This window comes from Anopheles nili, chromosome 3 (assembly GCF_943737925.1).
Source record: "Anopheles nili chromosome 3, idAnoNiliSN_F5_01, whole genome shotgun sequence".
Classification (NCBI taxonomy): Eukaryota; Metazoa; Arthropoda; class Insecta; order Diptera; family Culicidae; genus Anopheles; species Anopheles nili.
The window spans coordinates 52487520-52548467 of NC_071292.1; the positions used below are offsets into that span (position 1 = coordinate 52487520).

At 45.2% G+C, this 60948-nt stretch overlaps 10 protein-coding genes across 10 annotated transcripts; 3 read left to right on the top strand and 7 right to left on the bottom strand.

The window, feature by feature from the left end:
• The first annotated feature begins 8891 nt into the window (after nucleotides 1–8891).
• On the top strand, nucleotides 8892–14767 carry LOC128725704 (uncharacterized). Its single transcript, XM_053819469.1, has 11 exons — nucleotides 8892–9004; nucleotides 9114–11175; nucleotides 11263–11724; nucleotides 11813–11945; nucleotides 12024–12395; nucleotides 12484–12807; nucleotides 12889–13075; nucleotides 13189–13348; nucleotides 13445–13571; nucleotides 14310–14464; nucleotides 14567–14767. Exons 1-11 carry the CDS (start codon nucleotides 8892–8894, stop codon nucleotides 14765–14767), a joined length of 4296 nt encoding a protein of 1431 aa, XP_053675444.1.
• A 7758-nt stretch (nucleotides 14768–22525) lies between these two features.
• LOC128725792 (uncharacterized) lies at nucleotides 22526–23098 on the bottom strand. Its single transcript, XM_053819561.1, has 3 exons — nucleotides 22959–23098; nucleotides 22710–22796; nucleotides 22526–22637 (listed from the first exon to the last, which is right to left on the bottom strand). Exons 1-3 carry the CDS (start codon nucleotides 23055–23057, stop codon nucleotides 22611–22613), a joined length of 213 nt encoding a protein of 70 aa, XP_053675536.1. The 5' UTR covers nucleotides 23058–23098; the 3' UTR covers nucleotides 22526–22610.
• Nucleotides 23099–23333: 235 nt separating this feature from the next.
• LOC128722606 (regulator of G-protein signaling 7-like) lies at nucleotides 23334–29222 on the bottom strand. The gene is made up of 6 exons (XM_053816280.1): nucleotides 29200–29222; nucleotides 26336–26915; nucleotides 25490–26208; nucleotides 25008–25121; nucleotides 24808–24933; nucleotides 23334–24720 (listed from the first exon to the last, which is right to left on the bottom strand). The coding sequence occupies exons 2-6, from the start codon at nucleotides 26762–26764 to the stop codon at nucleotides 24393–24395; spliced, it is 1716 nt and encodes a 571-aa protein (XP_053672255.1). The 5' UTR covers nucleotides 26765–26915; nucleotides 29200–29222; the 3' UTR covers nucleotides 23334–24392.
• A 1925-nt stretch (nucleotides 29223–31147) lies between these two features.
• On the bottom strand, nucleotides 31148–31950 carry LOC128724595 (cilia- and flagella-associated protein 20-like). Its single transcript, XM_053818319.1, has 2 exons — nucleotides 31675–31950; nucleotides 31148–31603 (listed from the first exon to the last, which is right to left on the bottom strand). Exons 1-2 carry the CDS (start codon nucleotides 31948–31950, stop codon nucleotides 31148–31150), a joined length of 732 nt encoding a protein of 243 aa, XP_053674294.1.
• A 790-nt stretch (nucleotides 31951–32740) lies between these two features.
• On the top strand, nucleotides 32741–33287 carry LOC128725320 (uncharacterized). The gene is made up of 3 exons (XM_053819052.1): nucleotides 32741–32877; nucleotides 32945–33067; nucleotides 33152–33287. Exons 1-3 carry the CDS (start codon nucleotides 32741–32743, stop codon nucleotides 33285–33287), a joined length of 396 nt encoding a protein of 131 aa, XP_053675027.1.
• Nucleotides 33288–35384: 2097 nt separating this feature from the next.
• LOC128726647 (monocyte to macrophage differentiation factor) lies at nucleotides 35385–36898 on the bottom strand. Its single transcript, XM_053820467.1, has 3 exons — nucleotides 36479–36898; nucleotides 35774–36133; nucleotides 35385–35690 (listed from the first exon to the last, which is right to left on the bottom strand). The coding sequence occupies exons 1-3, from the start codon at nucleotides 36896–36898 to the stop codon at nucleotides 35385–35387; spliced, it is 1086 nt and encodes a 361-aa protein (XP_053676442.1).
• A 4568-nt stretch (nucleotides 36899–41466) lies between these two features.
• LOC128727431 (F-actin-capping protein subunit alpha) lies at nucleotides 41467–49310 on the top strand. Its single transcript, XM_053821345.1, has 2 exons — nucleotides 41467–41788; nucleotides 46294–49310. Exons 1-2 carry the CDS (start codon nucleotides 41542–41544, stop codon nucleotides 46914–46916), a joined length of 870 nt encoding a protein of 289 aa, XP_053677320.1. The 5' UTR covers nucleotides 41467–41541; the 3' UTR covers nucleotides 46917–49310.
• An 858-nt stretch (nucleotides 49311–50168) lies between these two features.
• LOC128725854 (uncharacterized) lies at nucleotides 50169–50750 on the bottom strand. The gene is made up of 2 exons (XM_053819623.1): nucleotides 50576–50750; nucleotides 50169–50492 (listed from the first exon to the last, which is right to left on the bottom strand). The coding sequence occupies exons 1-2, from the start codon at nucleotides 50724–50726 to the stop codon at nucleotides 50254–50256; spliced, it is 390 nt and encodes a 129-aa protein (XP_053675598.1). The 5' UTR covers nucleotides 50727–50750; the 3' UTR covers nucleotides 50169–50253.
• Nucleotides 50751–51048: 298 nt separating this feature from the next.
• On the bottom strand, nucleotides 51049–55436 carry LOC128724596 (vacuolar protein sorting-associated protein 26B-like). Its single transcript, XM_053818320.1, has 7 exons — nucleotides 55419–55436; nucleotides 55129–55339; nucleotides 54272–54437; nucleotides 54020–54184; nucleotides 53845–53951; nucleotides 53237–53779; nucleotides 51049–53126 (listed from the first exon to the last, which is right to left on the bottom strand). The coding sequence occupies exons 1-7, from the start codon at nucleotides 55434–55436 to the stop codon at nucleotides 52534–52536; spliced, it is 1803 nt and encodes a 600-aa protein (XP_053674295.1). The 3' UTR covers nucleotides 51049–52533.
• A 1497-nt stretch (nucleotides 55437–56933) lies between these two features.
• Nucleotides 56934–59143, bottom strand: LOC128722715 (ATP-dependent RNA helicase DHX33). The gene is made up of 3 exons (XM_053816392.1): nucleotides 59022–59143; nucleotides 58256–58943; nucleotides 56934–58186 (listed from the first exon to the last, which is right to left on the bottom strand). The coding sequence occupies exons 1-3, from the start codon at nucleotides 59141–59143 to the stop codon at nucleotides 56975–56977; spliced, it is 2022 nt and encodes a 673-aa protein (XP_053672367.1). The 3' UTR covers nucleotides 56934–56974.
• Between the last annotated feature and the right edge of the window lie 1805 nt (nucleotides 59144–60948).

The following is a 60948-nucleotide window of genomic DNA, read 5'->3' on the forward strand; positions in this document are numbered from 1 at the left end:
CCGGCCACCTCGAAGCCAAAACATGACATGTGGATAAGAACGTGATCCTTGGAAATGGAATGTCATTCGAGGGTGACATGGTGGAAAAGTTTTTATTTGCTGGGATGTTATCCACCCCGCACACACACGCGTGTGCCGGGGCATCTTTCCCGGGCAAGGAACCAGGTAGAAGCCGTCCCGAAAATGTCCGGTTCTAGTGCGGTGACAAAAAAAAAAGAGGGACCAAATCCGGCCCCTCCCAAATAGCGACGTGACGTAATGAAGCGTGAAGAACGTCACCGGGTTCGGTGGGCGATAAATTCGCACCCAAAACGAGAGCAACGGGGGAAAAGCGGCCAGCAAAAACAGGGGAAAAAAAGGGGTTCATGCGAGGTTGACACACCACGCTATGACTGGGCGTTCGTTGTGGTGGATTTGCAGGACTCTCATCTGCCCGATCTCGGTAAGATGAATGTCTCGATCTTCCACTCGAAGAGCTGCATCGACAAAAACTGGGTCCCAAAAGGTTGACGTGCCCAAAACCCCCTACCGAGGCTTACCCGCTTAATGCACACAGAAAGTTGTGTACGATGATTATTCCGGTGGAAATATTGACGACCATGCAGGCTTATCGCTCGGACGCACTGCTTCAATGAAGCGGGTTCGGTCGTAAATATGATTTTAAACTTTCACAACATCCCTACTACGCCACGCACATTTGGGAAATGGCGTTTTTTTCTTTTCCTTCAAATTACTTGTTAAACGTCCTAGAACATGAGGTAGTAGTACAAATTAAAAAAAACGCTTCACACCTAGTTGTTCGATCAATTAAAAGTGCATCGTAATGTCGCAGTCGCAGTCGTGGCAAAACTTAACCATGTCTGTCAACAGACGCTGCGTAACAGAGAGAGAAGAAGAAAAATGTTCAACTAACAAATGTTCAATTACTTCCGAACATGCAGCCTCCAGCTATGTCAACACACGACATGGTGGTCGCGGCTTTTGCGGCATAAAAAGGAGAGTATGAGCAGGGAAAAAACACAACAATTTACTCCTCGCTGGGGACCGTGACATACGACCGTGACGGAGTACGGATCCACCGGGTAGCCGGTAAGCCGCGGAAAAAAAATGAATTTCTTCGACATTGGAGAAGAGAAATATGACAACAACAACAGCAGCAGCAGCAAAAAAAACACCCATCAGCCACCGGTCCGTTTATGCACGGACGAACGCGTGAGCATGCGAGAGGTGATAAACGCCTTTGACGGGTTCAGGCGTCGTTTTTCCCAGAAAAACCGAACAGGTGAAAAACCACACACACGCACGCCCGCACTCACACACACACACATGACCAATCACCTCAAGTTGACTCAAGCTAAACCGTGCCTTCGGGAGGGTGGTTTTTACTTGTCACTCGATATTGCCTCGTACGAGTCGTTCGCATCGGCTCGGCGCATCCTTGTGGCGGCTTCCAAACAGGATGCTCGCACGTGTCACACGGTGGCGCAAAGAACAAAAAATAACCCGGCGGACTACGAAAGTAAGCAATAGCAAAAAAATGGTATGGTGGTGTCCAACCCACGTATGAAGTAAGCCACAACAAGCCAGCTGGTCCTAGTAGGCGTACGTGCGAGGCACAATTTCACAGCCTGCTTCGTGTCTGTTGTTGTTGTTTTTTTCTTTCACTTCTGCGTGTTCCTGCCTCAAATCGTATTTTATCGTCCTCTTACTACTGCCCATTTTCCACTCAGCTGCACTCGAGAAGCCATTTTTCATTTCCTTCCCGTGTCCCACGCCCGCGTTGTGGTGTGTGCGTGTGTTTTTTTTTCGTTTCCCACCATCGCTTTCGTTCGCAGTGCTCCACGTGCCTGCGTGGGGGTTATGAGAACGAGCCGAAGGTCACTGAAAGAGCCGCCTCCGAGGGTGACATATCTGTTGAAGCTAGTCTCCTTGCGCGTCTAGGACGAGTTCTAGTGACGATTCCCTCTCGGACCTGGACCGGCGAGATGAGATTACAATGATGCCTACTTCAGGCTGGAGAGTGTTTGGTGGAAGCTGGTGCTTGGCCGACACTACGCCTGCCTTTGCGTCGGTGTGCGGTTGAGTAGACGATGAAATGCCACTTACGACACACTGGTTCGTTTTGCAGCTGCAGCTGCTTGACGTTTTACTCGATCAACCGCCTGTCTAATGAACTCGCGTTCGGCGCTCTGTGTCGCTTCATATGTCGTTGAGTATCATCCGTTATGGAGGATGGCAGCGTTCAATGAAAATTGCTCAATGTGATGGAGTTGCGGATCGCATTCCCGACAGCAAACACATGCACAATGCGATGGAAATCCATTCACAAACAATTGCTGCATGCGAGCGTTGCGAGCTTTCTAGCCATCCATCAGTCATCGATACCCCACAATGGCTCTGGGAAAAGGGGTGCAAATTTTCCACCTCCATGGCTGAATGGGAGCCGAAACAACGACGCGACACATGAACGAGATATTTAAAGGCTTATGATGAGGTTCCCTTCCATCGGTACCCATTCATGTTCGCGGAATGTCACATCAAACATGTCACTCAACCAACCAGCAACGGTGACCGCAGACTCTGGCTCTGGGAGAAGCAAACGCACAAAAAAATACCCGATCCGAAAGCAGATACAACCCTCCAAAAGCTCCATTGTTTCGTTGCCGTTCGCAAAAACCCCTGCCACCATGAACTGCCCCAAGAAGCCTGATGCTGCGCCGTGAAAAGGGACAAGCTTGAAAACCGAGCCATTGTTTCTCGCTATCGGTTTCAAATTCCGTTCCTTTCGGGTGGAAAAAGGACACCCCTCGAAGGGATGGCCCTCCCCACCACCGCCCCCATCAACTTCCGAGAAGGTCTTTATCAATTGTTTTCACCTCACTTTTCCACAACGGGAGCGCGTCCCGGCGTGGCACTCTAAATCATCAGCTCCTTAACCTTCGGCGATGGCGCCCCGATTGGCACCCTCGGTTCGCAAAATGGAATTATCCTAATTAAAACGACACTTCAGACCGTACACGAGGTTTCCCCCGTTTCATTCCTGGGGATAAGGGCTCGTCTTCGCGTCGATAAAATTCAAATTCCCTCCGCTCCCGTGCTTCGGATCGAAAGTTTTGTCCTCGGACGTCCCCGTGAGAGGGTTAAATCACTGATGTTCGGGGATGAGCCCAACATCTTGCCGTTCCAGGACGTGCGCTAGCCACAACGGCGAGATTCACGCAGGAAAGTGAGCAGGAACATTTAAACTTTATTCCACACTCTGTCGCTCTCTCTCTCTCTCTCTCGCGCTCTTTTGGGCTTTGTTCAACCCACCTAAAAGAAGGGCGCATCTTGGAGCAGTAACATTCCACCGACCGACTGGGCTGGTGGGTCCTTCGCGAAAAAAAAACCTCCACCGAAGGGCGAACAGTAAACTGAGCCGAACTGATCCCTGTGATTAAAGACATTCCACCGTTTAATTGGAAAATAAGAAGAGTTATGCTAGAAATTGTGCTCGCTGGAACTCAAAACTTCTAGCATTCTGGGAACCAATGAAGCATAATGACATAATACCGCTTCGCTTCGCATCACGATGTAACATGCTGTAGAAGTATTTTCGCATCTACTTTTCTGTGCGCTCTCTCTCTCTCTCTCACTCTCTCTTCCTTAGTATCTTCTTAGCTCGTCTCGTTGTATGCGCCCTTGAGTGGTTTCTCTATTATTTCTCGCTTCCTTGTCGCCTCCCCTCAGGATCGGTTATGAACCGGACCCTGTCCGGGAAGGACACAAATTGCACACGACCACCCAAGGCTCATCAAACGGCTAATACGGCCACCGGCGAAAGGCGCCCCACCCTCGGGACAAGACTACCGGGCTTACGGTGGACTACACCGTATTTTAAGCGCTTTAGCGCAAAACGTAATTACTTTGCGCCGCGTGCAAATGGTTACCCCAAAGCAAGACGGACAGACAGTCCACCACCCCATCTGGGAGGGTGGTCGAGGTCGGGGCCGCTTGGAATCTGAAATTATTTCAAACCATTAATAAGGCTTCTTCGGGCGCAAAATTTGATGACAGCGCCATTTGTGCGCTTGTCAGGGCTTCGGGCGGCGATTGACAGGGGCCACGCGCAACAATTTTCCTCCCACCGGCGGCAAGATGGGGGAAAGTTTTTTGTGCCCGAAAGTTTTGTTTTTCTTTTTTTTCTCCACCGCTCGCGGAATTCTGGCTACGTTCGCTAAACCGATACTGTTTAGTGGCGGTGAAGCCGGCGAGGCGGATAGAAAATTTCACAGCCGCGCAATGAAAATTTCACGAAACCCAAACCACTGACAAACGCATTCGGGGAAAGTTGTTAGCGTGGCCTGTGGCGTCTCAAGCTCCGGATTGCAAACGGGAAGGGTATCTGGAAGAAACACATCCCGATTCGAGAGCGTTCTTCTTGAGCACCTAACACACGCCAGATGACACTTTCAATCGCACCGATGCTTGCCAGCAAATAGTGGTTTACTCCTTTACTTTCTCCAAAAAAAAAGCAGAACTTTTGGGGGTGAATTTTGCATAAAACAAAAAAGGATTGCCGGTTATAAACCCGAGGCCAGGCCAGCAAAAGCAAGCTCTTTTGTTTTGCCTTCTTCTGTTGTTTGGTCAAATAAATTGAACAAAAACCAACCAAACCCAACGGGTGGAAACAAATATTGCTTTACCGCCCAGCAGCCTTTTCGTTTTTTTTTTTGCCACAGGTATATGCGGTGCTGCTGGTGGTGGTGGTGTGTATCATTTTCCACTCAAGACCGATTTGCCACCCAAACGGGAAGAGTGGGGCACGAATTTCGCGAGCCGGAACGGGCAATAAGCAAAGAAACGAAACCAAAATGCGACACATTTATGTGCACATTACACATTGCAAACACCCGCGCTTGGTCGATTGGCGTTCGCGTTCGTTTGGCTCCGAGCGCCCGTGGGGTTGACAGTTATTGGAAAAATGGTTTCATGGCAACGATTCGAAAAATTCCAAGTGCTGCTTCCTTCCAGCACACACACACGCACGGACACACATCGCCACGCTTCTAGGACGACTGGGTGCCATTTACGCCCATGGGTCCTAAGGGCTGAGTGAGTGAGAGAGAGAGAGAACGAGAAAGAAAACCCGGCATGCCAATTTCCAGCAAAACAGGAGGGTGGCGAAAGGGTTGCTGCACCCAGTTTTGCGCCACCCACCCCCTCGTCGGCGGTGCGCGCCCGCATAACGATTTCGGGATTAAACCGTAACGCGATATGGTAAAATCCCTTCCAGCCGGCATTTTCTTGGCGGCCACCAGAGCTTCGGTTTCGGAATGCGAAGGTTCTCCCGGGGCCCTATCGTTCGGCGGTGATGATGACGGCGCATTACGCCCGGTGGTGGGAGCCAGCAAGCAGGATGACAAGGAAGGATGGCACGGCGGTAGGACAAAACGACAACCCGGCCCCCGGCTGCTAAGGCGGCCAGCGACAATGGTGTGCCGGTGCTCGATGATGCTCTACACCGCGATAAGCGTCCCGAACGAAAGGACGCGGGAAAGCGTGGCAAGAATTCTTCGCTCTTCATTTTCCACGGGTCCAGCCATGGGTGGGACGGAATGAGAAACGAGACAAACGGGGTACCACGAGCTGGGGGAGAAAAGATCCACTCAAAGATAATCGATTTTCCTCCCCGGAGGTCCGTTCGACCGGCCGTGAGCGGTGGAGGGACAAAATCGGAAGAAGAAAAAAAACCACCGCGAACGAAGGAAACGAGAATGTACCGAGCCGGGCACGAGCTACCGGTGTCTCGGGTTTATTTGAACACTGGCCTATCTGGCAGTGGGGACCACTAAATACCATCAAAAACGAACGTTTTTTGGGGGTGGGGAAACAAGCGAAAAAAAGGGAGAGCGAGAGATAAATGGTGGTGAAAGGACATCCCGGGCGGCCGCCAGGGACATCGGCGACTCAAATTAATATTTCGCTTCAGCACACGATAAGGAAAATCAAGCCCAACCGATCTGCTGCTGCTGGCTGGGCAAACAAACTGCCCGCAACTGCTGCTGCCCCGTGGGGGTGGGAAAACCGCAACCGCAAGGACAAAGCGCCACCGAAAGCGAAGGGCCAAACTTTACCAGCTGCAAATCGGGCCCTTTTTTTCCCCCCGACGTAATCGATGATAATTTCCCATTTGCTTTTTTTTTCTTTTTGCAACTTCCTTCAATTTCCCATTCCCGTTTGCTGGGGAGTTTTTTTTGTGTGTGTTTTCCTCGATGTAGTATTCCTCAAGGACCTCAGGAACCGGTGCCCAATGAACTGAACTGGTGAGAGATGCCATTCCGGAGTGCTGATTTATATCGATAAGAAATGTAGCCGAGGGCGTGTTGCACACCCAGGACACGAGTAAACGAGCGCCCATTCGCGTGTGAAGCCTCCGACAAGTCGAGCAAAATTCGAATAATCGACCGTTTTCGCAGAACATTCCGCATCGTTAGTGGAAAATGAAAATGAATCCAATCGTCACATCGCTCACACTCGTTCTCTCGCTTTTGTGCGAAACGATGGTACCCCGATTTACATACCGCAACTTGATTGCTGTGCTTAACCGGCAATGAAGCACTTCCCTCGAAACCGAACGCAATCTGCAGAAGCTCAGCACTTCCTCAGCAAAGCCAGATAAGGGAGGAAGAAGCACTCAAGTAGTGTAAACCAGATCTAACTGATTCCCGGTATGGAGTATGCGTGTTTCGTCCTGTTGCGACTGTGTCCCGGCCCGACATGAAGTGCTTGTGTAATTTCGATGAAATGACAATCTTTCTCTCCCACCGGTAGAGTTCTCCGTACACACGCACTCGCATCAAACACGGATGCGATAGGGATGAGCTGCTCATAAATCAGTCAGACATTCCACAGGGGGTGGGGGCCGGATCGTTTCATGGTTTCATGATGTCCTGCTCTCCAGTGAAGGATGGTATTCCGTTGATTAACCGACGATTAGATATCACCACGCTACCGCTCGGTCTATGGTTCGGAATCGGATTCGGCCCCATGCCGAAACGAGTGACATCCGCTGCAAACGGATGTGCCCTTCAATTATTACCCCATCGAAAGGGATAGTTTTCATCCCTCCCCCCCAAATCGTCTGAAAGCGAGCATCAAATTTCACCGCTCAAGCGTACCCGCAATCCCGTGTGGATCCAATTATCCCCCTTTTTGGCGACTGTTCGTTTGCAAAGTAAAAAAAAACACAACCTAGCTCTTATCGTGCAGAAACCCAAAATGGACCCTTTGTATCCCACCCGCTGGGGTAACATTCGTCACGCCGAAACGAGCATGTTCCGATAACAAATTTGTAGTATTATTATGCGTCCCATTCCGGACGTCCGCTCCCAGCACGATCGGGGCTGCGTGGTTTGTGTCAGACAAGCGAAACAAACCCTCGTGGGCGGGAGGTGAACCGATTCGGGGGTGGGGGGAATCGATTCTCTGCTCGAGTGAGCATTTTCGAGCAAAAAAAAAAGAAGAAAGGACCCCACCCCTCAAACCAAGCGCGCGCCATACGCTTAAACACGCGCGGGTCAGAGCCGCCAGGAAATGAACGCCAGGAGCATAAGAAGAGAAAGCTATCGAATAAAAAAAAACAGCAAACAAACCCGCACACATTTCGCATACTGTTCGAGCCGAGAATATGTGGAGCAGCGTGTCGTGTGGCGTACAAGCGTCTCTACAACATGTAATCTAGTAGGCAGCGCGTGTGCTGATGTAATCTAGTAGGCAAAGTGAATTGGTTGACAGCATTGGTGAAGCAACAAAGCAAGCAGCAAAAAAAGGCACCATGTCACTCGTAGTGCAATGCCATGAAGGCGGATAACGGTGGCAGCAGGATCCTCGCAAGGACACGCAGCATCCTGCTGTAGATGAAGCAGTCACTGCACCAACCAACGGTTGATTTCTGCCATCACTTTTTTGCTCAGCTTTCGCCTTGAAAAAGGGCGCCCCGTCAACGTCGCTGCATGTGATAACTTTCTTCCATCCGTACAATGTCACGCTCTAAGCGACAGATTTCTCACTCAACGACAATGGCGAAGCAAGTGTGGAGCGAGTTACATAAAACGCGCATACCAGGCAGCAGCCTGGCCCGCCGGCAGCGAAATGTGATCTTGCAACTCTCTCTCTCTCTCATTGCATGCATCTTGGATTATGCTTATGCTTGTTTCTGTTCTTGCGTCGGCACATTACGCAATCCGTCAATCGGTTTATGCGCTTTGTTGCCATTGTCTAACGTTGGCGCAGGATGTGCGCTTGTTCCGGTTTGTCCTTGTACGGGAACAAGCGATATCACACACCCTTTGGGAAAGTTTTTGCCACGTCAAAAAATGGTCACTTTCTCACGTGCTCGAGCAGCGTGCGGATGTGGCGCGTGATCAAAGCGAGTGTTGGGCATCACTCCCAAAACCCCAACCAGCCTCTGGGATTGGCTCATAATTCAACGACTTAACTTACGACGTCCCGGCGACAGCAAACAGGCCGATCGCTTGATGGACGTACAATGGACGCCGTTAATGAGGCGCGTTGATTCCGAGACCAACGTGTGTCTCTCCTCGGTCAACGCAAACCAGACCAGACTTCTCGCACTTGGTTGATCTTTTCTTGATCACTCACTCAAACCACGCTCTCTCACTCTCGCTATGATCCTGAATGCTGATGTTTAAGGCAGTACGCCAACGATCGACATCCAGAAGCGCACTTGCTGGCAAACGTACCAGGCAAAGAAAGGCACACTAATCTCGACCGCTTTTTCTCTCCTGCTCTCTCGCATGGTCACCAAATCTCCGAATGCAACGTTCTGCGCCGTCAGAGTAAGTCTGTGATTTCCATTATCAACAACAACTAACGACGACGACGAAACGATGGCGTCGTCATTCGCTAATTGCTCTTACGCGCCCGATCCGAGCTCTGGCGATCATCCATCGAATCCATTCAACTACGGCGACCACAGCCTACTAGACGACCGGGATAAGCGGTAAGTGTAGTCAGTTTTTCCTCCCCCCTACACATGGAAAACTCACGTCAACGACGGGTTGTTTGCTAACGCACGGTTTGGTGGCCATTTTTTTTTGTTTCTTCCCCAGCGGAGTCACACGCGCATCGAGCCTTGCGCTACCGAACCACTCGCTGTTGAATCTGCTCGAGCAGAAGCAAAAGCTGTACGATACGATCCACCTAACGCCACCACCGAAGGGCAATGGCACGCGGCGCCACTCGTCCGACTCGTACCCGATGATCGAGAACGAGGGTTTTCAGCTACCGCAGCGGCAAAGCAAAAAGTCACACCAACCGCTGGCCGGTTCGCTGGTACCGCCGCCAGTACCCAAGCGCACGTTTCAGGGTAACTTTCCGCGCAAACCACCGGACGCGTTCGAGGTGCAGAAGCGCGCCTCGCTGCTTGCGCTGGACAGCTTCCAGCAGCAGCAAGCGGTTGCGCAACAGCAACAACACCAGGTTCAGCAGCAACTGCAAGCGCAACAGCAGCAAGTGCAGCAGCTTCAGCAGCAACTGCAGCAGCAGCTCCAGCAGCAGCAGCAGCAGCAGCAGCAGCAGCAACAGCAGCAGGCTTACGCGCAGTTCCGCAAGTCCGCGTTTGAGGATCAACCGTTTGGGTATTATCCGGCGCCCAAGAGCGCGAAAAGTGCCGGTTCTGAGGGTGTTGCTGGGACGTGCCACAGTGTAAGCACGTCCAGCTTTGACGATATCGCGGAACCGGACGATTTTGTGCTGTTCAGCAAGAAGATGGCATCGATCGAGTCGAACCGATCGTCGAGTGATTCGAACAAATCGCAAACCACCATCGACACGGGGTACGTTTCGGCCAACGAAACTGACCGTTCGATCCTGACCGGGGGTAGCTGTTCATCGGTGAAGGGTGGTGCGTCCTCATTCCGCAGCCGGTTCTCGTCCGAGGACACCCAGTCATCGCTTGACAGCTTCCTATCGTCTGAGCTGCATCGCACCGATACGATTGATTCGCTTCCACTGAACGACTCACCGTTCAGTTTGAAAAAGAACGTGTTTAATTTCGACCTGAAAACGTCTCCGCTTATCCGTGGCAGCAGCACCGTCTCACCGAACTCGATCGATGAGAAGCTGGACAGTTGTTCACCTCGCAGTCTCGAGAGCAAAGGTTCCCGGAAGCTTCCGAATGTGCCCACGCGTAAGGGAACGTCTGGGGCCAGCGCAACCACCGGTGGGGTTGTAATGCAACCCAAACTACCCCCACCGGGAGGATCAACACGCATGACACCACCTTTGCCACCGTCTCGATCACAGCAAGCGTTCGAGACACGCAAACTGCAAAAGCTGCAGCAAGCTCAGCAGCAACAAACGCAGCTAAACAACGTCGTTGCTGTGCACAAAACGGCCCTGGAAAGCCTTCAGGAGCTGTACAGTCGTCCGCTTGGCATCCGGCGTAACATCCACCGACCACCACCACTGAACGCTCAGCAACAGATGCTGGGTGCTGGCAAAAGCTCAATGTTGAGCCAGCGTCAGGACACGAGCGGACTCGCGAACGATAGCTTTTCCATTACCTCAAGCTCGGGCTTTCAAAGCAAACCGATGGAGAGCGCGCTGTTGCAGCAACACACCACTACCAGCAACGCAGGCTCGAAGTTTAACCGTTCGACGATCCGTGGTAAACCCTCGATGCCCGACTCATCACCCGTAGGACACGTTGGAACGTCAGGACAAACCTCCAGCAACCTGAGCACGCTAATGGGTGCCAGTTCAACGCCACCGGGTGTTGCTCCGTCTGGCCAAACGAATCTCCCATCTGGAGCTGGGCTTCACACGACAACCGATCCCGGTTTGGGTGCGCTGGGAGTTGGCAACAGTACGATCCGGTCCGTGCCACCGAGGGTTAGCATGCGGCAGGATTCGAGCATATCGAGCGACAGCTTTAGCCAAACGTCCAGCCCTAGCTATAACTCGAAGATCATGGAAGCGCCGTTGCTCTCGCACGCCGCCAAAATGCCCAAGGTTTCGAAACCGATCGCAAAGAATCTGGACGAAATCACGAAGGAATCACCGACGGAAGCGAACGGTACGGCTGCCATCATCAAGAGCGCTTCAACGCCGGCCAGCCTGCAGACGATCGTGCGGCTTTCCAACGGATCTAACGTCAGCTTGCAGCACAAGGTAAGCCTCTGCTGCAGTCGTGGATCCCACAAATCCTTAAGCCCGAAAGTAATCGCTCACTCCCGCCACACTCTTTCACAATTGCAGAAGTTTCAGATCCTTAAAGCACGCAAAAACTCCAACCCGTACGTCACGAGCGGTCGGTTAAAGTTCCGGCTCTGCCAGATCCTGCTGAATGCCGTCGGTTTGCTGGCCATTGCCGGTGGATTGGCGGCTTATTTTAACGCCTACCCGACGATAAAGTTCGTCAATCAAACCATCACGCGTACGTCCGTTGCGGTGGCATCACCGGGCAGTACATCTACCGGTACCGGCGGTGGCATATCCTCGATATCGTCGTCCTCTTCCGGTGTACCAGCGACGGGATCGCCAGGACGAACCGCACTGGATCTGGCCGGTGGTGGTGGTGGTTTCCGTGCAGATCGAAATCCGGCACCCGGCGTTTGTCTGCCTGTGATCGTGAAGTTCTGCCAGCAGCATCGCGTCCCGTACAATTACACCGTCTTTCCGAACTACATTGGACATTTCGGCCAACCGGAGGCGCAGGGCGTAAGTAGCTCACTCACGGAAAGGTGATCAATCAGCCTTTCCGAAATTGGTATTAATGCAGAAAAAAAAACCGCGACGCTTTTTGCAGGAGATCGATCTTTTCGAGGCCCTCGTCGATGTGCGGTGTTACGAGCTTGTTCCACTATTCTTATGCTCCCTGTTTGTGCCTAAATGCGGTAATTCCGGTACATCCGTGCCGCCGTGTAAAAGTTTGTGTACTGGTAAGTGGGCAAAAGCACCATCCCTGTGCTTTTTTTTATCAAAAAGCCCTCCCTAACGTTGCCATTGTCTGCCGGCAGAAACTATGCGTCGCTGCAGTTTCTTCTTCGACGTGTTTGGACTCGAGCTGCCGGAGTACCTGCGGTGTTCCATCTTCAACGATGCCGTCTCGGATCAGGAGGAGTGCGTTGGCATGGCGGAGTACAAGGAGTCGATCATACGCTCCCGCCGGCCGATGGTGTGTTCGGGGTTTCTTTGCGACAAGCGGCGCTGCATCCCGAACGATTGGAAGTGTGACGGTCACGTGGACTGTAAGGATCAATCGGACGAGGCGAACTGTGACTTCTGTGAGGACGACGCGATCCACTGTGGTGAGGGACAGTGCGTAAGCCAGAAGCACATGTGTGATGGTGTGCAAAACTGCCCGTATGGGCAAGATGAACGGAACTGCAGTAAGTCTTTTTTTTCCACCCCCCAAAGAGTCGCAAGCTCTCGTTCACCTTTACTGATACGCCATACGCTTGTTCACTTTTCCTCCAGTTCGACTGAGTGAGAGAAATGGCGATCTGGGCCGGGGCACGCTGGAGGTTTACAAAGCGGACCTAGCCCAGTGGGTGCCGGCGTGCGTTAAAAACTGGGATCCTGCGACATCGCCCACCATGATCTGCTCGTTGCTGGGGTACAGATCGGTTAACTCTAGCCGAACGACGATGCGTGGCTCGAATCGTACGCTGATCAGCACCAAGGATGCGTCCGCGTTGTGGCGGATGTACCAGAAAAAGGACACCAACCTGATCAAGGAGTTTAACAGCTGTGACTTTAACTCACGATACCCGGTAGCTGAGTTGACGTGTTCAAACTTCGGTAAGGATAGCCCGGTGATGGGTGATCACGCTACTAGAGCGAACTAATCGTTGTTTCTCTCTTGTACTAACTAACCGACAGAGTGTGGCAAGGTACGGAATAAAAAGTACTTCAAGGCGACAAAACGCATCGTCGGTGGGTCGGCATCGAAACCCGGCGATTGGCCATTCATTGCGGCCATCCTCGGTGGCCCGGAAGAGGTGTTCTACTGTGCCGGCGTACTGATCGCCGACCAGTGGGTCCTGACCGCGTCGCACTGCATCGGCAAGTAAGTATGCTACCCCATCGTACCACCTGAAAAGGAATTGCACGATGCCTTGTCTGTGTCGCCGGTAGCTATGTAAGGGTTTGGTTTTTTGTACATATCAGTTCTCCTACTAGTCACACCATGCGCAACGTTAACGACTGGACGATTCAGCTCGGTATTACGCGGCGCCACTCGCACACCTACTACGGCCAGAAGGTGAAGGTCAAAACGGTCATCCCACACCCGATGTACAATCTGCACATTCCGCACGACAACGACATCGCGCTGTTTCAGGTATGCAAATGACAAATGCAGTTGCAGTTGCAGTTGCCGTTTAGTGGCCTTTTCCCCAACCGAGCACTAAACAATGATTTTCCTTCTGATGACCAGCTCGCCACGCGGGTAGCGTTCCACGAGCATCTGCTTCCGGTTTGCCTTCCGCCGCCACACATTCGAGAGCTACCGACTGGCATCAATTGCACCGTCGTTGGGTGGGGCAAGCGCGAGGAACGCAACTGTAAGTATTCCGATTTCCGGATGTTTCGCTTACCAAGGGGGCGGGCGAGAAAATTTAGCTTCCAACACGCTAGCGCTCTTGGAAACAAATTTAATACACTTACCTTTTCGAGCGAAAAAGGTACACGGTACACAGCTTTTTCGCTGTCCTTCGAGAGGTCGGCACATTAATCCTTTCGTAAGGCACCATGAAAGTCTTTAGGCGGAAGAGAGCGAGAGGGAAGAAACTTTTCCGAAAGTTTGCTGTTTGCCCGATCGAACCAAAGGGATGCAACTTTCCGTTCCGGTATGAGCATGCGGGAAACAACTGGTCTGTTTGCCGTTGACCGGCTATTGAGAGCTCACAAAAAAGGCAATCGCATGTTCTTTGCTTAAAAGTTGCACCGGTGGTCGAATGAATGGCGGGCGGATTTGGAAAGAAGCCGGTTTCTGTTCTTGAAATGTTGCGCACCACCGGCGTCAGACGGATGTAAAACGGTGAAAGTTAATTTCCGATACACAAACGCAAGTGCATCACCAAACTGGTCATCGGTATGATGCAGTTATGTCCCGTATAGCTATGTCGTTTGCTTATAATCTTTGGGCTAAAATACTTTTACCTCGTGCTACTTTAAATCGCTTAGTTTGAGTAGCCCCCATTCACCCGTAAAACAAGACATTAGGCATCAATTTCTCGCCAAGTGTAAATGAAACAAATAGAAAAAGGGATACTAATCATACTTTTCACGAAAATTTCCAGCTTCACCGAACGGTGCATCGTACGAACCAACGCTTAACGAAGTTACCGTGCCCATCGTGAACAGAGATTTATGCATCGATTGGTTGGAAACGTTCAACGTGACCGAGGGTATGATCTGTGCCGGTTATCAAGAAGGTGGCAGAGATGCGTGTCAGGTAAGTGATTGGCTCGGTTGTTTCGTAGCTTCGATATAAGACAACTGTCGGTGAGCATCTTTGTTTTATTGGCATTTTTTTTACCAAAAAAAACACACACAGGGTGACTCCGGTGGTCCATTGTTGTGTCCTTATCCGAACGAAAAGGATCGCTGGTTCGTCGGAGGCATCGTTTCCTGGGGCGTACGGTGCGCTCATCCGAAACTTCCCGGAGTTTACGCCAATGTGCCCAAGTTTATACCGTGGATTTTGTCGCAAATCAACAACCACTCGGTGCTTCAAACCGACACGATCGGTCGATAATTGGTTGGCAGGCGTTAAGCCCATATCATCAACCAAACCCCCGACTGCAACATGGTGTACGAGCTCAAGATGACACGAGCGTTTGTGCGTCGATTAAGCCAAGCAACGTGCAAAAACACTCACAGCTGACTAGCTTCACGCCGGAAGGGACATAAAGGCTCCCCTAAATGTACCGATCAATTGGCACAACGTTCTACTTCAGTCGAAAGCAGTCCTTCCAACAGCATCAACTCAGCGATATATTAGCAGGACAACGCGGTGTAAAGCGTCGTGTCTGTTGTTTTCCTATTTTAAACCGCATGTGAACAACAATGGGACACAATCATCACACGTCAAAAAGGAACGGCATCAGAAACGTGTACCAACGTGTAATGGCATCGGTTCGTGAGTGTGCAATGGAGAAGATGAAAGCCCGCACCCGGTGCCTAGGGGAGCATAAAAGACATTTCAGAGAGACGCTATCAAATTGTGGCCAGGAAAATCGCCATCTACCGTTGACTACGGTTGTAGCTGGTTTTGCGAAAGTCTAATAGCCCTCGGTATTGATAGAGCCGTAGAATGAAAAATGTTTTCATTTTGCGTCCTTTTCATCGCTACAAATTGTTTGCAATGAGCGAAAGGCGCATCCTTCTAACTGTTGGTGAAATATTTTGATTGAATGAACAAAAGAAAACCGTTAAACGATTCCAACAGCATTTCATACATAAACAATGCCATTAGTTTCCAAGTAAGATCATCACCTACAAAAAAATAATTGAAACAAAAAAGGCTAAGAAGAAACGAACGACAATAAGCGTGGGCAATAATTGTTCCAATTTGCACATGTTTAAGCACTGCACCATCTGGGAGTTGGGTAGAAACGGATAGAGCTCATCAGAGAGCATTCGATGGCAGAACAACTTCGAATGAACTAACGACCGGTTGATTTGTGTAGCCATACCGACAATAACACACAAAACGCTCGATAAAGTTGTGAGACCGATTAACTGTTAGCAGCATTTTAGAAGCCGTTATTTTCAAACGGCCAATGCAAGTAGTGAACATGACAATAATGAGTCAAACTCAAAGATTAGTCGAAAGTATTTTACTATTGCTAGAAGCAGGCAGGATTTAATGAACAGTAGTATTCGTGGTAAGACACATCAGTAATCGATAATCGCACAATATTTATTAAAACCAAGCGCAAGACATAATTCCGTGCTACAAAAGTGTCCAAAATAATAGTTTTTGTCTGGTTTTTGAAAAAAAAAGAGATGCAAATGATGCTCATCGTTTACAGACATTTCATTTATCACTTCCAACCGTTTTAACCACATGGATACAATAGGGTTCCTAACGGCAGGGACTGGATTATGCATCCGCGATTAAATGAACATTTCAATGATGTTACGAATGCAGAGTTTGAACATTTATATTCTATATAATCTACAAAGGCATGGAACACCTACATATACATACACAAAAATATATACATATACATAGATATACAATGATAAATTATTCTGATTATAACCATTAGTCTTATTATAAATTCAAATGATTATCAAATGTTGTTGCATTTGGATGAGATTTAATAGGGATTGAGGATGACACAGAGAATCCGTTGTTGGAATGTTGTTCAATAGAGAAAGATATAGGACCGCTTTTTAGGTGTATGAAATACGTATGATAAAAATATTTATGTGTGATTTCAACGGCATAGTTTCTGGCATTTGTTACAACACTGGGTTTTCTTTAAGTTGCCAAGCAAAGCGAGATGGGAGTATTTGTGAAGAAAGTGAAGTGGCAATTTGTTATTGCAGAAGTAAATTGTTTCTTTTGTTTTATCTACTACAAGCCTTGGTTTTTCTTCTTGGAAAATTTAAATGCCATCACAAACGAATGCACATTTTGTATGTTACCTAGATGAGTGTGAAAGTAATCGTATATTCTATTACAAAATGCACAATTAAGAGAGGCAACAGTAAGTTCAATTGCATTCGTACCATCTCCATTGCCTGTTGCGACTGTCGCCACAAAATTTGCTTCTGCTAGTAAAAGTAATTTACTTAGACGTACTACTTATGTGTATTTACGTACCCTGGTAGATCAACAAAGAAGCGCCATGCAAACGAAACGTTTGAACACGGTATGACAAAAAAACTAATTCATTCTATGAACAGATAGAAACATAGCAAGGAAACGGGAGATATCCTATCCTTTTAATATTAAATGTTCAGTAAGGTATATAAAGAAAGAAAAAGTCTTACACGGAATCATCGAACTTTGTTCAATGGATACCCTACAAAGTGAGCATATTTTTATAGCTTATAACAACCAACAACAATAATAAAAAAAACACCGGACAATAAATCTAAACCACGTGAAACTATTTGAAATGATTTACTCAAAACAGAGATGTAGAGAAGATAGGAAAGGATATATTTTCGATGAGGCGTCAGTGTGAGATGCAAGAATAATAAACTCAGTAAACGATAATAATCGCGCATTTGAGGATGAGCAAAAATGTAAATTAATCAAATCAGTTCCCTTGTAATAGAAACCATGATTACAGCGGCAGTTTGTGCAGAGTTTTTGCCGAACATTCAGATCAATATCGACTACAAAGAAAATGTGCTTATAGAGCGGTAATAATATCACATAAGCGGGAAATACGTGAAACAATTCACATGATAACTTTGAGGATGTTACAGTAACATTTTCGCCTAGTGATAAACACCCCATTTTTTACTCATATACCCTCCCAAGAGCAAACAAGAATGAGAAAGATAAAAATTATTTAAAAACAAAAACACAAAGTGAAACGTTCCAATGCGCTATGAATCTGACGAAAAATGTCACTAGTCGTGCAAAAGCTTTTGCCCTGGATAACTTTGGCAAAAATTTGTAACCAGAAAAACACGATTGTGTACCAAACCGGTGGACACATTAGTCTGAGTGTATGCAAATGAATGTATAACTGTGTTTATCGCGTAGAAATCTGTACAAATTGAGATTAATCGTATTTTTAAAAACAAAGCTGCAGTAGGTACTGTATCGTAATTAAGGTAAGAAGGATGCAAACTACACTACAAAGTACACAATGAAAGACATCAGCAGAAACGAACGAGCAGTTGTGAGGAAGATTTATAGAGAATGATATCATCGATACTACATGCAAGCCATACAGTAGACCTTTTATCAAACACTGAATGATAGAACTTTATGGTAATATACTTTAAAAGCCGTATAGCCCATATAACTTACTGATCCTGAGCTAAAAGAAACGTGCTAGACACTAAGAAAAATCAAACCCACAGCACAATGCCTAAGAAAACGGCATTTGATGAAAGGATTAATGACGTTAGAGTGAAACGCTATTAGCACCCATGGTTGATATTCTCCTCTTTTTATACATACGGTGTTACTGCGGCAAACACACCCAAACCAGGGCAGGATAATATTCGTAAAGTGAATAAGGGCAACACAAAGGATCATAATAAATTATTTGTATGGCGATGTACGAACAACAATGGGTGGTAGCGACATATTAAGCTACAAGCATATACAAATATTATATACTATACATATATATATATACATACATATACATATTCAATTGAAAGAAAACCATTCTTATGTAGCCTACATGGGTGAAAAACACTCTGAAAGCGTTCAGAGAAAACGCATTTTGTCACAGCCAGAGAAACAACCCACGAATTTTTGTCTTTGTTCTATCCTAATTATTTTTTTGAAATGCAAACCCTCCCCCAGTCAGGTCCTATCTGAACCAGGAAGATGAATTTGCTAGTAGTGAGCGTTTTTTCTGTACTTCACGTACCAAACTAGTAGTCGAACTTAATGCACACATATCTGAACAAAAAAAATTAAAAGAGGACATCAAAAGTAAATGGAAAGGTAACCACGTAAGCTCATACCCTTAACCCTTAGCCTCAGGCTGGTTAATTCTAGCGATATACATCAATATCGATCGGTAGTTCTACCATCTTACACATAGCAGTTCTATAAATCTGTGACAACTTAATGGCTTCCATTGTTTTCCTTGAAAAAAAAAAGGAATAGTGAGCAGACACAGCGGTGTAGCAGTGATCAATAGACTAGTGGAAACAGCTATGAAACGCAATGTATTACAGTGAATAATTCTGGAAAACCTTTTTTTTCGTTTGGTAAAATAGCTTTGGATGTCAAATTATGATTATTGAATGTTAGGTGACGGTAAAAACTAACTAATCAACCAGCGTACAATAGATCAAGTATATAGCCTCACGAAAGCAGATGGACAATTGATAATAGAAGTGTTAAACGCATTACAGAAGTACAGCAAAGTAACACTAAGCTTTTGGAAAGATGAATATGTTTACACCCCAAATTCCTTTTTAACACACAATAATGAACTACGCACGCCAAATCGCTTTGGTACAATGCATGCCTAACGTTAGGTTTATAGTTGTTTCTAATGTAGTAAATCGTATAGAACTACTGACACGATGGTAATGTAGCACGAAGCGGCTTCGAATGCACTGGAAATAGGACTTGAGTTTATCCTTTGATTACTAATATCAACAGCAAAAGGAATAGAAACATTATTATATGCGTGGGTTTCAGCTTTAACTAAGTCATAGAGTGGTTTAGGAGCACCAAGAGCCAATTTTGAGATTGGCTTTAACATTGTACATCGCCTGCCGGACATGCACCTACATCATACAATAGTATCCAGATAGATGAGATGAAAATCCTACCTACCTACCAACAACAAATCATAAGTGTAAACCACGATCGTTTTTCACCACACACAATGTCAAAGAGATCAAATACTTTTCATTCAATGGTTTCGCTACATATCTTTGTCCATATCAGATTGAAACTTTTGAACTTCAACGACCCTAACGGAAAGTACTGACGACAGAGAGTTATATTTCCAAGGAACATCTGGATTATGTTTTAGCCCTACTACACAATATATTCAAAACCAAACTTGACACCATAATGCCAGCGAAGGAATAGATCTATACGGAAATAAGATACTGAGGAAATCTGTCGGACTCAACGGAAAAAAAAGATAAAATATAATGTATGTATGTAGTGTAGTAGCCGTTACGGAACATAACCAATTTCTTTCCATAACTACTAGCTAACTTCTATGCTAATCGATCCTGGAAATCAAATAGAGAGCAAAGAAAATGATAGATTTTATGTATTTCTTCATATACAGAGAAACTAGCATATCTTTTGAGGAACAGTTATTCAACAATCTTACAAAAAAAGCATCATGGCATTGTCTCAAAAAGTGCATTCACAAACCGCATCACCCCACCACGGTGAGAGCATTGTCGGGATATATGCAGGATGGTACCTCATATGGTAGACAAGCTTCTGTCGCTGTCGCGTTCAAGTATAAGCTAACTGTCTACGCGATCAGGTACATCGCATAAGAAACCGGATTCATATATAATAACACTATATAAATATTTATCAAACCGAGATGCAGTGATCAAGGTATGAACTGTCCCATAGAAATGATAGTATGTCCTCTTTGGTTAAAAATCTTCATCTCAGCAGATGTCACACACCATGGCAGGAAATTATAATCGAAATAAAGAAGGGTGAAGAATATCTTTTACAATGTCCGCGACGTTTGCTACGTTACATAATTTAAACACCATCAATGAAACAGTACAATAGAGTATGGAAGAGCAGTATAACGATACAACCACTTTGTAGGACGCTTCATAAGGGAAAATCCCAAGTATGTGTTTAGCGCAATCTACTACACACTCCCGAAAAGGGTAATCAAAATGCAGGAAAGTCTAGGATCAATGTATAAACCGACCTTTATGGTACACTACGTACGCACAGGAAGGATGTACATATTGTTGTGCTTTTGTATAGAAATAGACGAAAAGGGAAAACAGCATACACGCACGTAGTAATGAACTGATGAGCACAAACTATGTACGGCAAAAGTGCGTCGGTTTACTGCCACAGCACCTGTCCTGTATTCATGCTTGCCTTGAAGCATAATAACTGTTTGGCATTTTCCAACCCCATGCATTGTAATAATTTGAATGTACGCATATGATTTGCTAGTTTCCCCCATGTTACCCCCAATATAGACATTTACGGTACGTTTGTTTCGTGTTTCAAGGAAAAACGGGAAAAGAAAAACCTCTAAATATGTTCAGACATAAACCGGACATAAGGAACGGAAAAGCTGTAGTCGTTACATGTAATGGATGTAATTGCGAAGCAGAAAAATTTAAACTTGAGTGTTCAAAATTATTCCGACAGTAAGGGCGCTAATAGAAAGAAAAATCTAATCACACATGAAAGCAACAAATGAATATCATGCGACGATGGTGTGGTGAGCAAAAATGTCTTTTTTAACCATGTATAGAATAGAAATGATTGAAATTTTCAAGTAGAGAAAAACTGTGTACCTAAACAGTCTGTTCAGTATTACTTATGTTATAGAAACAAATGTTAGTGTCAAGCATGGTATGGTAAAGCACGGAAAGACTCTCCTGTATTTGAACCACTTACAAATGACCTTGCCCCAACCAATGGTTAAAAAAATCAGCTTGATTTCGGTAACGATCATTTTCTAGGGCACTGGATGTGTAAAAGTCCAAACGTTATCCAACTAATCTAAAAAAAATAACCTTGTCAATTGTAGAGTGGAAAAACCCTCCACATTAACCTTGGCTAGGCTGGTGCAGGAACATGAACTGACAGGGATCTCAACGATTGGGCGCCGCGGGCCGGCCATGGTGAGGAGTTTATGAATTTTTAGAACACTCAAACGCGGTGTTATACGGAGCTTCTCGTTTTTTGAAAAGCTAGCTTCTTCCCTTGGCAAGTCGTCCGATGGTGCGGAATGGGCAGTAAACTGAACTCGTTAAAATAGGAACGTTCCTAGAGCTAAGCGAACCAGCCAGCTGAGGTTACATCCTAGAATCTTATGTACGAGCCACGAGGTTTTCAACTTTAAAATAGAGATGAACGAGAGGGACAATAATCAATTACAAATCATTGCCGTACTAGTCACAGCATTGCCCTATCCCAAGTGGGGTGGTACGCATTCAATTCAACGTAGCTACAATCATGAATTATGCGTGTAGAGAATACAATTAAATTCACTTACGTTAATGCATACCGCGTTGGCACGAAGATCGAATCTAGACAATACGGCATGGCTATATACCCGCTAAAGGTGTGATCGTTAGAGGACCGTCGCCATTAGAACGTTGGTTTTACGCCACCAGTAACGCATAAAATAGGAGAATTACATGCAGAAACATTCGCCATCCCGCACCCTTTGAAATGGTGAGGGGTAGGTGTTGTCCGTAAATGAATGTGTTGCTATTAAATCCCACGTTTAAGCAGAAATAGACATTTACAGAAATAAAAACAAAAACAACTTATTGCTAACGAGGAACGAATAAGGAGAACAGCGAACGGTGCCGAGCTCGAAAATGCTACTTGTATACAACACAAACTAAACGCAGAAAACGCAAGGATGTATTTAATGTTGAAGCCATCAAAAACAAAACAAAATGTGCAATGACAATAGACACGAAACAATTGAAACAAACTAATGAAAATAAAATTGTAGAACGCTTTTTATGTAAGAAAATAAACTATGTAGAGTATTATTTTAACAACAAAAAATTATATCCGAAAACTAGATATTAGCGACGTATGTTGGATGAAAGTAATAGAATGGCGTTTCGAATTCTTCAAATAACAACAAACTGTAAATTTAACCGCGCATTAAACTGATTGATTTATTCTACGCCAGCCAACGATACATTGAATACATCCCCCTCTCTACGCGGGACACTTCTTACTTATCCGGAATAGTTTCAAGTCCCTAAAAAGACGAACAAGTTAAGATATGCCACAAGGGCAAACATAAACTACTAAGAAAAAGCTATCCACTTACATTGCCTTTGTATGGGTTTCCGGTCAACCGCATGTCTCGGGTGTACATCACACGGTCCCATCTTTCGTCTGTATTACGTCTGTAGGCCTGGTGTACGAGAAAACGGAGGAAACTCAGTCTTCTAGCTTTCAACGTAACATCCCGGCCCCGTCGAGGACGATCCGGCCAGTCCAAGTTGTTATGTAAAACCCAATAACAAACAGAACCGATGCTTGGCAGAGAAACCCCGTAAATAGTATTACTACTCACGTTATCCAGCGACAGCTTATGCAGGCCATAAAGGGCAAATCCAGGCACGGACAAAACGGCCGTAATAATGCCAAACGATGGCAGGATTTCGAACCACATTTTCTGTTTTGATTTCACCAAAAATTACTCCGAAGTCCGTGCTTCACTGGGCAAAAGACTGACAGTTCTCCGACAGTAGACCCAAAACAGCCGGAACTGCTCGAAACGAAGCATAAAGTTCGAGCACGAAAAATTTAACAATTTGAAAAAAATATTTTCCGTTGTCTATGGTTGCGCAAATTTTATTTTCAAATAATTTTTGCTTCATCCATTTCCTTCAGTTTTTCTTTTCTTTCATGTAAAATAAAACAATAGATCCCACAGATCATCAGTTTCTCATTCTCATTTATTCCATTAATATAACGAACGTCTGTTCTTGTGTTCTAATGGTTTGCAGTAGTAATGTTACATTTTCTATTTCCTCTTTTGTTATTATTATCAATACTATTTTTAGTTCTATTTTATATCCTCTCACTTATGGTTTTGTTCACTGTAAGCTTCAGCGCTACATTCACCTCCACTTCGCTATCATGGTGTCCTCTAGGAATGTGTACAGATCAGGTTGTGATGCTTATTTTGCGTGTCTTGAATTTTCTTTTACGCTGCCTTCCTGTCCAATACTGTACCCTTAATACCGATTTTCCACGGGATGGGTAACTGTTTGTGTGTATATGATATTTAGTATAATTATAATATTATTTGCTCTTGTCTTGTTGTTGCGTTTTCATTTACCTATGATTTTGTATAATTCTAATGGCATTGCTACCCGTCCATTCCATTCCTTCCATACTCCACAATCCCGTTGATTGTGCTTAATGTGGATCCAAGCTAGAAATCATTCCATTTCCCTTTCTCCAGATCTCTATTTAAATCTTAGTATAAGTATTTCACTATTTCATTACGCTAAATGAGACACATCGTATTGCTAAACGCATCTATCCACGCATACGAAATAAACTATCTTTTCGATGAAATTCATCAACAATTCCTTTGTTTGGTTGTATTTGGTTGGTTTTGGTTACTAACGATATGGCGGCCGCTGCTGCTGCTGCTGCCTGCGTTTCTCTGGCAATTTCGTTCCAGTAAATGGCATCACTACACATGGAGCACGCTTCAACGCACTCTTTTAACCTCTACTCCCCTGCTACATCTATTAGGTATGCTTTTCTTAAATTAACAATCAGTTATGGCGGTCATTGTCTAAAACAATCGTTCTATGAACAATTTCCCATCGGAACGGAAATATAACAAGCCCTCTCGATACGCTCGAACACCGTTACCCTTCGCATGTAGGAGTTTTGTTTTCTACCTATTACTTCATTAAAACACGTCCAACATAACTCCGCGTTGTTTCATTAGCTGCTACAGAGGATCCGGACATTTGTTCGCGTTCCTTTAACGTTTTACGCCGAACAAATTCGGTATGGATTTGATCTTTTTCTTTGACCCGTTTAGATACTCCTTGTACATGTCCGAGCGCAGGTAGCGTGAGTAGGAGTCACTCTTCATCAAATGGTAAACGTGGGCAGCAGCCACGTCGAAGCACCAGCGATTCGCCGGGGCTGTGCTGCTAACCGCTTCCCGAGCCAGCTCCATGGATTTTGAGTCCACATTCACGGGGCACGGCGCATCTGGCGCGAGAAATTCCAAATAGATGGCATGGGCTGCCTCCTTCACTTTCGATTGCGGCTGGGCTTTCATACTCTGAACCGACTCCCAGAACCTGGAAGAAAAGATGCATCAAACCGTAAGCGTAAGTAAACAGTCCATTCCATTGTAGCGTTCAGCGAATGCTAAATGGGCTACTTACTTTAGATTTTCTCCACTGAATTCTTTATCCAAAAACTTCGAAAACTGTTCCCGACCCACGGGATCGTTCAGAAGCTCTCGCAAGCTAAATCCCCACCGTTTCACTCGCTTAAGCGACACGTCTTTGCTGCAAAGTACACCAAGAAAAAAAACAGAACATAAATACACCGAACGGCCAACATCGCCTGTAATAACACTTACGCAGTTCGATCGGCGTCCCACATTTCGGTGTTGTCCGTGATCCAAGGATTCGGTTGATCGGGCGAGCTCAGAAAGCTATCGTGCTCATTGTATTGCTCAAAATATGAAGAATAACTGTAAAAGAGAACACAACCAGACAATGCCAATTAATATCAAACAGAAATGGTCAAACAACAATGTTAAATGTATGCTTCATTTATAAAATAAGTTAATGAAATAATACAAAATGCATATAAAAAAATACAACACATAATAAAATAAACATGGTGTTATCTTCAAATGCAGAAACATATAATAAGAATTAAAAAAAACGCATAACAATGTGTTTCCTAAAACATAAAGAACAATAAGACATCCGTTTCGACCGTTAACCACCAAGTTTAAAACATCGTGTTCCGTGCTTTGTTTCCGAACAGCTCTTGGCACGAAAAATAAAAACAAAACATCAAACTGAACCACACCGACACCGGGCAGGAACTTACGATTCAGCAACCTTGGAGATTTTGATCGTGCGCCGTTCGAGCTTTAGCTTTAACAATTTAATCTGGCGCGTCAGCTGCTCGACCGGGTTGCTGTTGCTGGCCGTCCCGGACGAACCGGAACCGAGGCTCGAGGCTCCACGCCGGTACGCCTTTTTGATGTCCACCTCGGTCGTATTCACGCAACCCGGCATCGGCCGGTGCACGTCCCAGAATGCGCGCTCCTGCGAATCGAGCACCTTGCGCTCGAGCTTGTCCCGCTTTTTGTCCACCTTGCTCTGCGCTTCCGCCTGCATGAAGATGAACTCCCACTTGCGGGAAAACATCTTCTGCAGCTTGGCCAAGTTTTCCGCCTCGTAGTCGGCCAGCTCGAGGCGCGTCTTGTTTTGCATGGTGCGCTTGCACAGGTACACGGCGTAGTCGGTGTTTTCCGGCTCCCAGCAGTTTGAGGGCCAAAAGTAGGGCGTTTGGAAGCGATAGAACGTGCCATCGTTCTTCACCGTAAGCTGGTGGTCGTCGATCGGGAAGAGGTACCCGTGCGAGGCGAGCAGGTGGGCCAAATGTAGTGCCTCGTTCACGTCGTCTATGCTGAGATTCTTCATGATCCACGATATCAGATCGGCACCAGTGAATACGGACGGTACTTTGCTCATGAAGGCTTTGATGGTGCGCACCGACACGCCACCCTCCTCACCCTGCATCCGCTCGACGATCGCCTCCATCTGTGGGAAGAAAATGCATGCGAAAGAGAGAGAGAGAGAGAGAGAGAGAGAGAGAGAGGGGGAGAGAGGAAGCACTTCATTAGCGCGGGTGTTCTTTTACTTTCCCATCGGGCACGAAATGACTCACCTTCTTATAAACTAAAATGTTCGGTGCATCCTGGTTCAGGGCTGCCTGGGTGGCCTGTGCGTGTGAAGGCTGCTGGCTGCTGCTTTTACTCGCCACCCCGCTCGAACTGGCCGCCGCCCCCGCCGCTCCAGTTCCCGTCCCCGTACCCGTCGTCGTTGTTGTTGACGTCGTTCCACCCGCCGGTGGTGCAACAGAACTGCATCCTGCCTGCAGCACCGGAGCTACCGCGACACCATCTCCACCTGCACCCCCTGTTACACTACCACCACCCTCACAGGCCGTCGTCGTGCCCTTGCCGGACGTTTCCTTGTCCTTTTCCCTCTCACGATCCTTGTCCTTTTCGCTGCCGTTGGCGTTCATCTTTTTCGGTGCACTTATCACTACGGTCACTGCCTTGTCTTTATCAATCTCCGAGGTCATCGTTACCATCGTCCCCTGGACTGGAGGTATCGGCGGTTCTCCTCTGCCGGTGCACGCGCCATGCACACACGCACGCACCGCTTCGCCGGCTTTTTGCTGGTGAAAGTCGCCCGGTCTAGTTGCACCGGATGTGTTTAATCAAATAATGCATTTTTCGAATCTGTAAACGAGGAAATGGAATTTTAGTTGGAATTCCCTTCCCCCCTCTTAACGATGACGGCAGATGAAGCGTGAAATGAAACAGAATTTCGTCGAAAATGTGGCCCATCATTTCACGGTACTACCACCAGGTCCATAAGAGAAGCGGGCATTCGACAAAACTGACAATCGACAATAAATTGCTTTACATTCGTCTGGGGACAGCTTTACGAGACAGCGCTCGTGCTTTTAAAACCGGAGCCACCGGGGGGCAATGAATCAAAATAACCACCCTCCATCCAACGGTTGAGTTCGAATTGAAACAAGAGTTTTACAGCTCCATTCCGGTTCGATAAGATTCATCCCAGCTTGTAGAACGGTCGACGGATGAAAATGAGCGTTGCGTGGACGAGAAGTAAAAATAACTCCATGACATCACTACTGTCGGTGCACGGCTAACGACGATGGGACAATTTCCAGTCCGATTACAAAACCGTTTCAAAAAAAAAAACAAACAAGAATCCTTAGCCCTCACGTGGTGCCATTCGAACAGCAGCTTGAAGCGGAACATGCGTGAACTATAAAAAAAAACCGAAAACATTGATAAGTCGAGCCAGGAATGAAAGAACCCCATTCATGGGGCAAGCATCTGGTGGCGTAAATCAAGTAAAAAAAACCCGCACCACGAAACAATAGTTCCCATTCACTTGAACGAATTGAGCAGGCACAAAATAATTGCTAAACAGCACACCCAGCCTGCGCCGTGGCTCTCTCAAGTTTGCAATGCCTTAAATGCATCTCCTAATCGACCTCCTATCATCGCCGAGCAATCTTCGATGCACCGTGTCGTGTTGTTCATTTACTTCTTGCACACCCGTAACAAGACTTGACTTACTTTCCGGGCACGAGGGCGCCGTTCTGCGATCAATCATTCCGTCAATCCGCCCCTGCCAAACACGGATGTCGTCGCTGACACGAACAAAAAAAATCACGTTGTGCCCCTCTTCCGGCCATCAACTACTGCCACGACGTGGTGCGTGTGCCCATTTGGCCCCGTGTACGGAACTCCGCGCGTGTGTGAATTGTTTATGGGGCAGGAAAATAAGGGAATCAACAGCCAGAAAAACTTGCTGACATAGCAACCATGATTTTTGTTTTTTTTTGGTTGCTTTATGTTTCGCTTGCACTCTCTCTCTTTCTCTCGCTCGCTCGTCCTACACTAAGCACGCAGCCGGAGGAGCGATGCAAAATAATGCTCACACATTAGGGAACACACAAAACGGGAAATAAGCGGGAAAACCCACTACTGGATGGGCTAGACACGGAGTCACCGGACACTAACCAGACCAGGGGAATCGCCAGCTGTGCGTCACCTTTGCCAAGCGGTACCATTCTCCTCGCGTGCCTGTGAGTGACAAGGTGGACAAAGGTTAAATTGCTACTGAAAAGGGGAGCAAAAACCGACGGCGAGAGTTTTTCTTTCCCACCGCACCCCTCCTGGCTCCCTCCGGTCGGGTTGGGAGGGGACTCCATCGAGCACGATCTCGGTTACGGCGTGTCAACGGTTTCTTATGCCAGCAGAGGCCGGTGAAGGTTGTTGCGGTTTTTTCGTCCTGTCAGTGAACCGATTTCCCCCGGATTGCGGGAAGTGGTCGGGATCGTCGCAAGTAGCAACAGAGAACACGCGGTGGAGACGCCTACTGCACGCACGCCATTCGTTCGCCCAGGAGAGTTTTCCCTGAGTTTTCTCAAGCTCTCCGGTGGATTTTCTTCCACGGTCGCCGCCTGCCGGGTTTTTCTTCTCTTGGTTTCTCACGGCGACCAGCAGCAAGAAACGCGAACGCACCACCGCCGCCCTGCTCTCGTCCTGCCCTGGGATGTTCTTTGGGGATGTGCGCACATGCAACACCACCCACACACACACACACACACACCGTTTCTCTCTTCACATTCCCGGTCGCTGTGGGTTCTTCTCTTGGTCAATTGCTTCGTTCGATCTCGCGCGGTTCATGGTCGTCATCCTTCTGCTATCTCCTTGGGCATCTCAACGATGCACACACACCCAGGGACACACACAGGCACGGACGCACGCAAAGACGCTCATTTTTGCTTGCATACCCCGTTTTTATCCGCCAACCAATATCCACCGGACTGGCTGCTTTGAGGTTTTCCTCGGGTTAAGCTGTTGAGCAAATCGTCGTTTCCATCATCCCGCCCGGCTTTTCATTCCATTCATTTTCACCCGTTCCCTGTCCTTCGCGCTTTCATGAGTGACACGGAGGATGGGATTACTTCTTTATACTCACTTTTATTACACCATCGCCGCAGCCGCCACCATCCAGCCAGCTCCCGCACTCGGACGTGCCTCCGTCTCGGGGTCGCGATTTTAATCAAGATCTCAGACCGCTCGGCAACCAGAGAATGATCGACTATGGTGCGGCAGCAGGGTGGTGTCCTTGCATTCCAATCGTTTATTTTAAAATATTTTGCTGCCCCTCTCTGCGCTGCTTATTATTCCGGTTCGGCTCGGCGAAGTCCACGCGCCCAAGATGGTTCATATTCTAGTGCACAACGGAACGGGGGGCATATTTCTCATTTACGCCTTCGCACACAATCCGCTCCAGGCTCGCGGAAGCAATTCGCAACACATTTCATGCAATCACATCACAGGCACAGCCACTTCAAGGATAATCCATATCAGACTGGCGAGACCCCACTTGACAATGATTTTCCTCACATTGCGACCGACACCTAGTATATTCCTTGGGAAAAAACACAAACACACACACACAAAATAGACTACAACTTTTTAAACTTTCTTCCAACCGTGACTAGCGGAAGGGGGGAAGCTCGCTTAACTCCCCCTTTTCCGTTCCCGTCACTTGTGGAACTTCTCCGATTGACGATGTTCACGGGTGCTTGGAGATGATTTTAGATAAAAAAAAAAATAAAACAACAATCTGTCATCGACAATCCCGGTTCCTTCCACTGGCCTATCGTTCCCCACTTTCCAGCCCAACCCTCCACGCATCGAGGTTTTGGGAATTGATTGCTAAGACCTTTCCGTGCGTCTACCACGCGAAAGGTCACTCCGTGATTTCAGCTTTCCTTGGTTTTCGTTGCGTTGCGCGAATTTGATACGCGGGTGCAATGATCTGGAAAAAACACATGAGTTTTCCAGCATCGTTGCCGACACACGAACGCGCACAGTTTGGCGTAGCACACTATCAGATTACACCCCCAAAACGGACGAGATTGCCTTTTCATAAGAAGCCGATTGAAGAAAAGCGGCGTGGCTTTAGTTCCCTACAGATCATCCTCATACGGGAAGCCCATAGCGCACATCGAACGCGAACAAACAGCCCATGTCCCCACAGCCAAGCATAGTAAAGCATAACGCGCGTCCTGCCCATCGCAGGCACTTTCCTTCGCCCAATCCCACACCTGCTCGTTCTTTTCGGTGCAATTGCCGTACCGGAAAGACGTTGGAACGCTTGCTAAATCACAACACCGCACACGCACGCTTCCGCTTGGGTAGCTTATTTTCCACCATTATTTTCCACTTTCGGTTGATCCGTTTTCCTCGCCTGCTTTTTTCTTTTGCAGTCCGGAAACGGGAGCCACAGAAAGAGACGGGCGACTTACATGGGAGAAAAAAATAAACATACTTGCGTTGACTTGCTCGCTGACAGCTACAGCACGGCGTGCAGGCTTGTTTACACGCCACGCCATTCTGACAGCAGAGCACTCGAACGTTTGAAATTATTTCTACAAAAACTGTTAATAATATTGCGAGAAGCAAAAAAAGTCAGACAGCATGATTTCTCAATGCATCCAACAACACATGAAATTACTACCACCCACTCTAACGTACAAATACACCATGTCAATATTTATTTTAATGTACCACTTTCAATAACTTTTATGCCTGCCAGGATTGCTCTCACAACCGAATAAGGCATGTAGCGTTAATATCGAATATCGTTTCGATTTGGGGTAAACACTACGCAGCAGAACATAAATCATCATTTGCATAACTATTTACATGCATAACGCATTATGACACCAAATAGCCTCAACAGAATGAAAGGAATTAGTTGTTAAGTAGCAAGGACGAAATGGTTGCGGATTCAAATTTATGGTGCTAACTTCAACACGTGCATCATCAATTTACAGTAACAAATAAAGGTCTAAATAATAAATCTACCGCCAGCAATACTCCATCTGAGAGAAAATACATAGCTTCTACTAAATTTAAGTGGTTGTTTCAACAACACACTGTGCTGGCGCAAGTACGTCCTGCGGGGTTGAGTATGTGCTAAAGTCCTCTACTGGTGTTGTAGGCCGTACGGTTTCGATCGGTTCATGAGGAATTTTGGCTTGCTTCTTCTGCTGTTCCTTGAATTGTTCTAAACGATTTGGTCGAATTGGAGGGTACAGCCTCAGTTCCCCCGGTGTCTCATCGTTCGTGTACAGGCGATCGCAGAAATAGATGCGCTTGATGCGCACGTTTGCATGGATCTTAATGCGTACCGTCTCAACGTAATTCGTTCCGTAAGCCCGCCGAATTAATTCTGCCATGTTTAGTTGCACTTGATTCCAACCCGGTGTCATCGACAAGGGCATCGACGTACTAAAATTATCTACACGTGTGCAGCTCTGATAATTTGAGAAGCGCAGCCGTCGCAGTAATTGTTTATCGTCCAGAATCTAGCCATAAATACCCGAGGAGAGCGTACAGTAACGTAAACTATTTTAAATTCAAACTGAATAGGGCTCACCTGAACTTCGAAGGAAAAAAATTTCTTCAAATTTTTCACAAGCATCACCAAAAATGGTAGCTTAATGCAAAGCGACGGGCAAGGACAACACGGGGCCACCATGTAAGTGGTGGCCACGTTGACTCCAATCAACTCAAATGTAAGCGAACGAACAGCTTCATCCGTTACGCGCCTAGAGTGGCCATTTTTTGTGTGCACATCCCAAATGGCAAGCGGTTTGCTACCGGAACTGCTGAATACAGTTACGAATCTATGCTGGAAGGAGTTTCGAAACATTGCCACGATATACCAACAGATAGGAACTACTCAACACCACAATCCACACCTCTGCACAGAACTAGCAACTGTGTCTTAAAAAAGGCTACTAGGATGTGTTAGATTCAGTAATATGTACATTCAAACTTATCAAAAATGATCGCAACCTATTACTTTCGGTAGACAAACACAGATGGCTTAAAATGTCCATTTTATTATTTTTCAACTGTATTTCATACGTAAAATTATGAAACACTAGAGGACAAGTCTCACGAAAACCGGATACAATTGCATTAATCCTTCGCGAAAGCTATGATCCTTATGCTATTGGCCAGTGGTGGTGTTTATCATGCCTGCTTGTTACGCCTATTCCGAAAATAAATCGATGTGCATTCAAATTCGAATTGCTTCGGCTGGTTGCAGTAGAATACGAAACGTTTGTTGCAGGAAGAAAATGCATGCAGGCGAAAACGAAAGGGAAATAAGCTGCCACGCCAATCAAGAAAAGTTTGGGGCAAAAGCTGACACCATGGCTATGTTTTCCCTCTCTGCTGACCTACATTAACCAATCAAACTGTCGGTTCCCATCGGTATTTCAAAGCCGTTGCCATGGAGAAGAGTACGGCGCAAAAGACTGTTTATTCGGACTGTTTGCGAATTTACCTTCCACTAGGGCACATGCACTAGATTCGAACGTGTGAAGAAAGAGCCTGGACGTGTTTATATTTTCGTTGGGTTTTTTTCGTTATGGATAGTGCGTAATTCTCGTGTAACGATTACATCCAAACCAACCACGTAAATCACTGTACTCATGGATAGAACCAGCAGCCAGCTGCAGCGCAAAAAGCGCCGAGAATCGAAACGAAAATCAAACGACAAGAAAAAAACCAAATCGAGCAAGTCGGATGAAAGCCTGCATCCTAGCTACACGAATCTGCAACCACCCTAGTAAGTCTGTGATGCAGAGATGGTTTATATCGGCACGATTCTAACATGCTTGTAATCGTTAATACAGTTCCGCCATTTGTCGCCAGCGTTATCACGCCAATAATTGTCTGTACGAGAAGCAGTTCAATCACGAGCTTAAGATGCTTGAATTGATGCAGAATTCCGCATACGATTCGATGCGTTTCCATCGGTATGGAAAAGAAACGCGCAATACTACAGTACTTCTTCAAATAGGACACGATTCAAAGCATGATCCTTTCCTTTTCCTTTGCAGGCATTTTGCTATTACCACGCTATGGCCACCGTTACATACGCGCAAGGAGATCGAATACGTGCTAAATAACTTTTTCCGCCATTCGGAACGTCAAACACGTCGCTTGCACGAAATCATGAAGGGTCCTGTGTACTAGTCCTTTCAGAGATGGCTACCGCTGGTGGATAAACATTTGTTTGTAGAATGAAATAGTTTATCGAGTTCTCTAAATTAAAATAATAAACCACAATAACTAGGAACTCAAGGACTAAGATGGAGTCCCATCTCTACGAAAGGTTCAAAGAAACGCATTACAATTTTTATTTTAACAGTTTCCGAGAGAATTCTACTGCTATTTTCTAGCGCACAATGAAATAGAGCGCACAATGTCATTCGAGATGGGAAATGTGTATCGTTAAATGTTTAGTTTTTAATAGTTGGGGGTTGAGAAAAGTTCTATGTTTCGTTTTGTTTTTGCTTCTTCCACCATTTGGCTACGTGGAGGAATTATTATTGTTTGCTATTTCAACGTTATCAATCTAGTGTAGATTTCAATAAATTCAGATATATTCTCCAACTCAACTTCGATGGGCTAGATTTGTTAGTATAGTTCTTTTTGATAGTGATTTTGAATATGTTTGTCTGTTTCATTTTACCAAGCAACAAATCGTAACTAGTTATTTTAATTCCATGTTCGTTTCTACTCCGGAATACTTTGGTCACAATAATTATTACTAAGTATGTTATATTTTATTCAACCGTTCTATGGCTATTTAGATATGATAGCAGTGTATGTAGACATCGCCCATTGCGATTTTAACTGAGCAGAAGTTGGTTTGCTGTGTGTATTTAAAAGTTTAGCTTCATTTCACACAGAAGGTGGGTGGGTTGTTGGAGTATTAACATGTTGCTAATATTCGAGTGTATCGCCACGGTTTGTGGCTAATCGAAAAAACTACTACTACTACGGAGTACAATTTTGGCTACCATTTCATAGCATATTTTGGTGGATGAAGTTTCGTTAACTCTTGTTTAACAATACTCAGACTTCTATCTGATTCTGGAACATTTGCACACCATTTAGGATCAATATCATATTCTACCGGATTTCATAACGATGGAGTTGTACGCCATGAATCTATTTGCCTTATAAGTTTTCGCATTCTCATCTGTGGTAACAGAAATCTGACGTTAGTTCTTTTAAGAGGATTTCATTATAATTCATTCTGTTACTAATTCTATCTCAATTTTTTTCCCTCATATTTTACTTCACTTTTTACTATTTTATGTTACTATCCTTTTTAATTCCTAGTGATTCCTAATGTTGTTCGACGATGACAAATCATTTTACGACGTGTTATAGTAAGAAAAAAAAATCAAAATTTAATCCTGGACATGAACTTGATTATTCATGTCTCAAAGTCATATACATAATTAAATTTAGTTTTTTTTTCTTAAATATCATGAATGAGATACGGACACCGAAATATCGTTAATGCAACGAATTAGGATAGCTTCCGTACAATGTTTTTACGAATATGTATATGCAGTAAATGGACAAATAAACCTAATACTTTCTTAATCATTCTACATATCACAATAAGACATGAAAAAATTCTACTATGCAAATTTTTTCATCACTGTCATCGATGCAGTCATTATTTTCGAGCATTTGTTTTCTAGAATTCGACCAACTAAATTCAGCTTCATCTTGAAACTATGCGAACACAAAATGAATGAGTATTACAATATCTTATGGTGCTAAACATAACAGGAAAAATGAAGCAAAAATGCTTAAATATTAAATATTGAAAAAAAAACCTAAATTGGATCCCATTTTGAATTAAGACTATCGATGTTTCAACAAATAACTCAAAACCCTACATACCCGGTATACCTGCATTTTTGAAAACCAACTCCATCTAACATCACTGGTACTAATAGAAAAGGAATCATTCAACATGATATGAGAGTTTTTTTGATCTGACTACCTTTTGATTATTCCATTTTACCCTGGAAATATACATATGTTTCAGAAAAAAAAACGATTTGCATTTCAAGAGCAAATGAATAACCGTGAAGATTAAAACCAAAACATACAAAAAATAATCCTACCTAATAAAAAGGTTGAACACAGCGGAAATGGAAAACGAACCGTTCATAATGATTCTTCCCTATGAGTAAAGGTATGCATGAAATCCCTGTTACCAGCGTTGCACCGTTTATCCGACCACGTGCTTTACGTTCTATTAGTTTAGCCAGCCACCGTTCCTTCGACAACAGTAACGGCAGCAGGCAACACGGGAAACAGATGCGTGATAATGGCGAAGTAGTGTACGAACGCGGCCAATACTACAAACATATGCCAGATTGCGTGGGCGAAAGGGAAAAGGCCATCTGATTTGAAGAACACAATGCCAATAATGTACAGAATACCACCGAATTTTAGCTCGGACATTCCAGTGAACTCGTGACCCCACAGGACTATCACTACTGAAGGACCAAGACCGATAACAACATAGAAGAACGTTTCCAAACACTTGTATCGTTCGTGATACATCTATGAAAAGAATAAAAGTTATGTTGTAAGTATTCTATTAACACTATACACAAAGAAGAAAGAAATATCGATAATTGTCCTACCTGCTGGTAGATAATTCCTAGGGCTGCCAGGACCCAAACACACCATTTCACAACGGACACAATCTGTGGATGAGTCGTATGTCCCAGACTGAGCCACGGATAGTATGAGCCTGCGATAAAAATGTAGATCATGGCACGATCGCATCGATGCAGCGCATCCTTGAGCGGGCGATTGTGATTGCAGTAGCAAACGCAATGGAAACACGTAGAAACGAAGAACAGCATTGTCAGGGCGACTCCGTAAATGATGGCGGCAAGCGTTTGCGCGGATGTGTGGCTTCGTTCATAAAGAATAAATCCAGCGCATACAGACGGCAATACCCATGTCCCGTGTGTGATTATATTAGCGATGTGTTCGACCTAGAATAAACAGAAAAAGAGCATACAGTAAGGAGTAGTTAGTACGCTTTCATCTTTGCTCATTGTTTTCCAATTAAAATAAACTATGCGCTACTGCTCGGAAGCATTACTTTTCCACGGCACCTTCTACTGCCGGGTTCATTGTTAATCCTTATCGCAAAAATGTTTGTCAATGCACGTCGGTCATAATTGTCACTTTCCAAGCGCTCTTATCACAAGTGTTATCTGTATTATACAGGAGCCGCTATCAGAGTCCCCTCTATAATCGCTGGGAGGTGGTTATCTTGATCATGATACAGTTGTCCGTTATCTTAAACATCACTTAATCAACATCAACAAATGTACCTTTGTCGGAATGTACGCACAGCCGGGCGCAGCACGGGGGTTCTTTAACTCGATGGATTTCAGTTGTTCCCACGGAAGCGTGGTAAGATCGTACCGCAATCTTATCCACAAGTCGAGCACACCAAATAAATCCGCCATCCCTGTAGTGCTGCCGAGAGAGCTTCCTCCTGCGCTGGACGAATTTCCACATTCGTCGACTAGCTGCGTCGCGGTTCCATCGTACCCGCACAGTTTAAATTCACATCCTCCGTTGGCTATGTGATGCGGTGAAGGCGGTTGCCGGGGAAGGTGGACGCAAGATTTCGACGGTGAAAATTGACCCGATCCGCTTACGCTGCTGTTGAAGTTTCCCGCACTTTGGCCGTGGTAAGGATCGTTGCAAATTGATGCTCCCGCACGGGAAATGAGTCCATCTTGCATTTTTTATGTGGCCGGTTCGAAGGGAATGGTGAGCTGCGGACTTGGTTTCCCGGTTCCAGTACAGGGCACGTACTAAAATAAACAACAAGTTATACGTTTTAATCAACTAATAAATTGCGCGTAGATGTGGTGAACGAAGCACATGGATCGGTATTTGAAAGAATCCCTGACCGTCGCTGCAAGAACGTTAAGTGAGCTAAGAAACAGCTTCATAAGGAAGGCGACATGAACGGCGCGATAAGCCGGTTGATTATGGCAGCGGTTCAATAAAGCACATGGCGCACTTTCACTGGACCCCGACCCCAACGCTATGGCCACGCGATAAACAAAGAATTTGTTTACCAACAAAAAAAAAGCTCCACCCGAATAAGAAGCGCGTGTAAAATACGACAGTACATGTCGGTTCTGTGGCTGCGTTATCTTCGAGCGGTTGCTGATAAAACAGACAAGACGTAAGACAGACATTTAACGAAGGTATTTTCGTAAGAGAACTTGCAGACGAATATCAGCAAAGGCCACCAAAGTCACACACGCTTTGGCGGCATGCTACATGGCTGTTGGGGCTGGTGAACAAGCAGCCAGTAAGAATAAGTTCCGCTCGATTGACCCACGATGAACCGGTCGAAGCTCGCGCTAGCCATCTTCCACACCTACTGATTACCCACAAATGACGCACGCGATGTCGGTGATTTTTTTCTGTAAGGCAGCCCTTAAGCGCGTTATGAGTTGGAGCATCCATTAAACGGCCGCTGAGCTCTTATGATGAAGTGCAAAAACGGTTGCAAATGAATTACGCCAGACGGATTCCACGGGCAAACGCTTCAAAATGTAGAAAAAAGAAGCTACAAAAAATGCAATAAATATTGCGTCAAACGTGGGGTGAAGTGTTGAAGGTTTAAAAAAATATCCTACCAAAATAGGATTGGCTAAACTTGCATCGTTCGAAGCAGATGGCCCTAGAATATCCTGGTTATGCTGGAGATATTACATTTCTGCGCTGCAAAAGCGCGAAAGGTCAATCTATTTTAGGCCGAGTTTCCTTCGCATTTTCCCGCCGTAACATTCAAATTCAATTACGCCAATTACTGTCGTGACAAGGCGCCACACTTGCATGTTACGCGGCAGCCGTTACGGAGCATGCCACCTGCACTAACGCCGCTGATCTGGGTTGGTCCTTTACGAAGGCCAGCTGTTGTAAGGCCGGGGAATACTTGCTAGTACTTGCTGGTGGTCTAGCATAAATCCGTACGGCCCTAGTTTGCCTAATGCTCTACACCGCCTAGTGGCGAAATGTTTATTTTTAGGTCAGTGAAACTAATCTTCCCTACCGAGTGGCATTTGCCCAAGGTAGAATCGTGTTCTTTTCCCTCTCGCAGGGGCTCAATTGGCTCGAAAATCACGGTCACCAGCTGGTCAGGTCGTTGGCTAGATGTGAGCACGTTTTTGCCTACAGGTGATTGACCAACCCACATGGTGGCTTGGCAGTTTTTGTTTTAAGACGCCCAGGGAAAACGCCTAGCCCACGATACGATAGTCAATTACATTGTTCCACCACGGCTGTGAGGGGTGAATCTTCGATGAAATCATGCACCCTGGGATAGTTAGTTCCTTCCCTTATCGGTCGTTGGTGACCATTTAAAAAAAACGTGTTCTTGGATCAACAGGGTGTGCTTTTCGTTTCCGGCACGCTCGCGATCGGTATCGTGAGTGGAAAAACGCATCAATCATCGTTAGCACACGTGGACCCGTGATATCGCGAATGTCCACGGAAACTGGCAGTCCGTCAAGCGTCAATGTCCTTTGTATAGTGGCTCGTTTTGGAACGTGAAACACGCCACGGCGGACAAAGTCGTATATTTCCGATAAAAATAGCTTAACGACGGCTCGGGGGGAATTGGATTAAAGCACGAACACGCGTCGTGACAATCCGTGGCCGAAAATTCACCCGTTCCCGCGCCCGATAGTGCAAGGTGGCAACAGGTCCCAGTAGTCTTCGGTGTGCCATTTGGGCAACCGGAAAGATAACACCGATCAGGTTCGCTAAAGCGCGGATAGTTAAGCTGCCGCACTAGCGTCATTAAGCGGTATTAATCGAAATCGGTGGGAATTATGATGGCTGGAACAAAGGAAAACACGTCACGAGCTGGCATCTTCGCACTGGCGTACTTTAACCAGGAAGCTATATGGCAAGATTACAGGATTATTAATCGATTTTGTTTCACCCACGACAGCCTGAGCGGGCAGCTTCACTAGAACTTCCTGTCGGTGGATTGGGTCGAGCTCCTTTACGCGAACTGAAGCATATGTCCTGTCCCGGCTATGCTTCATCGATCGTGAAAAGATGGAAAAGACTCTAGGGGGAGACCTGGCGGTGCCGTACGTGCACATGCACAATTTCTTTTCACTTTCCCCGTGATGAATACGTTGGATGGAAGCGGACTGACAGCAGCGGTAAATTGCTTTCTGGAGTCGATTATCCAATTACGGGCTACCGCACGATTCGAAACCGGGTTGCTTACGTTCAGTCTGCCCAATTCAGTGCCTCTCATCCTAATTTTCCTGGACACGGCGTGGGAACGGTGCTTTTGCCAATTCGTTTCGTAGATTTTCACAAGCTACCGAATAGAAAAAAATTGGCACAAAAGCATTCGCGAAGCAACCACAGACAAATCACTAGCAAATCGTAGCACACACTGCCGCGTGTGAGAAGTTAAATCAGAACAGAAATCTTGAGCAACATGGCCCTTTGGCAGGCAGTTGTACGCTTTGCGAAATTGGCCCTACAGCAACATCGTTGGCTAAGCTAAGGTACCCCCTTCAAGCCCATTGGAGTTAGGCAACGGCAGAACAGGTTCACGCTACAGCACTGAGCACATTTCGCTTGCTTTAGCACGGGTTTTTTTTTTGGAAGGGGGCAATGGCCATGGAAAACAAGATTAATTATGTTCACTTTTGACGAATGTGGGACAAACGAATGCATATTTGCGAGAGGTGGAAAAAAGGCACAACGCACTAAAAACGTTTTATCACTACACTAGTAAAGTCTTATCCTTTTAGGCTGACTGGAAAAACGTACTATTTGTTGGAAACGGGGCGAGACTGTTAGCCTTCTTGCGGAGACGCGAGAAACGTACCTCTCACCACGCCGACTTGATGTTGTTTACGTTTTTAAAGACTGTATCAGGCTTTCGGTCAGCAAAGAATCGCGCTTGACAGTGGCGCCCTACTTGCAGCTAACACTAGGTCGAAATTCTACACTCGTACTCATATTAATATTGATTTTTTAACCTATTCCATGTCCCTTCTGACCTATCATTTTATTGCTAATTAGTAATATAGGTTTCATATAGATTGGGGCAATTTACAGTCAAGAAGATTCAACCTAAAACTAGCAACAGATAAAACGTTTGAAAATTTTCATTATTATTTTCTCTTGTTCCTTTTTGATCGTAACTGTCAACTATGATGTGTTACACGGACAGTTCAGCCGTTTCGCGGAGTGGACCTGTGGACTTGTGTCCATAAACCACCTCGCTTGAACGTCAGATTCTTGTAGTTCTTCTTCCTCTCAGAGAGGATTATCGTCGTCATCGCATTGGGAATCAACCAAAAAAGCTGCATAAAACTACACAGAAAAACGGAGAATTCAGCTGAAATCCATCCAACGTAGACTGCGTCGTCGTGGAGTTGTGCGATTCGCTATCATCCCTAGCACAGGGCAAAGAGGTGTGTACGCGCAAACGTATATTTTCAGTAGGGCAGTAGTAGTTGGTGAAAATCCCTTTCTCTGCTTTTAATACAGAAGTGTTGTATTCGTCGCGTCGCGGCCGTGATTGTGGTTCGTTCGTGTGCTTCGTGCTGTTCCTAAATACGGTGCCTTATTTGCCATTTTCGGTGTATCAGTTTATGCAGTTCTCAGCCAGTCCTAGTGCAGGCTGTACCAAGGTGCGAAGAAATTTGTTCTATTTCATTATTTGTGCGTGCTGTTAAGAGATAAGCTGAAGGAAAAGGGTTTTGCGAGGAAGCGAGAAAAGGAAAATTACTCATCGCCGCCGTACGTACTTCACCTCGCCCAGCAGAGCTGGAGTACTAGATCGTGACAGTTGCACTTAGAGTGAGAGAAACGGTCTAGCTCGTGAGCCAGAAAGAGATCTCTCCTGTGTTCAGCGAGTGTGTATCGCCGCTGGTCGAACAAAAAAGAGAGAGAGAATACAAACGCCCGATACGAGCTGTACGTTTGCGAGAGAAAGAGAGAGTGTGAAGCAAACGGAAAACCACGCAGCGCTCAGTGAACAAGTGTCAAATCTGCCGTCCGTCTTCGTCATCGCATCGTAGGTTAAACGTTCGTTCTAGCTTGCTAGGTTTTTGGATATCTGTGGTGTGAATACACTGAACTAGAGCTAAACATTATCGTAGTAGGTTAAGATTTTGCCAGGTCGATACATAGTATTGTTGTGGATAAAAGGGACCACACCAACCCCGCTCGGTTTGTTCGGTCGTTTTCTCATTTGACCCATTCTCGTGTCTTCTGCATCGTAGCAAGAGAGCCTTGCAAAGATCCGGAGCAAACAGGAGGAAACCCGCACCGGACAAGGATCAGCTTCTAGGTTACGGGCTACGACACTACCCACCACAGACACACAATGGCAGACGTCGACGATGTGATAAGCGATCAGGATAAGATCCGGATCGCGTCCGACTTCCTGATGCACGCACCACCCGGCGAGTTCAACGAGGTGTTCAACGACGTACGCGAACTGCTGAACGACGATCGACTGCTGAAGGAAGGTGCCAGTGCCGCATGCGCTCAGTACAACAAGGACCAGCTCACTCCAGTTATCCTCGAGAATTCGGGGCTGCGAGTGCTGGTCACAGAGTTTAACGATCTCGGTAAGTGCATTTTGACTTCCCTAATTAACAGCTAGTTGCCTTTGCTGAGAGGTAGTTACTATGAGCTCTACCCACAGTCGCAATCTGGCCATCGACGCCATCAGGTCGACACAGGCGACAAACTGTCGGTCGGCGCCATTAATAGTTCTGAATGAAAATGCGATCGGAGATCCTACTACGTACGTAGGCTGTATATTTTTAGAAATCTTTGTCCCTCTGTTGCTTCTCGGCGGCGAAGCTAGAGGCGCGTTTCCCGTCCGCGATACGACGAGAAGGAAAAAGGAACCAAACCGAAATTGGGATCAACGTCTCGGTGGATGTGTACCGGTGGTCGGAATTGTGAAGTAACCACCGACCCCACGTTGAGTGGTGAGCCTAGCCACCGTTGAGATTCGATAAAATGCGACTCATGGCTTGCGACAGACTTTATAGTAGATTAATTGCGAAACAAACGCAACAAAACTGGTAGTAGCTACTAATTCCGGGGATCCGTTAGTCCAAGCCCCAATGCATTATATTGGTTACCAGTCTGCCGGTATTATCAGAACATTTGTAGTCTACCTTATCCTTATCCGTGCCGCATTTGGTTTGCAAAATAGACGCACCGATAAAGAAACTGGTCGCTTTCCGATTAGATAGTAGCAACATGACAAAGTGAACAGATTTATTTCCTTTGAAATGCCTTAGAAACGTGCGGAAAAGTACACACATACCCGGGGGCAGACTGTGTATCTATTGTCTTATTGTTAATGCTACCGTTTGTGAAATTATTTGGCAGCTTACATTAATGCAGCTATCACTGCAACGAAATGAGCGAGACGATGGTAGAAAAGCAATGTATGAGGCACAAGTTGAAACTTTCATTGACGTTAAATGTGACAAAAACTAGCTATTTCTGCGATAGGAATCGCAATGCTTGGAAGGCGTAAAAATCGAGTTTGGTAACGGTTGGCTGGACCGTTTCGCTGAATGCCACCAAACGTCCACCAGTGGTGATCGATGACATGATCATCATATGAATAGTAACGCGGAGACTGGGGCACAATTTTTAACAAGCAATGCTTTGTAGTAGTTGCCTCTAATTGGTGTGATTTTGTGTGTAAATGACCTACTTTTATTTCCGTGCCTTTGCGATGTATCGATTGTAAGAAACGATCAATTAGATCTTTTCTGTAGAATCTGCAGTCTTTCGAAGTACACGCTTCAAGCTTTTCCGTTGGGCAACTGTAATGTTTGCAAAAACAGTTCAAACACATAAACAAGGAAATATTTGGCTGGCGAAGAAATTCGTCGTGCGGTCAATCGCCTCACATCGTGATTCCATCATCACCCCATGCGTTGTATCTCGCAGTGCCAGTGGGTGAATCATTTTCCCCTCCTAATGCCACGCCAGACGACGCCGTATTGGATTGCAATGAGCTCATGCCCGTGGCTGTGGCATAGTTTCACGATATCCGTTCCATTGCGCCCATTGCGGGGGCTCTGCAAGTTCTCTTGAGCAAACCATCTCCTTTCATTGAGGATAGTTTGCGTGATCGTAAGGAGCTCGGGGAATGGATGGCTTTCTTATATCCGGCACCAAACTCGGGTTGGAGATTGAGTACGGCATAGAGCATATGCTACTTGGGGGTCTGAAACAGTGTGTTGGTTAAGCCTGCCCGGTTCTACGATATTCCTGAACATACTCACGGGCCTTTGCGCGCGAGTCCACGCCCGTGCAGTGGTGTTTGTCTCCAGATACAGCACCGCCGGAAGATAACAGCAAACTTACTACCCCGCGGACTTGCGGAAAAAGCGAAAAAAACCCATGCTGCAATCGGGACTGTGCGCGCTATCGTCGTGTTGGCCCGAAGCTGAGTAGAGAGATAAGGAAAAACGCCTCAACAACGATGGCGAAAGAAAACGGCCGGCCAGCCGGTTGGTTGTGGGGCCTCCTTTACACAGAGATAGCGAGTGGCCGATGCGTTTTCATACCCTGCTCCGATCGATGGGCGGTGGTCCGAACCCCGTGGCGTCGTTTGCCGACGACGTGTACGGTTTATTTGGCACGGTGCCTCGAATTTTCACCCAACACATCCCATACACGGTGGGAGCATACTTTCACTTTCACGCAACAAAATCCCACCACCCATGGCCGATTGCAACAGATTCGGGGGCGTACTACTATGGGGAGGAAAAGCTCACGAGCCCAGTGTTTGTGCGAGAGATTTAGCGTGAAGCGTGACCAAGAAAAAAGGAGATATGAAAATATGCACATGGCACAGGCCGCCGGCGCACGTGCGAAAATTAATTTGAAAAGCTCCACCATCCACCGCGCATCATCGTACGCGTTGTTCCACCTTTGAGCAATTTTAAAGTCGATTAATCACGCCGCTTCCTTCGTGGATCGATACTACCGGACCGACCTGCTTTAGCTTTAGCAATTATTATCTTCGCATCGCGCCAGTGTCGTTTTGTTGAAATTAAATTATGATGCAAAGATTACGTTGGGCTTGTTTTGGCGTTTGCTTGGATGTGCCCAACGAGAAATGGTGCCGTTTTTCGATCAGCTGTTGTGCGGAGAGCTTGCGAAGATACGGAAACGTAAACCTATCGCCTTATAAGGCAATAGCGTGGCTGTGGCGTTTGACGGTGCTCTGCGCATGGGAGGCTGCGTAAGTTGTGGTCATGCAAGGCTGCTGCATTGTGTTGATTCGTGATTTTGTGTGAGGATGATTTGTGACGTGTGACGAGGACTCACTTCTCGTGTAAATTTCAAGGAACCCTACCTACAAGGGTTTGGAGATGGATTTAATGATTTAAGGATGATAATCAGGTCGATGGCAAAGAAAACAATAACATATAAATCTAATAGAATTGTATTGTCTCGATGTATTCCAAACAATTGTTCAAATTGTTATACAAAACGAGCCTAATTCGTACTCTAAGGCTCGATTGAAACCCATCCGACTTTTGATTGGAAACTGGTTCACATTCGATCCAAGTTCTGGATGAGCCGATTGTTGTGTATAATCGGCCTCAACGTGCGTGCTTTTCCGCTGGGCTCGATTACCGACCCGGTTATGCAACGGTACAGTGCTTCTACGAACTGTTGTGTCGGTGTTTATGCCTCACCTTACTCTGGTACACAGGTGTGTATGCTTGGGATGCCAATTAAAATCTCACCCGTACTGCTCCGCCACAGGAGCCGCGAGCATATATGTACAATCCTAGAAACCGAAATGGGGAAACGCACGCGTGTACCAAAGATGGAGCGGAGGGCGTAAGAAACAGCAGCAGATAAAGCTAGCGCCCCCAAAACAGGAGCCCACGCGTAAGAGGCGCGGTACCGATTGGAAAAGCTCGCTGGTGGAAAACTCGCTTTTATTGGACGTCCGTTTGGATTGTGTGCTGCGCGATGAGCGGTGTTTGATGGACTGCTCAAGAGTTTGGTATCGCGTCGATGAAGGCACCACCGGGCTCGTACCAAAATCCGATTCTCGCTTTCCTTCACCGTCCGTCTAATCCATATCAAATTACTCACAAACTCGAGGGGGGTAATGATTGGAAACAAGCTCGAAATGTACCCTTACGGGGTGTGTTTCATTTTGCTTTGCTGTCGATGCGTTGAATAAATCAATAACATTCACTACTTTGTGCTCGCTGTTTTGTGGAAAATGTTGATTGTTTGTACCATGCTAACGTAAAAGGTCTCATAGACTGCCATCATTCATATATGTACTGTTAATGTGTACAGTTTCCTCTTGAGTGCAGGTATTCGCTCTGTTTTACTCTGTCGTTTCTAATCCTAGACTACATAATCCGTTTTCCGGTTTAGTGTAAATTCCTTTTCACGTTCAACACCTGCAGAAGGATGGCAGGTTGGTTGTACGATTATCCGTTTTGTGGCGATTATGTTTAGTTGGCAGTTTTATGGCCATTGACACTGTGAAAGGAGGGCATGTTGGCCCTTGTTCAAATTGTCACCACCCTTTATGCTGATTTAAAAGGCAGCCCCTTATGCTGATAGACGTGTTCATCGCACCGCAAGCTCATGCAATCGCTCACAGATGGAAATTGAGATCATGAGTTTGGCATGATTGCGTGTTAAAACATTATATCACTAGGTGGTAATCAAATTAGAGATAAAACAAAGCACAAACCATCCATTCCATCAAGGCAGCTGCGTTTTCTTGGAACAGGTCAGTTTATGCAATTGGATTGTCTAGTGACAATCCGCTGTGGCTCTGTCCATACACGGTGGACGATTTTCTGTCCACACACATTCAAAAGGGAGACCGTTGATGATCTCCTTGAATGTCAGAAACAAAGAGATGTTTCATATTTCTGATGTACGGACAAAGAATAGCTGCACGCTCGTTTCTAGCACAAGGCTCGTTTTTCCTTCTTTGGGTACATTGAGCAGATCAAATCGGACACCGACGGATTGCTTTCACCGTAAATGGCTCGCGTGCACTGAAGAAAATTAACACGTGTTTTCTTCTGCCTGTCGTCCCGTCCTACAGGTGGTGGCCGATTCTTCGATCCGCGAACCAAGCAGAGCTTCAAGTTTGATCACCTGCGAAAGGAAGCGTCCGATCTGCAGAACCACGACGGTGATCACACGTCGGAGCAGTGGCGCGCGATGCTGGACATCGAGACGCTAACATATAGCGCCAAACACTACCGTAACGGGTCCTGTTCGGTATTCGGCCGGACGGTGAACGGGCAGATCACGCTAAACGTCTGCATCGAGGATCACCAGTTTCAGCCGAAGAACTTCTGGAACGGCCGGTGGCGCTCGACCTGGGTGATAACGTTCCCGGCGTCGGGTGGTGGTACGGCCGAGCTAAAGGGATCGCTCAAGCTGCAGGTGCACTATTACGAGGACGGCAATGTGCAGCTGGTCTCGGCGAAGGACTGCCGTGAGACGGTGACGATCACAAACGAGGCCAACACGGCGAAGGAGATCATACGACTGATCGAGGAGAGCGAGCACGACTACCAGACGGCAATATCGGAGAACTACCAGACGATGTCCGATACGACATTCAAGGCGCTCCGGCGGCAACTGCCAGTTACGCGAACGAAAATCGACTGGAGTAAGATAGTATCCTATAGCATCGGTAAGGAGCTGAAGACGCAGTAGAGCAAGCGCGAAAAAGAATAAGTCGAATGAGTGGTCGAGGCGCGCAGGAAGACGAAATGCAGGAAAACAGACGCTAGGGCGCATGTTAAAGGACAAAAGCAAGGATAGAACTGTGGATGAGGCAAAAAACAAAGGCAGGAAGGAAGGCATATTTTCGTTTTATTAGCGAACCATAGAGACTCGAGCGCGAAAGTGAAACATCTTGTCCAAGTCCCATTTTTCCACCAAGGAGGAGGAGGACGAAGCATGTATGTTTCAAACGAAGGAAAATATGATCTGCGATAGACGCCCTTGTATTCTCGCGAAACGTCGTGGAGATCATAGAGAAATGCACAATAATCTGTTGTTCATGATGAGATCATGGCCACCTGCCTTCCGGCGGTGGCCTTCTGTTTGGTCGCATGTTCGGAGTCCTTTGTTTCGGATCGAGCTTTACGCGTTCGAAGTGTCCTATTCAGTTTGAGTTTTTTTTTCTCTGTTTTTGGTTTTATTCACTACTCTATAAGTAAAGTTTTCAATCCATGAGAAATAGAACCGACTAGAAAAGTAAAGAAAGAAGAATCAAACGACACGATTCAATCAGCTGAAGTTGCACGCGTATTCGAGCTAATGCTGGAAGAGAAAATGGAAAGCACACAGGAAGAAGGAAGAGATAGATTATAAAGCGAGCCGTAATCGGAAGGATAAGTTAAACAAGCATGGAAAATAAACAACTAAAAAATACAAATAAAAAAAGCATACAAAAACAAATGTTCAGCCTCCTTGAAGAAAAGAAAACAACACTCATCGACTGTAATTATCGTTAACGTGAGCAATTCGAGGAGAGCCTTAGCGGCCATTGGAGAGTTACGGAACATTTCCAGGGAGGAATATAAATTCGAACTATTCAACAGTCGCTTGCTTTGTGCGGATGCTAGGATTCGATCTCCTGGCGTTAAGGTGTGAAAACATTGAGTTTAACCCAGTACCACGAAATAATGCGGCTAATATATTTATGATCATTCGGACGCTTCAAACAGTTAGCCGTTACTAATGGTTGGGAAAAAGGAAGCAGTGTTGGAAGGAATAGAACAAGAATACTCCTTTAGAGGAGAATAGTCATCTTCTTCATTAATCCTTGCTTTCCCACTGAAATACAGGAAAAGGACTACACAGGATATTTCCAGAGAAGAGTATAATACGCTAAGAGAGGATAAAATGTAACATGAATCGAACATTGGACTAAGCGCCCTTCTAGCGCAAATTGCAAGCATATACGAATGAAAAACACGCACATCTCCTTCATGAATGGTCGAAATAAGGGTAATGTTTAACAACAACTTTTGCTCTACACTTCTGTAGTATGTTTACTCCACGACGAGGGAAATTATCCGACAAGATTTGAATTACTTCATCATCGACGATATTGTGAACATTGTTCCCATTTACAAAACGCTAGTTTAAATTTCATAATTTTGCCCCGACAACAAATCATGGAAAGGAAATTGCACCGAATATTGTGAACAGATGTAGCGAACGTTAGTACCACCCTAGAGAATTTGTTCAATTTGACTGAGGGAGGTGGACAAGAGTTTGGTTGCTTTTTATGCATTTAATAAGGAAATAAAGATATTACCGAGTCGGAAATAGTTGTTGACAAATGTAACAGAGTCAGATAAAGAAGGGAAGGTATGTTGTAGGCAATAGCCGGTTATTTTCGATACCACCGTTAGCGTGTTTTGGTTTCACTATGAATAATTAGCAATCTGGATACGATCATGCATTGCTAATCAAAGCTAAATTTCTTCTATACACTCTCCGGCTACATATGATAGAGGAAATTTGTCCGGTATTTTTTTTCGGGTACAGTTTTAATAAAAAAAGAAGGCGGCCAAAATGCAAACGAAATTCTGATACCCAGGAATAATGAGCAGCATGTTAGTAGAGTAGCGAAAAGACGTTAACATTGAGCTGATTGGAAAGCAACCATGTGCTAGTTATTACGATTGCCAACGAAAGTGGCATGGAATGTGCGGAAAACAGTACACGAACGAGCGTATGCTGAGTAGCAAACACAGTAGCGGAATACTGTATCAAAACTTCAACAACACTGAAACACTCTCAAGAATAACGACGCAAGACGCATCATAGTTAAAAAGAAAAACGTTCATTTGCATCCAAAATGAAACGGTGAAATATGCAAGAATAGGTGCAATTATACAGTGATATGAAATCAAACGAAAGCGCAATATAGCCAAGAAACAACACAAAAGCACCATAACCGTCGCTGCAGCACCATTATAGCAAAAGAAAATGAGTAAACTATGCATTAACGAGTAAAGAAGCGTAGTAAGTGCAGATAGTTGTATCAAAAGCAGAGTGTGCAATGCTGCATGATTGTTGCATAGGAGGGAAAATAATGAAGTAACTGTAAATTTAATTACTATTACAAAATATATAAGAATTAAATAAAATTCATATAAAAAACATGAACAGCTGCGCATCATCGATATCGATGGAACGCATGCAGCCTCTTTACTGCATGATCTTCTGGTACTGCCGTTGCTCACTGCGATCTCAAATGCGGCTTTTCAAGGTACGTGTTTTGTTCTGCTAAATTCGATTTTTATGATTATTCAAGAAATGGCGGCTGAACACGTGGGCGTTAGCACCGTTTGTTTTGTCCTGGCCGAGCAATTTGATTGGGCTAATCGATCGATCGCTGCACTTTGAAGGAAATTCCCACAGTGCGTCAAAAACAATGAAGGCGATCGATGGCATAAAAAGCTGAAGCGCGGATAATCACGCCCCATAAAGTGCGATGATATGGATTGATAACGCTAGAGCGAGCAAGCACGCAAATTTGGCAAATGCGTGGAAGCGAAGGAGGAACCGATTGCATGCAGCCTCTTTAGCGCATGATCGCCTGTTATCTTTTGCCAGTTTGTGGCAACCAAAATTCCACATCAAAAACTACTCCCGCTCGGTGGCACTGTGTAGTCTTCTTTGATGCTCGGGGTTCTGGGTTTTAAATGCTGCTTCGTGAGTAATTATTGAAAAGTACCGTCTTTTCAATAGGGAGGGATAAAAGGACTTTGTAGAATTTTTGAAGAATAAATTAAATTTTATTATAAAATATTTTTTGTGGAGTATTTGTGCTCCAAATGATACAATAATGTAAAACAAATCGAGCATTTGCGACGTGAGGTTTATTGATTTAGTCCTTTTATGCTTATTTTCATTTGCTTGATAAAATGAACAAGTACATAATTGGTCAAACGATTTCATCGGCTATGACTTTATTTCATATTTACAAAGCAAACGAAACAAGGCTACTAATAACTTAAAAATGACCCAGTCACGCCTCTGATTTGATAACCAAACGACGGTCAGGTTCATTTTGCAGTTCAAGCTCAGCCCGCTTGATGATCCAACGGTCGTCCTGCATTTCCGCCCAGAAGTAGTACTTCCCTCGGGTGAGTGTACCTCGCACCGGCACCGCAAAGCTGTCGATTTTTCCTCCACCAAATTTCGGGCTTTCTTCCCCCACGTCGAAGCTGAGGTCCTTTATAGGTTCACCGAGCAATTGGACTGCCCCTACGGGAAGGAACATTTGTAAGCTTTTCATTCAATTCAAATCTGATTCGTTAGAACCCTGGAACTGGTAAATTGCATCATACCGGCATGAGATCGAAGGAGCTTTAGCGAATCCTTGTAGTATGGCTGACGACGAATTTTGTCCTCTAGTTTAACCTTCATAATCAACGCAGCGGTGATTCCACCGAAAGCGATGTACGTCGCAGTTTTTGTAAGGGTTCTTAAGGATACCATCTTCGCTTGCACTGTGTTCTTACATCTATGTTACCTACATAATACAGCACTACGTTTGTTCCCTGTATTTACTTTGGACGATTGTGCTAAACAGAAGTGACGGAAAAATGCATCGTGCCGTTTGTTTAATACACGCGATCCAAAACTTCAAGCTAGTTTCAGATCAGGAATGAATAAAAGAAAAATATCAGAATTATTTGAATTGCACGCGTAATTTAAACGCAGAGCTACCCTAAGGACGATGGCAGGACAATTAGACTTAGAAAAAGAACAAATAACTCAAACGATAGGTTAGAAACACATTAAATTGCTTTCAGTTCTCATATACTTAGCGTGTTTATTTTCAATATATATATATATACTTCTCATGGTTTTTTTACTTGCATTTTTCCCCGCGCAGGATCGTTTTTGTTTGCTTTTCATACAGTTAAATGTTGTCTATTCGTTTTGTGTTGTATCCATTAACTCAGTATAACCACGTGCAGTGCAATTATTCGCCACGTTAGTTGATTTGTTCGCCTGGGGCAGCAAATTGTTTCGCGAATAAAGATGCGAAGCAATCCGTACGTTCTGTTATGTGTGTTGCACGAATTTAAAATTTGTTAGCCATATGTTTGGAGTGTTCGTTCCCAGTGCCAGTTCAGTTATCGCTGCCTTGCTTAAACTGTAGTAACAAGAATTTTTCAACAGTCCGTTACACGAGCAGAAGACTATCGCTACACATTTCTTATGACTTTTTTTAAATCTTCCTCAGGTTATTGCTGGCAAAGAAAACAAAGATGATAATATAACAAAAATTCACTACTTCATCAATTGAACAGGAAACAGAAAGAAGGGTTTTACGGGCAGGATTGTAGTATTGGTACCTATTATTAGCAGCTTAAAAAGTAAATATTAACGTCTTCCAATATCCGTTGCACATTGATAACCGCACACTTAATTTTATCTATGTTTCACAAATTCGATTTCGCCCGTACAGCCAAAAATTGACTAAAAAGCAGACTGACCATCCTCTCGTTTTCATTTGGTTCAGCATCAATTACTTTGAATTTGGTGATTAGAACCGAAAATTTGCTAACGTGCTCTTTTCTTGCAATGAATATAACCGTGCTCCTCGGATGTTGATGACCATTTCCAGTGGAACGTACAATGTCTTGCAATGTAACGTTTTGATCTATACTAAGTGTTTACAATTTTCACTTTTCCGCGCCTGAGCTCGGAACGACGATTCTCGACCAGCACTCTTTGCACATCCTGAAATTCCTTCTCTAACGAGTTCGTGACATGTTTTTTTTTTTGTTGAAACTTCAATCACCACAATCATTATCATCACAATGCCGATAATGTAACTTCACCCATTTCCACCGTTACCAGTTCGAAACATGTGAAAATGAAACGGTATTGTATTACATTCCCGCGTTTGTTATAGGATTTTAGATATCATAGATTAGTTTGCCTATAACAAAAAAAAACATTTGAAAATGTTTCACTCAACGATTAACCACTAGCAGCCTTGTCCAAATGTTCCCGCTTTTCCGATTCCACTTATAGGAAGGATTCGAGAAGGATTCCTTTTTTTGATTGCTTTACTCTTTCTCTTATCGTGTCTCTATACTTTCTCCCACTCCCTCTCTCTTTCTCTCTCTCAATCTCTGTCGCTTGGTGTCACATCAACAGCAGGAATTAAATTTCGAACGATAAATGATTACATCTGTTTACAACGAAGAAAACACAAAGTGCGAGAGAGTGAGAATGAGGACACTTGGCGGATGGCTTACGCGGCTTTCTGTGGGCTGGAACGATCCGTTTATTCGAGAACGGGCTTTCGAGGTTTCGCCGGCTTCGCAGCCAATGGTGGCGGCGATGCGGAACTCCTTGCCGCAGGAACCGGGCTTGCACGACTGCTCGTATTCGCTTCCGTACTCGTTACCTCGGAATGGGCGATTTCACCTTCCTGTTCCCTACTGGCCGAAGCCGTGTCCTCGCTCGCAGGTTCGTCAACCGTCGCCGGTTTAGTAGCTGAACTGCTAACCGTCGGGGAAGACGTCGGATCAACTACTATCGTTGATGGTGCCGCTACGGCCACCGATGGATTGCTGCTACTGGCTGCGTTGAAGCTCAGATCGTTCGCATCGAACAGCGAGGACGTTTCTTCGTCGGTCGTTTGTGATATCGAAGCAGCACCGTCGCCGGCCTCTCGGTGCAAGTGCTGTTGCGTCGATTGCTGCTGCAGCTGTTGCTGCTGCTGTGGCTGTGACTCTTCATCTGGTTCGATATGGAGCGGCAGTTCTCCGGGCTTCAAATTGCTGTTCACTGAACGGGAACTAACATCCTGCTGATCGCTCTCAGCCTCAAGCGGTTCCTCGTTGCGCTGTCGTGCTGCCGGTTTAGGCCGTAAATCTTCGCGAAAAGAAAAACATAAAACACCATTTAAATTGATCATTTGAATTGAATTGAAACTGACTAGATTCTAGAGGATACAAATGTATTATCCCATAGTTTCTTCTTACCAGCTTGTGAATTATCTTCCGTAAATAGTCCCATGATTGGGTTGGATTCGTCCGACCGTTTCATGTCTGCATTATCCTCCCCGTTGCTACCGTCCCCTAGCAGCCCCACACTGTTCCCAGTGCTCGAAGGAAGCTCCTTCGAGCCCAGCGAACTCATCGTGCCCTGCCCAACCAGATGATGAGGTATGTGCGGATTGTTGCTCGAGCCCGTTACGGCCACCAGCTGGCCTGGCATCAGTCCTGCACTCGCAACTCCACCTTGAATGGCTGCAGCCTGCGAAGGTGTCAACGATTTGCGCGTTTTCTCCGCCTTGCGCCAAAGTGTGATCTCCTGCTGTTTGAAGTACCGCCGGTCCTCGGTGTCAATTAGCACCAGATTGAGGAAATAGCGCACCGAAAACTTTTTGTTAATCTCGCGCATCGTCACAGTCAGATCGTATCCAGCGAGAAACACTCGTATCGGTATGCTTTCGCCCTTGACAGGCGAACCGTCCATGATTTCGTACTTGGCGATAATCTCGTTCTCCGTGTACATGTTAGGTCCTATGCGATAACAGAGAAAAATTAGTATCGAACGCTTACCGTGAACCTGGTTCTCAGATACTCACCCGAACCGGTCTGTTCGCGCTTGATGATGGCAATTTCCATGTGCTTGATTTTGATGCGGACCAACAGGAAGTAAATTTTACCAACAATGACATCCTTTAAGTGGTACCTTTGAGCAGAAATGAGGAAAACGTATGAAACAAACAAAGCTAGCGTATGTTACGATCCTTTACTCACTTGCTCTTGTTGTACTCGAACTCAATGTGCAGGCAGTCCTCTATACCGACCTCCATCTTGATCGGACTGTTGGTGTCCGGGTAGCTCGAGAGCGTATGCACGACAATGTCAACCTCCCGCACGATATCGCTCAAACGACGCACAATAGTCACGCGCAAAAAATATCTAAAATCGAAATATGTAAACAATTTACGATGTGTTCTTTGCACACACCCGCCGAAAACGGGTGCTTTCTGTTTAACCGTAACATACCGTAATCGTACATTCGAGCCGACGTACACTTCGTAAGGTTTTTCTACATTTGCAAACTCGAACGGATATGACGTGTTCTGAATGAGGTCGCCTGGCCGAGCCAGCTCTCGCACGAGGCTCAGGAATTCATGATGGTTGCCTCTATCGTAGTACAACTCAATTTGACCTGTTTTGGGGTAAGAATAAATCGAAAATATTAGCCCCCGCTCCAGCGATGCACGTTTCATACATATGGAAATCGAATCAGCTAAATTATACCAATTTCTAGAGCATGTTTTGCCACCACATGCCAGTGAGAAAATAACAACGGGCAGGAGGCAAGGCTTAAGGAAATTTTAACGATTTTGCTTCCTGGCTAGCGGGACACCCGGGAGGCGTCAGGAATGTTAATTTATATCTATTAACATCCCACTTGTACCATTGCGCGCGTTTATGCGGCGACTGAGAAAGTAAACAGATTGATAAAAACATTTGTATGCCCGCACATTTCGCCACGGGTAGGCGGCAATCGGTTCCTTGTGTGGGGCTTGCGATAAGAATTTTTCGCCGAACGAGATACGGCGCGGGGAGGGGCTTTTATCCAGTTATCACTCTATGACGCGTTGGGAACAATCCACAAGCACGGGCACACGGGCGGGTTTGTGCAGCGACCCTTCGAAGGACGCGTATCGGAGAGGCGGAATGGATTGATTGATATCTAATTCCAGCGCACCGAGCCAACACACAGGGTGGATTCTGAGCACAAACCGAATGTTAGCAGGCATACATTTGCCAATGCGACAGGATGCGAACGGTATCGTTGACAGGCCGTGTAAACCAGACGGCCTCTTGCGCATCCATACAAGTAACGCACTTACCGATAAGCTCGATTTTGATACCCTGGTGTTCCAACTTGCTGCCCGGTCTTTTGAGCGTGATGTTCACCTTTCCGCCCACTGATTCACCGTCGTAGTACAGCAGGTGCTTGTCCTTCTTGCCGTCCTCTGTTTTGATTTCGACCTGCTGCCGATTTTCGGTGCCATCGAAGATGATATCAATATCGGCCGACTGGCCAAAGCGGAGAAAGTTCTGGTAAATTAAGGGTGGAACGTTAGGAAACAAGAACACAGTTAAAAAGCTATTCTCAGCTTCCCCCAAGGGAGCAAGCTTGATCATCGATCGACATGGGGGGAAAAACCAGTGCCTACCATGATGATTGCTGCAGTGGGATAATCCGGACGTGTGTCGTCCTCCGTAAAGCGATCGTTGAAAGGCTAGCGTACGCGTTCCTCAGTCAGCCTGAAATTGTCAATTGACGGTTTTCTTTTACTCGGTGCCCTGCCCACTTGTTATCACTCGGCGGATATGGGCAGCAGCGCAAGTTCGTTAACAGCCGGAACAAGTGTGGCAATCGATTAAGATTTGTTCGTCAATGTTCACCGAGTGGCCGCTGGTAGCGCAAGCACAACAAACATACGGCCCGTACGCACACACACGCAATCCATCCACAAACACGCGCACGCACAGCACTCTGAAAAAAAAACGAGCGATCCGAGCCAGCAAGGGATATGCACTTTGCGCTTCACCCAGCAGAACCGACGTCACTGCCAACTTGTTCTTTTCGCAACCACAATACCACTTCCGGTCTAGTGGGTTCGCGATGCGGCTTCCGTTCTTGCAGTCCGGAGGGAGGGCGGGGGATGATCAGTGGATTCCTGCTGCGTTAGTTCTACGGCTGCATTCGACACCCGTTACCTACTGCGTTTGCTGCAGCTGCGATCGTGGATTATTCATGCGGTCACTTATTCGAAAGTGGCGCTGGTGAGTAAATTTGATCTAGAACCGCACCGCTACCCCGCCCGACCGAAAATGCAGATAACTGCTAGACGAAGGACCGACAGGCCGACGGGCGATGCCGATACTGGAGACTAGTCAAGAGAAGGGAGGACGTAAAACTGGTCCGTCCCCACCGACGAGTTTTACACGAGATGATGAAGATAGTATTATATAAGAACGAAATGCACACAAGCCGCGCAAGCTTCGGCAGAACACTTTCCTGCCCGGTGGTTAGAAAGGCCTTTTTCCTTTTTTATTTGATAAGAATATTGCTTTCGACACTTTTCCGCGCCGCTAGTTCGTCGTGTCTAGCGAGGAATAAAAAAAATCTTCTTGTTCTTCTTCGCAATGGGCAGTAAACTGTGCGCTGCTACGCTAGCGTAATGCACTCGCTAATTGTAGGCTCACATCAAAACATACCACTTACGCATATGCATAACCATATAAGTAATCAAAGTACACTTGGTACAGTGAATTTAACAAAATTTTACAGATAAACTAGGAGAACAATATCGTCCAAACACACGCACACAACACTTACTATTTGACGTAAGGGAACGTCATGTCGTGTGCTACGTCAAAAACTCCATTCTTCAACATACATGCCAAACCCGTAGCTGTTAAATTATGTACAAAAAATGGGCTACGTATCTTGAGAATACAATTCACAACGACAAAATTAATATGGACTTGAACATAATGTTTGATTGGAAAAGGATCATTGATGCAAAAGATGATAAAAAAAACCATGGATATATTCTGAAAGAATTCCCATTCATCTGGTATATTTTAATGAAGAAAAAAAATCCATGATATGAAAAGTTCACGTTATGACCTAATACCCTAATATTACATTCAGTTTTATCCTAACGCATACTTTTTAAGTATTCACTTGGGGGTAGAGTGTGGACGACAATAAGATGCGCTGTAGCCTTTCGAATGATGCAGGCTAGCGTTTGGCACAACTTCTTCGATCCACGATGGATCGATTTCGGTTACATTCCTAAGATAGTTTAGACGCGTTGCTACCAGTTCGGTATACACTACAACCGGTGGCCTCAATTGACCGCAGATCGAGCTGGATGGATGAATGCGAGCTTTAAGAGCATTACTCGAGGTCAGGTAGAGATGGTCCGGCTGTTTTGTCGCGATATTTCCGAACAACCCCGTAAGCAAACATTTGGCCACGGGCGTCGTCTCTTTGCCGCATGAGCTGCTCGGCATATCAAACGATTTACATATTTCACTCAACTGCTCCCGAATAGAAGCTGCGTGGGATAGATTACGCTCGTGCAAGAAATTATCATGGCACCACGTTTTCGGTTTGGCTTTTGCTTTGTACTCGTTGAACACGTTTAGCAGGGTAATATGATCGCCAGATTTGTCGAAAAACTTCGAGTGCGCTATCAACATCTGCTCCCGCTTCTGGGCACTGTTGACGAATATATTCTCTCCCGAGAGCATGGCAATGATCGTGAGCATTTCCTCTAGACAACCAAATTGAGGTGCAGCAAGCAGCATTTTTGAAAATTTGGGGTCAAGCGGGAAACGAGCCATGTTGCTTCCGAGTGGTGTGAGCATTGGGTTTTCTAAAGATGAGATTGCATTTAGAGTCTTAAGCTCAAGTAGCGCGCCGTATATCGCTTCTTCCGGTGGTTTATCGACGAAATCAAAATCTTTATAGTTGACTTGCATCACGAGGAGGTTAAGAATGGTAGATGACAAGTTGCATCGCAGAATTTCCGGTGTCGTCAATTTGTTCAATCGTTGATATATTTCCTTTGAATACACTCGAAAGCAAACGCCATCAGTGAGTCGACCCGCCCGACCGGTGCGTTGCAGCGCTTGTGCTTGTGATATCCAGCAAACTTTAAGGATATCCATTCCTGTCACGGGATCGTACGTGCGTACTTTTGCCCGACCGCAGTCAATCACGTACCGAATGCCGCTGATGGTGATCGATGTTTCGGCTATGTTTGTCGCGAATATTACTTTCCGGACGTTTGGGGGCGCAGGATTAAACACATCCAATTGCTTTGTTTGGGGTAACGCCGCGTACATAGGATAAACGGCTAGTTTGGGGTGATCCATGAGAAAATTCTACAAAGAAAACGTTCATTAATAAAAATTCTAGAAACCATACACTAAGACAAATTTGTGACGGCTTACCTTGGCTATACGTCGCATTTTGTTGACCGTAGCGTCAATTTCTTCCTGCCCGGTTAGAAACACCAGTATATCTCCGGGGGGGTGTTCTATATGAATATCCACTATCGTCTTCAAGCAAGCTTCTATATAGTGCATTTTATCCACCATTTGTAAAATTTGCACGTTATAACAGCGACCATTCAGGTAAACGACGGGACACGAATTAAAATATTTCGAAAAGTGATCACTATCTATAGTGGCCGACATAACAATGATCCTTAGCGGGGCCATTCGTTTCATTTCTCGGATTTGCTGAGCTTTCTTTACCACACCAACTAGTACATCGGTGGCTATGGTGCGCTCGTGCACTTCATCCAGCACGATTACATTATAGTTACGCAGTAATCGATCGGAGAGCGCTTCTCGGCATAGTATACCATCGGTGACAAATTTAATTCGAGTGTTTTCTGATGTTATATCTTCAAACCGAACAGCGTAACCAACAAGGTCGCCCAAGTTACTCCCCATTTCCATCGCCACCCATTTTGCTACAGTGATAGTGGCCACGCGCCGAGGTTGTGTAATGGCGATCATTTTGTCTCCATGTAATCCCGCTTCGTATATGTATTGTGGCGTTTTCGTCGTTTTTCCACATCCCGTCTCACCTATTACTATCAGGGCTGGGTGCTTCCGCATACACTCAATCACCCTGAGGAATAACAAAAAAAGAACAGAAATGAAAAATACATTTTTAGAATCAAACACGTGAATGATGGAAAATATTTACGCGTTCCGCACGGAGGCGATTGGAGCAGTATGACGCGGTTGCCGCCCATTATCCGGCTTGTTGTACGAACGCGAAAGCGGTCCACCTAGACTGCTACTGCGACTGGAGAGTCCGGAATCCATTCTGGAAAATAATACAGTTGATTAGTTCGAACGGAATAAACTGTTGTTCCGAAATTTCTTCCTCAAATGAATCTTACTAACAGCACGTTAAAAAAAACTAGTTTTTCAGCATATTTAATAGAACGAAAAATGTGTTAGGGAATCTGAAGTTATAAGCTACGACTTTATGGCAAGTTTGACGATAAGGAGATAGGCGATTTAAATATGGAGGTGCATTGCGCATCGTGGTATTCTGGTGAATAATTGGCTATTTCTTGATCACATCGAATACCGGTAACACATGTATATACAATTAATTTCTCGAAATCTGGTAATGTTACATAGTACGACATAAAATAAGACCGGCGCTTTAAATAAACAAACTTGGCCAATTGAATACATCAGTTAGACACCAAATGCATAGAAGGAAAACAAAAATTCTGGGATTGCAGAATTGAATAGACAATACCTGTCAGTATCAATCTTCTACATTAACAAATATAATGCTCAATTTCACACTTTCAGAAAGTTTTTTTTTACAGATTTGAACAACTATTTTTCTTGCAGATATAACAAGAACTAAGAAACGATGCTTAATTTAAATTTACTGTACTACTTTGCAAAAAATCTACCACAAAAATAACGACTAAAGGAATCGTGGACGAACACACGTTTGTTGTTACAATGAACGTCAAAATAAGCATGTCATTTAAGCATAAGCATTCTCTATTTTTATTTAACCAACTGTCAAAGTAGAAGTGGAATATCAATCAATTTTCTGTTCCAAAGTTCGTTATTTTTATCATTATATTCCAAGCCAAAAACTACATAGCGTGTTGTATGCCATGATATTCATATTAGCTATTACTCGTGCCAATTATAAATTTGATTGCCCATAGCCAGAGTTTCTTTAGATAAATGCATTTATATTTGATCTCAATTTGCAAGGTGGAGTTCAAAACTCAAACATATACATTTAAAAAGATCTTAAATTAAATTGTTATTTCAACAGTACTTATTTGTTTGGATTAATTTAAAGTATTGTATTTTATATAAACTGTTTCCAACCGCTAGCATCACAAATCGAAAGACAGGCTGTCAAACGTGCTGTCACAAGTTTCTCACACGAATACACATGCATAAGCTATCGATAAAGCGAATCGGATTAAGAAGTTGCCTTCGGTACCACATGTATGCAATAGAGATGCATGCTATTTTGTATTTATAAATATATATATATATATATATATATATATATATATATATATATATATATATATATATATATATATATATATATATATATATATATATATATATATATATATATATATATATATATATATATATATATATATATATATATATATATATATATATATATATATATATATATTTCTATATTTTTTTGAAAACAAATATACATATTCATTAATATGACCTAACATAGCTAAATATATTCTATATTTTTTGAGCTTTGTGTTCTGTATTTTAATTTTTATCTCTCCACAAATGGGGAATTCAGAAGCCCCTCTTAAATATAAACATATTCAAAAAAAATACACCTAATACACCCAGTGCCCTGGGGTTCAAACGAAAATATGTTACTTGTTGCAAGAAATTATTAAATTACAATATAAAAATACAGCCATGTCAAGTGTTATTCGTCCTATGAAATCGGGTACATCAGTTACCGGGAGCGCTTCGGGTCGTGAACATGTGTGCGTTATCCTTGCGCCACCAGTGACGCGCCTCGCTAGGTTAGAGAGCGGCGGAAAAGTAATCGAAGAAAATCTGCGTGCTGGTGAAGGCGTTGTATCGGGCGC

Bases quoted from the DNA above. Each gene is read 5' to 3' on its own strand.
- LOC128724595 (XM_053818319.1), bottom strand. From the start codon at position 31,950: ATGTTTCGAAACTCCTTCCAGCATAGATTCGTAACTGTATTCAGCAGT. The intron at 31,604-31,674 runs GTGAGCCCTATT...ATTTATGGCTAG, and splicing joins TTTTTTCCTTCGAAGTTCAG to ATTCTGGACGATAAACAATT.
- LOC128725704 (XM_053819469.1), top strand. From the start codon at position 8,892: ATGGCGTCGTCATTCGCTAATTGCTCTTACGCGCCCGATCCGAGCTCT. The intron at 12,808-12,888 runs GTAAGGATAGCC...ACTAACCGACAG, and splicing joins GTTGACGTGTTCAAACTTCG to AGTGTGGCAAGGTACGGAAT. The intron at 14,465-14,566 runs GTAAGTGATTGG...AAACACACACAG, and splicing joins GTGGCAGAGATGCGTGTCAG to GGTGACTCCGGTGGTCCATT.
- LOC128722606 (XM_053816280.1), bottom strand. From the start codon at position 26,764: ATGGTAACGATGACCTCGGAGATTGATAAAGACAAGGCAGTGACCGTA. The intron at 26,209-26,335 runs GTGAGTCATTTC...TTCTTCCCACAG, and splicing joins ACATTTTAGTTTATAAGAAG to ATGGAGGCGATCGTCGAGCG. The intron at 25,122-25,489 runs GTAAGTTCCTGC...TCTCTTTTACAG, and splicing joins ATCTCCAAGGTTGCTGAATC to TTATTCTTCATATTTTGAGC.
- LOC128726647 (XM_053820467.1), bottom strand. From the start codon at position 36,898: ATGCAAGATGGACTCATTTCCCGTGCGGGAGCATCAATTTGCAACGAT. The intron at 36,134-36,478 runs GTACATTTGTTG...TGTTTATTCTAG, and splicing joins GTGCGTACATTCCGACAAAG to GTCGAACACATCGCTAATAT. The intron at 35,691-35,773 runs GTAGGACAATTA...TTCTTTTCATAG, and splicing joins TAGGAATTATCTACCAGCAG to ATGTATCACGAACGATACAA.
- LOC128725854 (XM_053819623.1), bottom strand. From the start codon at position 50,726: ATGGTATCCTTAAGAACCCTTACAAAAACTGCGACGTACATCGCTTTC. The intron at 50,493-50,575 runs GTATGATGCAAT...TCCTTCCCGTAG, and splicing joins GCTCCTTCGATCTCATGCCG to GGGCAGTCCAATTGCTCGGT.
- LOC128727431 (XM_053821345.1), top strand. From the start codon at position 41,542: ATGGCAGACGTCGACGATGTGATAAGCGATCAGGATAAGATCCGGATC. The intron at 41,789-46,293 runs GTAAGTGCATTT...CCCGTCCTACAG, and splicing joins CACAGAGTTTAACGATCTCG to GTGGTGGCCGATTCTTCGAT.
- LOC128725320 (XM_053819052.1), top strand. From the start codon at position 32,741: ATGGATAGAACCAGCAGCCAGCTGCAGCGCAAAAAGCGCCGAGAATCG. The intron at 32,878-32,944 runs GTAAGTCTGTGA...TCGTTAATACAG, and splicing joins ACGAATCTGCAACCACCCTA to TTCCGCCATTTGTCGCCAGC. The intron at 33,068-33,151 runs GTATGGAAAAGA...TTTCCTTTGCAG, and splicing joins GATTCGATGCGTTTCCATCG to GCATTTTGCTATTACCACGC.
- LOC128725792 (XM_053819561.1), bottom strand. From the start codon at position 23,057: ATGTGGTTCGAAATCCTGCCATCGTTTGGCATTATTACGGCCGTTTTG. The intron at 22,797-22,958 runs GTGAGTAGTAAT...CTCGTACACCAG, and splicing joins ATAAGCTGTCGCTGGATAAC to GCCTACAGACGTAATACAGA. The intron at 22,638-22,709 runs GTAAGTGGATAG...TCGTCTTTTTAG, and splicing joins GAAACCCATACAAAGGCAAT to GGACTTGAAACTATTCCGGA.
- LOC128722715 (XM_053816392.1), bottom strand. From the start codon at position 59,143: ATGGATTCCGGACTCTCCAGTCGCAGTAGCAGTCTAGGTGGACCGCTT. The intron at 58,944-59,021 runs GTAAATATTTTC...GTTATTCCTCAG, and splicing joins ATCGCCTCCGTGCGGAACGC to GGTGATTGAGTGTATGCGGA. The intron at 58,187-58,255 runs GTAAGCCGTCAC...TTTTCTTTGTAG, and splicing joins AAATGCGACGTATAGCCAAG to AATTTTCTCATGGATCACCC.
- LOC128724596 (XM_053818320.1), bottom strand. The intron at 54,185-54,271 runs GTATGTTACGGT...TTTCGATTTTAG, and splicing joins GGCTCGAATGTACGATTACG to ATATTTTTTGCGCGTGACTA. The intron at 53,952-54,019 runs GTGAGTAAAGGA...TTCTGCTCAAAG, and splicing joins TTCGAGTACAACAAGAGCAA to GTACCACTTAAAGGATGTCA.